The sequence below is a fragment of the Hibiscus syriacus genome, unplaced genomic scaffold (genome assembly GCF_006381635.1).
Source record: "Hibiscus syriacus cultivar Baekdansim isolate YM2019G1 unplaced genomic scaffold, ASM638163v2 tig00111993_pilon, whole genome shotgun sequence".
Taxonomy (NCBI): Eukaryota; Viridiplantae; Streptophyta; class Magnoliopsida; order Malvales; family Malvaceae; genus Hibiscus; species Hibiscus syriacus.
The window spans coordinates 158,565-230,653 of NW_024063232.1; the positions used below are offsets into that span (position 1 = coordinate 158,565).

General features: G+C 34.7%; 3 protein-coding genes, 1 long non-coding RNA gene and 2 pseudogenes across 6 annotated transcripts; 3 read left to right on the top strand and 3 right to left on the bottom strand.

The window, feature by feature from the left end:
- The first annotated feature begins 7,368 nt into the window (after positions 1-7,368).
- On the top strand, positions 7,369-10,826 carry LOC120173924 (vacuolar-sorting receptor 6-like). Its single transcript, XM_039180955.1, has 12 exons — positions 7,369-7,708; positions 7,999-8,691; positions 8,767-8,855; positions 8,968-9,037; positions 9,130-9,213; positions 9,288-9,364; positions 9,466-9,547; positions 9,637-9,719; positions 9,821-9,884; positions 9,983-10,111; positions 10,181-10,284; positions 10,365-10,826. The coding sequence occupies exons 1-12, from the start codon at positions 7,420-7,422 to the stop codon at positions 10,479-10,481; spliced, it is 1,881 nt and encodes a 626-aa protein (XP_039036886.1). The 5' UTR covers positions 7,369-7,419; the 3' UTR covers positions 10,482-10,826.
- Positions 10,827-11,264: 438 nt separating this feature from the next.
- On the bottom strand, positions 11,265-15,812 carry LOC120173916 (protein SUPPRESSOR OF FRI 4-like). The gene is made up of 7 exons (XM_039180951.1): positions 15,536-15,812; positions 14,595-14,695; positions 13,939-14,065; positions 13,305-13,684; positions 12,507-12,661; positions 12,360-12,413; positions 11,265-11,647 (listed from the first exon to the last, which is right to left on the bottom strand). Exons 1-7 carry the CDS (start codon positions 15,727-15,729, stop codon positions 11,576-11,578), a joined length of 1,083 nt encoding a protein of 360 aa, XP_039036882.1. The 5' UTR covers positions 15,730-15,812; the 3' UTR covers positions 11,265-11,575.
- Positions 15,813-33,702: 17,890 nt separating this feature from the next.
- LOC120173938 lies at positions 33,703-36,788 on the bottom strand (annotated as a pseudogene).
- A 2,779-nt stretch (positions 36,789-39,567) lies between these two features.
- LOC120173929 (elongation factor Ts, mitochondrial-like) lies at positions 39,568-43,561 on the bottom strand. The gene is made up of 8 exons (XM_039180964.1): positions 43,261-43,561; positions 42,980-43,149; positions 42,700-42,789; positions 41,975-42,149; positions 41,606-41,790; positions 40,360-40,485; positions 39,883-39,971; positions 39,568-39,790 (listed from the first exon to the last, which is right to left on the bottom strand). The coding sequence occupies exons 1-8, from the start codon at positions 43,559-43,561 to the stop codon at positions 39,745-39,747; spliced, it is 1,182 nt and encodes a 393-aa protein (XP_039036895.1). The 3' UTR covers positions 39,568-39,744.
- A 632-nt stretch (positions 43,562-44,193) lies between these two features.
- Positions 44,194-51,008, top strand: LOC120173932. 3 transcript variants are annotated; one of them, XR_005521111.1, is made up of 4 exons: positions 44,194-44,541; positions 44,645-44,929; positions 50,363-50,455; positions 50,582-51,008. It is a non-coding gene; the product is annotated as an uncharacterized LOC120173932 (long non-coding RNA). The 3 variants fall into 3 exon arrangements; XR_005521110.1 differs by having other exon boundaries at positions 44,648-44,929; XR_005521109.1 differs by lacking the exon at positions 44,194-44,541 and having other exon boundaries at positions 44,555-44,929.
- Positions 51,009-70,146: 19,138 nt separating this feature from the next.
- Positions 70,147-72,089, top strand: part of LOC120173939 — a 3,254-nt pseudogene continuing 1,311 nt past the window's right edge.

Genomic DNA, 72,089 nt, shown 5'->3' on the forward strand with positions numbered 1-72,089 from the left:
ATGTTATTTTACAACTAAATGAAACAAGCAATGACCATTCGAAACAACCACATAAGAAAAGCGGATGAAAACAATAAGGAATATTTAGTTTTCTTCTGTATTTAAGTTCAATGTAGTCGGAGTTGTGTGATGCCAAGCCCTCGTCGGGTTCAGTCGGTGTTCTCACCGGAGTCGAGCTAACGTGGTGGTTGAAGAGGAGAGGTGGAAGATTAGGAACGACCTTAGGTAATTGGGGTTTAGTTTTTTGGGGTTTAATTCGAGTTAGACGAGGAGATAGGTTGGATTAGATGCTTGTTTAGGCTCCTCTGTCGCTGGTTGATGGCTGGAGTGGGAAACGACCACCAAGGAGGTGGCCGATGGTGGTGGATCTTGGGTCTTTGGGGTATGACCGTGAGTGAAGAAGACGATTGGGTTGAGAGAATAGGGGAAGGCGACTGAGTAAAGAAAGATTAAAGAGAAAGGTAAATGAGGGTAGGGTTGGTTTTCACCTAAATATTTTATTTATTATCATAACGAAACGGCGTCGTTTAGAAGGCTTAGGGTTGTTTGTTTGGGAACAGGTTATTTGGTTTTTCGGTTCTTCAATATTTGCTTATAATTCATTTTAGTCCTAGAATCGAGTCTTCTATATTTTTAATTTTGTTACTTTATTTTACTGCATTTAATTCTGGTCCAAATTGTGATTGTATTTAATTTTCGTCGTTTTAGACATTTACCTCTGAATTGTTGCATGTTTCTTTTTAGTCTTGTTTATGTGTTTAGGGTTTATTCTAATTTTAGTCCTTTATGATGTTGATTTGTTTTAGTTTCATTGTTTATTTTGGTGTAATATTCATATGTCCATTTCAAGTAATATTTTGTTTGTATTTAAAGTAGTGAAGTTTGGTTTAATATAATTTGGTCCTTATTTCACAAGAATGATTATTTTTTTTAAATTTGTATTTTTACTTGTTATGTTTTTGTATTTAAGTCACATGGGTGTATTACATATTAATATATATATATTTATAATTTATAGTTATAAAAAATAATGGAATTTTTGTATTAAAATGTCACATTGCATGATATTTTTAATCATAATGTTTGCTTAATTAATTTTTGCATGACATCATTTTTGTATAATTTGCATGATAGCCTCACGTGCATAACTCGATATTATTACATAATTGGATTAAGGGTAATACCCTTTTAATTTAAAATTGTTTTAAGTGGGTTGTCTTATCTCATTAGAGGTTCACTTTTAACGATTTTGAATTAAAAGTATCACATTAGTGACACCTAAAAATTAATTAATCACGTTAAAATTTGGAAATGGAAAAAAAGGAAATGTTCGGCTTTTTAAAATTTTCGAGAAAATGTTGTTATACCTCATTTAAGATATGGTCTCAATATTTTTAAATAATTGAATATTATTTATCTTTCTAAAAGGTCGGGTAATTTTAATTTATTTTGGGTGCTTTTGAATATTGTAAAATTCATATGTTGTTGTTTTGTTGGGGATCATAAATCCAATTAAAATCGAATTTGTAAATTTCATTGCAAAGACGTTAATTAATCGACCATGTACAGATTTAGGGCGTTGTGGGGGTGCTAATCCTTCTCCACGCGTAACCGACTGCCGAACTCATTTTCTGGTAACGCGGACCTCCATTTGTTGTTTTAATTAAAAATTAATTTTTATTTAAAATAACAAAAACGTTTTTGGGTGCCCAATCACACCCTAATCAAATATTGGAGGCGACTCTTCGAACCTGTGTTTTTATCGTGAAGGAATTTCCAAATTTTCGAAACGAGAGATTTGTTCTAAATCACATTCGCTTTTAATTAAAAATCAATCACGAAGAGAATAATTAAAAATTGGTGTGGTTTTAAAATCTCGCTTCTCTTAGAAGAAAAAAATCGTTTCGATAGAACGGTGATCGGAGAACAATGGCAGAGAATGGCCTTCCCCTTCCCGGCGAAATGTTGTAGTTCTTTCTCTCCTCTGTTTATTTCGTGAAGGTTCATAAAATAAGCTAATGTTAAAAAATTTAGTTTTTTGAATGTGAACATATGTTTTGGAGCGGGTGTCAAAGGAGCAGGCAATTGCAGAGCCTTCTCTCTTCTCTTGTTAGAAATAAATGAATTGGTAATATTATGCATGAAACCATTAAAATTTTGAATGAAAGTTGATTTGATCCCTTTTCTTGGATTATAACGTTTTGGTCCATTCACTTTAGCTTGTGTTATCTTGTCATCATTATTCATTTGGCATGCGATGTGCCATTGGTTATGTTCTTTTTTATACAAGTGCTATGGTTATGCCTTATGTATATATTATATGTATTCTAAGTATAATTTATATTTTATATATATTAAAGATATAAATTAGTTATTATTACATCTCTACTTTATATCCTATTGTAAATATATATGTAAATGTGTGTGTGTATATATATATATATATATATTAGACTTTTTTAGTTACTTTGAATATATATTTACATTATTGATGTTATTTTGTGCGACACCAGACGGTGTTCCATGGTGTATGCTTTTCGCTGACGACATTGTCCTAGTTGCTGAAACAAAAACTAAGCTGAATAGTATACTGGCTACCTGGAAGACTGCTTTGGAAGAAAAAGGTCTAAGGATCAATATTGAAAAGACAGAGTATTTATGTTCAAACTTCAGTGGGAACCAAAACGATGAAGATGTAGAAGTATGCATAGAAGGACTCGTTCTCCCCTCAAAGGATTGTTTTAAGTACCTAGGGTCTATGATACATAAGGATGGGGGTGTAGATGATGACGTTACACACCGTATAAAGGCGGGATGGCTAAGGTGGAGGGCAGCTACTGGAGTTTTGTGTGACAAGAAGGTTCCTCAAAAACTTAAGGGAAAATTTTATAGAATGGCAATAAGACCAGCGCTGTTGTATGGATCAGAATGTTGGGCAATCAAGAAGGATCACGTAAGGAGGATGGAGGCCGCAGAAATGAGAATGCTTCGATGGGCATGTGGTAAGACTCTATGGGATATGACACCAAACTCTGCTATTATGATGTCCTTGGGGGTGGTGCCTGTATCCGAAAAATTGAGAGAGGGAAGACTACGGTGGTTTGGGCATGTCCTTAGGCGACACCCGTCGGATGCGGTCAGGAGAGTAGAGTCGATTACAGTCGACGGTGCCAGAAGGAGAGGACGACCAAGGCGGAAGTGGGAAGACTGCTTAAGATCTGATTTGAAGGATTTAGCCCTTACCGAGGACATGACCTCTGATAGGAAATTATGGAGACTTAAGACCAGGGTAGTCGATTAGTGCGGGTCACATCCATAGGGTGTAGCATTTCTGTCTTCTTTTAATGTCTTTATAGTAATTCTCATGACTTCTACTTTTATACGTTTCTGTCATTGGAATTAATGAAGGCTTAGAACTAGGGTAGAGGATTAATGTTACCTTAGTTTAGGTTTTAACCCTTTTAACTTTATTAATTCTCGTAGCTTGTTATCGTTCAACTTCTGTGTATCATTCTCTTCATGTTTCCTCTCTTTAATTTTAGTCGGGTCTTAGGTTTCTGTCTATATGCTGAGATTATTATGCAGGGTTTTATTAGCAAGGATTACTTCCCATTATATGACGCGCATATGAAGATTGTATATGAAGACTGTTCAAATATTTATTTACTTATTTATTTATACATGCATTGCATTTTTTTTTCCTGACTGCCGGAGGTCTTCCACGGAAGCTGCTCTTAACCATGCGTTGGGGGCAGCCTACTACTCTACCTCCCCCTTACCCCATTGCATATGGGAATAGGGTTTTGTTGTTGTTGTTGTTGTTGCATGTTCATTTACTTATTTAATGTTTTTTTTATGTACATGTATGTAAACAATCATAATATTAAAAATATATGTATGTGCATTTACTTATTAGTTACTACAATATTAAAAAATAAAATTTAAGATTTATATATTTTATAAGTTAAATTAATGTTTTTTCACATTTATAATTTAATGATTATATATATATAATTTTAATAATTTTAATTTAATTAATAATTTTATTTTTATTAAAAATAAAATATATAAAAATTATAAATGATTCAATTTATAATTAAATGCACGAATCATTTATATTTTATGTACATTTTATTTTTGTATAAATTAGAATTTAAAATATATTTATATATTTAAATATATGAATCATTTATATTTTTATACATTTTAATTTTATTAAAAATAAAATTATTAATAAAGTTAAAAACATTCAATTCAAAATTATTTATATAATCATTGAATTATAAATATGAAAAGAATATTAAAATTAAAATTAAAATATATATAAATCTTAAAAAAAAATTACTATTGTATCAAAGGCTTAAATATACAAAAGATGTCCATCCTATGCCTCTTTTTTCAGTTTAGTATCTAACGTTTTTTTGGTTCTAATTTGGTGTCTAATATTTCATTTCGTTACTCAAAATGGGTTTAGTCGTGACGGGTCGTTAAGCTTGACCGTTAACCCATTACAAATGCCAGATGACATATTTTTTAGGGTAAAATATATAAATAATCCCCAAACTTTTAGGGTGTTGCATTTTGGTCACCCCCATTAAACTCATCATTCTTCTTCTTCTTCTATCGTCGTTTCCAGACGATGGCGTGCACCGCCACCAAAACATTCCCCACCATCCCCCGACCAAAACCCCTTTGGTTATTCACCATAAACCGCCATCGATCGTCGTGGGTGGCCCTTTGAAGCTCCGTCGAAAACCTAAAAACCAACCGTTGATATTCTTCACGATTCTGGCCACCATAGGCGTTCGCAGGTTGCACCATCACCACCAATGTGATCGCAGTTTGCCCGCGACCAAAACTTGACCACCCTCACACCGTGAATCATCGTCGTTCGCTGCAGAGAACGACTTAAAGCTTTGTCAAAAACACTAAACCACCACAATTATTTTTGCGATTTTTGCGCCGATCCCGAGCTTCGTCCACCGTCATGGTAAGCTCCGCTTACTTTATATTTAATTTTTGGGGTGACTAAAATGCAACACCCTAAAATTTTGGGAATTGTTTATATATTTTACCCTAATTGCCAGTTGGCATTTTTTAATGAGTTCACGGCCAAATTTAATGGCTCGTCACGACTGGACCCATTTTGAGTAACGGAATGAAACGTTAGACACCAAACTAGAACGGAAAAAATATTATGCACTAAACTAGAAAGTGGTATAGGTTGAGCACCTTTTGTATATTTATGCCTATTTAAAAATATATAAAATCTATCCAATAATTAACAAAAATTAGGATGTACTTTAATGGTTTAACACTATTATGATTTTTAGCTCATGTTTCGAATCACTTCTTTTCCATTTTCCTTTCTTTTTCTAGCATTAAGTATATATATGTATTTTACAACCCAAACGATATAGTTGGTTAAGTGGAAAAGGCTTGTATGATTTTTTTCATTACAACCAGATTCCACTCCCATGAACTCCCTCTATACACTACTTAGTTGTGTTAAAAAATAATTAAATTAAATAAATTTAAATTATAAAACAAATCCTTCAATAAAATAGAATAGTGACACATGCCAAAATATGATTAGATGATTAAATTTATTAAATTAAATTAAAATTCTAATTAAATTGATAGGATATAACTATTGAGAACTAAATATGTAATTATATCAATTTTGTTAACTACCATATCAATACTTCCGTCAATTGTTAACGACAGTTGGCTTGATTGACAACAATTAAATAATTAAGTGGTCTAATTGACAAAATTAAAAGATTGATGGTAAAAGTAAAAAGTTTAAATAGTGGAGTGATAAATGGTATAGTTTACCCTAAAAAAGACATGATGGCATGGGGTGGGTCGGTTTTTTACAGTTCCGCCTCATCCCGATTCGAATATATTAATATTTTAAAATAATTAAAATAATATATCTTATAATAATATATTTATAATTATTTATTATATTTTAAAAAATGAAATTAATATATTTTATTTTTAATAATTAAATTATATATTTTAATAATATAAAAAAACTAAACATAATATATATAAGTAAACATTAATCGAATCGGGTTGGTTCAGTGATTTTTTATCTTAAACCCAGTCCGGTCCGATCCCGTCCCAAATTTTCAAAAAAAAAAAATTGTCCCTACAGAGTCAGGTTATGTCGAGACCCGTCAGATTCGATATTTTGACCATCTCTATTTAAAGATTTGGGTAGTTAACGGTTTTTTGAATTTTAGAAAATTTTTGATATTTTTTAATAATAGTTATAAATTTTTATTTAAATAAAACATTTAAAATTTTATAAACATAATATGTACTACGATTTGGGTAGTTAACGATTTTTTTAACTGTCGTGACGGATCAACTTACATTAAACGAAAAATACTTGAAACACTTAAAATAAATAAAATATATAATTTTGAAAACTTATTTTTTAATTAAGCAAAAAATTTACAATTGAATCTTACCATTTTGGACATGAACTCTGACGGATGGGTAGCTAAAATGGATGAAGCTGAAGTAGTCCCAACTTGGCTTGCACGCAAGGCTATTTCCCTCATTCTTTGTAACCTAAACAATTATGAAAAAGGCTTGCCTTGTAACTTGGGCTATTTCCTCCACAATTCCATATTGACTCCATCTTTGTAACCAAACCAAGCATCCATGAAATAGACCTCAAGACCCAGACCCAATTTTTGGCTTAATATAGCTAGCATTGAAGTTTCTTGCAAATTTCTTCATCAAACTCATTATTTAATAAATTTCATCTTCCGGTTACTCTTTTTACTATGTATGAATCTATCTATCTATCTATATATATATATATATATATATATATATATATATATATATATATATATATATATATATACACACAAACCATAGTCTCAGTAATAAACAAACCATAGTCTTAGTAATAAACGGGAAATATATTATTCTCAAATAAACTAAATTTGAATAATTATATCTACAAGGTATGCGTATTATCTAATTTTACAAAAAAAATTAAATAAATATCAGTGCGTAATCACTACATACTATTTCTAAAAACATGCGCATATATATATATATATATATATATATATATAGATGAAAATATGGAGAGACTTAGTCCACCACCCACCTCTCTTCCTCTGTCGTTACTTTCACGTCACAGTTAGATTTTCCAGAAAGTAATTAAAAATAATCACCCCAAGTAAACTCTCCTCTCCCTTATACTATTAACCATCTAATATCTACAGCTATCTTATTAAACTAATTACTAATACTTTATTTCATTGACTTGTCTCTTTTTTCTCACCGCCCCTGCTAGACTATTCTCAACAAGGTGCCTTTACTATTACATCTTTTAATTTCCTGAAGAAAACAAGAACTCCATTGCTGCTGATTAGTTTCCTAAAGACGATGAAATGGATATGCATGCTTCCTCTTTTATTAGCATCCATCCATGTGTTCGGTGGAGTCTCTGCAAGGTTCGTGGTTGAGAAGAACAGCATCAAGGTGCTGTCCCCATTGAGTTTGAGAGGAAAGCACGATGGTTCCATAGGTAACTTTGGAATACCAGACTATGGTGGGTTCATTATAGGCTCTGTGGTTTATCCGGACAAAGGAGCTAATGGTTGTGATCCCTTTGATGGTCAGCCCTTCAAGTCCAAGTCTCCTCTCCCCTCTGTCCTCCTCCTTGATCGTGGAGGTTTTTCTCCATCTATTTCTCTTGGATAATATTGTTAAAAGCAACTCAATGTTATATCTTCTTTTGTTCCCTTGATGAATTGCATGTCCATATGCTTCTGTGTAACAGTATTAGCAATTAATTTATGGTATGCAGGGGTTGAATTTTGCTTCTCCAGCCTTTTTTTTTTTTTTGTCTTCTTTGAACACTGGCTTGGTTTTTCCTTTCTGTAATTTGAAATAAAGCCTTGTATGTCACGATTCTCGTCTTTGACTCGTAATCGTTCTTGACCTGCTGTGTTGCACTTGTAGAATGCTACTTTGCCTTGAAGGTATGGCATGGCCAACAGGCTGGTGCTGCTGCAGTATTGATGGCTGATAGCATAGATGAACCTCTAATAACTATGGATTCTCCTGAGGAAAACAGTGATGCAAATCAGTATGTGGAGAAGATAGGGATTCCGTCGGCTTTGATCGAAAAGTCTTTTGGTGACAACCTTAAGGAGGCCTTGAAGAAGCGTGAAGATGTAGTGGTAAAACTAGACTGGAGGGAGTCAATGCCCCATCCTGACCAGAGGGTTGAATATGAGCTGTGGACCAATAGCAACGATGAGTGCGGCATTCGTTGCGACGAGCAGATGAATTTCATAAAGAATTTCAAAGGGCATGCCCAGATACTTGAAAAGGGAGGCTACACTTTGTTCACGCCACATTACATAACTTGGTATTGTCCTGAACCCTTTATCTTTAGCAGTCAGTGCAAGTCCCAGTGTATAAATCATGGAAGATATTGTGCTCCCGATCCGGAACAAGATTTCAGAGAGGGATATCAAGGAAAGGATGTGGTGTTTGAGAACTTGAGACAGCTTTGTGTGCATAGAGTTTCCAATGAGAGCAAGAAGCCCTGGATTTGGTGGGATTATGTGACAGATTTCCATATCAGGTGTTCGATGAAGGCGAAGAGATATAGCAAAGAATGTGCTGAGGGTGTCATGAGTTCGCTTGGTAAGTGTTATTTTCTTCTGGATTTTTGTGTATCTTCCGGTGTTCTCACTTGATCGGCTTCGTATGCTTAACCAGATTTGCCTATTGAGAAAATCAAGAAATGCATGGGTGATCCTGAAGCTGATGTCGAAAATGAAGTCTTGAAACAGGAGCAACAACTTCGCGTACACCTTTTTCTTCGCTCATATTAAGAACAAATTTAATATCTTAAGATTAATGATCTTAACTAGAAGCAAATGTTAACTTTCTTATTTCGTTACAATCTATGGCACTTAGGTTGGCCGGGGTTCTCGTGGTGACATTACCATTTTGCCAACATTGGTTATCAATAATGTTCAATATCGAGGTTTGTTACATAGCATGTCGGTGGACGAGATAGTAACATTCATATTGAATTACATAAATGATGCTGAAGTTCTTGTTTTGCCTGCTATGAAGGGAAACTGGAGAGAAGTGCTGTGCTGAAGGCCATCTGTGCTGGATTTAAGGAGACCACGGAACCTTCAGTTTGTTTAAGTGCAGGTAGATTGGATCTGCTTACATTCTAAATTTGGTTTACACTCTTATTTAATATTGACTTCATGTTATTTTAACAGATGTTGAAACTAATGAGTGCCTCGAAAGAAATGGTGGATGTTGGCAGGATAAACGAGCCAACATAACAGCATGCAGGGTAAAGTATAGAAAGTTTACACGGTTTGGTGTTGCAACCGAATATGCGACAGTTTAGCTCCATGAATCCTGCTAATATAAAGGGATGGTGAATTTGTTCAGGACACATTCAGGGGAAGAGTATGCGAATGCCCCATTGTGAAGGGCGTGCAGTATAGAGGAGATGGTTACATATCTTGTGAAGGTGCAGCTTTTTTCCCTCGTGTTAAAATTAGATTCAACATGGGCAATGTGTTCACCCGTTTCCACTTATCATTTGTCATCCATTTACAGCCTTTGGACCTGCGAGATGTACGATAAACAACGGAGGTTGCTGGTCCGAAACAAAAGATGGATTAACTTTCTCGGCTTGCGCAGTTCAGTGATTTGTTCCTCATTCTGTCATTTCTCCAATAGTTTTCTATTATTCTGCAAATTTCTTTTGGTTTGACTAAAATCACTCCATTGCATAAAGCAGGAAAACCAATTAAAAGGTTGCAAGTGCCCACAAGGGTTCAAGGGGGATGGTCATAAATGTGAAGGTGCTTTTACCTTTACTTGTTTCTTAAGTCTCAGTCCGTCAGGTTTTGCCTCCATTACATTGGAATTTGTTCATCCCCATCCGTTGTTTTTGCTTCAGATATCGATGAATGCACTGAACGAAGTGCTTGCCGGTGCGATGGCTGCTCCTGTAAAAACACTTGGGGTGCATACGAGTGCAAGTGTAAAGGGGATCTTCTCTACATAAGGGAGCAAGATGCTTGCATTGGTAAGATCATGCATTTGTTAGTCATTTATGAAAGAATAGCTGCCAAAATACATGATCTTTTTGTTACAGAAAGAAACGTGTCGCGCTTAGGATGGTTCATTACCTTCTTGGTCCTTGCGGCTGTGATGGCTGCTGGCATAGCTGGGTATATATTCTACAAATATAGGCTCAGGGTAACTGACTTAACATGTTTGTTGCTTTATCTGTATCATGGCTTGGTTATACATATTTATTCATTTGTTTCCACCTGCAGTCTTACATGGACTCGGAGATCATGGCGATCATGTCGCAGTACATGCCGCTCGACAATCAACATAACAATGAAGTTGCAAGTGAGGCACAACCTCTGCGACAAAGCGCAACAGCATAAACAAAGGCAACTAAACCTTAGTGGCTGCCCTCCCCTGAAATTGGAGCCATCTATATCTATATATAGGTATACAGCTCTTACAAAATTACAGAAAAGACGCTTGTTTTACTGCTACACAGGCACAACGACCATGAGTGTACAAATTTTCCTTCACATGTAGAAGAGGGTCCACTTTTCTACACTTTAACTGCTGTTTCCTTCCCCTCTTTGTAGTTGTGGTTTTATGTTTGTTCATAAAATAGTTTACAAGTAAACAAACGTTGACTCATGTTAAGAGTCATACATATATAGGTGGTGTAAAAGTAAAGGAATAAGACGACGCTTGGAATGTGGATTTTAGATCAATTTTACCACTGCTTTGTAGCCAAAGGTACACATTCAGCAACTCAAATGCATCATTCGCCCCAACCCTGATCCCAACAATTTCACCAACTCAAATGCATTCAACAGTACACTGGCCATTTCATTGGCTGCTCCACCATGATCAATAATCCGACTGACCGCGAAGTCTATAATTAGCCACAGGCAAATGAAGCATAAACCCCCCAAACACAGGCCAGAGAAACATGGCTGATTGGCAAATGAAACTGTCAGCCTTCACCATTTGTCAGTGCACTAATTATCATAATCTTAAGTGTTCCCACCTAATTTAATTTTCTTTTCTCTTAATCCATAAATAATATGGATGTTATAGACAAGATGGTCGTCAAACTGAAATCATGATGAGAATTTCGAGCTACGATTCGATGTTTAATTGATTACTTCACCAAATGCATCCTAAATGAAAAAAATACATGTATTTAGCCTTTCACCCTCCCTTCAAATATCATCACTCCACTTCCCTTCAATAAAATCCATTACCTAAACTCGAATGAACATTTATCTAAATTTTAGAATTAAAATTAAAAAACAATTAACTTTTCTTCTTTCTTCTGCGTCACTTTGCAAAAGAATACAACACAATTACATCTTGCCTTGGTTGTTGCCATAACCCACCTAAAAATTGATTGATGAATTTGGGGATCCAATCCCTCTTTCCACAGTTCATGTAAGTACTCATTAATCCCATAGAAATCTCAAGATGCACCTCTCAACTAAAATGCCATTCGACCTGCAAGTCTGCTTTCCAGGATCCTTCTGTCTATTGCTGCATCAATAGAGCTCATCTGAAATCAAAATTCAAAGAAAATGATCAGAGAAGAACCACGACCATCCCTCACTTGGATAAAACTTATTCGCTTGCAGCTGGTCCTGATCCTATGCAAAAGATACCAAACTTTGCGAAAGAAGCTGACCTGGAAAAGTCTTGAATTCACTGTCAATGCTATTTATTTGAGCAAAAATCTGTTGGGTATCATCTTGTTTCACCCAAACCCCCACATTTTGAAATCAAGCATAGGGAGAATGTATAGCATTGAATAAAATCCAAATTTTAAGTGGTTATGTACGTACATACATACATACATAATCTATTCTTAACCGTGCTCAATACTGGATGGAAGAAATCCGTGAGTGGATTGCACCAAGCTTGTCAAAGTTGCACTTACCAACACCAGAAAAACTGGCATAAATACCTACTTGAATATTTTGACACAAACAGTTGGAGGCAATTGCTTGCAAAGTGGAACAATTATATTTTAAAATAAAAGTGGATGCCCGTCAATCAATAGGTGTTCTTGATGAAAGGGCTCATGGATCCTCCACAAATTGCATTTCTTTTTTAATGCAAAGCAACAAAAAGGAATCACACGAAAATTCCTCATCAAATAGGTAACAAGAGCATAGACAACTGAATCTGAAAACATGAAACATAAAGCCTACCCATCTTGTTAGATGTGCAAACCAAGTCCATAAACTAGAGAGATAGTTATGACTTACCTGGCTATTTTCATCATGCATCTGATATTTGGCTAAAGACATTCTTCGCTCCTCCTACAAGTATATAAATTTGAATCCTTAAATAAAATTTTCCAGCATCATCTAGAAAAGAGGAAATAGAAACCTAATTAAAAAGTAGGAACAGACCATGGACATTGCCTCATCATCCCAAACTAAATAAACCTCGTTTACCGCCGGCTGGACAGCAGGAGCTTTATTTGCTATAACAGGGGGTGGTCCAATAGATGGGCCACCGGTATTTGGACCAGAGGAATAAGAATGAGAATTGACACCAGCACCACCTATAAGCAAGCAAAGATATATATAAGTTACAAAAATAAGAAGCAAGTTAACTTAAAATGAAGTAGAAGTAATACAGCAGGGAAGATGACAGGGATTAAAAAAATTAAGTCAAGAAAAATGGATTCAGTCTATTGAACAAAGCACCACAACTGTTTGGGGGGGGGGGGGACTGTGTTGTTTTCCAAAGCATGTAAAGCACTCAAGACAGGTCCTTTAATTATAAGCACAGGTTCTCTGCACGCTTGCATCAGTGGAAGCAATACAACTTTTAATTCTATTTCTAATGAAATTATAAATGCACGTGTGACAGAGGTGGACTACCTCACCTGCCATCATTGAGTTGGGTTGCACAAATGATACCTAAATTATTAATCGCTTATAAAGGGTTCACTAAAATATATATATGTCAAAAGTCATCAACCCTATAAAGGACAGCAAACGCTAAAGCAATTTTGTTCATAAGGTCTTATAGTTTTTGCCTAGTTTTATTCTCTCCACTTTATTTTATCACCAAGTTTCCAACTCTTGAACACCATGCGAGTTAGTTTTATATAAGTCTGTAGACAACTAACAATGTAGATACAATTTTTATGTCTAGTCATAGGATCAGTCAAAATGGAATACTAGCAGGTTCACAGCTACCTGTCACCATAGCACTACCACTTGAATGCACTTCAATTGAAGTTTTTTCGTCTGCAACACTTGTTGGAAAAGAAGCAGAAAACGGTGAGCTCTGAGTAGGTACGTTATTATTGACAACAGGGAACAATGGTTGGGGTACAGGAAGTGTAGGTGTTGATGTCGGCAATCCAGGTGGAGCAATTTGTGAAGGTTGGAGTGAAGCTGATGTTGAAGGTACAGCCAAAGGAGGCCTCACACTTTGCAGTGGAAATAATGGCTGCTGCACATACCCCATAGGTGCAGATGGGGGAACAGAAGATGCAGGATGCCGTGGGAGCCAAGGCTGTGGACGAGGAGGAACTGCCCAGCCAACAGGAGGTACAGGCACTGCAGCATTATACCTGAGACAAACAACACATTAAATGGTCAGACTAACTACATTAGCAACTTTTGAAGATGAAGAATAACCATACAATCGCATGCGGAAATGCTGCATGATTTAATATAAAGACAACAAGAGCCACAATGAAAGCAACAATGACATAAAAAAAAATCCAATTATTCTTAAAAATGTCAATTGTAAGTTTCAACAATTTTATTTCATAGCCCAAAGGCTTAGCAATAAATGGCACAGAGAAGCCTAAAGTGAACATACAAAGGCTGCACTGCCCTTAAAGTTGATTGAGGAGGATATCCAACAGGAAGTGGCCCTGGCATCAATCCTCCCACAAACTGAGTAGATGGGATATCCAGTTTGGCCGCTTTTGACGGAACCTCTTCTTCTGCAAGAAATCTTATTTTAAGAATTAGGAAGATATAACGGCAAATATAAAAACATAATCAATATGCAACAGCATCAAACTTGTTAGTTAAAATACCAATTACAATGTGAAACTCCAAGTAAAAGTACATCTAGAAATATTTGTAATAAAATACTAGTTCACATAAAGGAGGATTCATAAAAAAATGCAGAAATCAGAAAACCTAATTTTATACACAACACTTCAGCCTGCAAAGTTATTTACTTCTCTTAAACAAAAACATGCATTCCCATTCAACTTTAAAATGTGTCCTTGATTTTACTCGCCTATCTTATTACAATAATATTTTTTTTTTTTAAAACATCTTCAAGCTGCCAATTTTAATACTATCTTCTTCCATAAGAAGAAATGAAAAGGCAATTTTGGATGCAAATTATAACGATATTAAGTTTTATGAAAACCAAAAGTACTTGTATGTTTGCGGGCAACAAGTCAAGTTATCATCACTTGATATGAAGCATGATTATAAATGATACATCAATATGTTTACCTTCTTCTCCATAGTGAGCAGTTAGTACATCAGGCGGGATTCCTTGCATTCCATATATCTCAATGTCAGTCGATTCTCTGCCAGATTTTGCATTGGGAACCCTATAAAATATGTACTGTTTTCAGTGTACTGCAAACTTCACTGACGAAAAAAAAACATAGTAGGCTTTGGTCTTTAGTGATAGACAACTACTGAAAACTGAATTTCCGGGCGCAACCCAGAAAACACTTAAGATTCAAACAGGCAGTATAAGACAACTTTTAAGAAGCAAAACAAAAATTTGAAAAATGCTACTCACTTTCTTTATGTATTTCTTAAAATTATTTCAGAAGCTTCTAATTATGAATTAATATAGAGAAATAACTGACTATTTATCTATTTTTTAATTTTGTGCGTGGAATGCAAGTTCTTCTAGAGATCAACGAAATTGGGGCAAAGAACTAATAGCTACCCTCAAGAACATAGGTTTCATTGCGTTGCCACTTCCCCAAATCGATTTATTCATCCAAAAGCGAAAGGTATTTAGGTAACATTTGACCATGGAAACAATTCCTTGTAGTAAAAAAAAGTCGTATAATTTGCTCCGGCAAAGAAGAAAAATCTGAAAAGACAAATACCAAAGTACAAAGAACTCAACCCTCGACAATTTTTACTTTCTCCCGTCGTGCATTTTTTTCCTATTTTGATATTAGGAACAAGTTTCTGAGAAACCAAAAAAGGAAGCGCTTACGTTAAATCCATTGCAAAGCATTGAAAAAAGCGACACAATATACCCTAAAATTAAATGGGGGGAAAATATTAATGAACCCAAAAAAAACCCTAAAAAGATGAGCAGAGTTTAAGCCGGAAAATAAGAAGAATAAAAGTAGTAAACAGAAAAGAGAAACAATTGGAAAAAGGTGTGGGAATAATAATAATAATAGCATAGGTAAAGGAGATACTTGGCGACGGACTCCTTGTGAACCTGGAGAACATGGATGGCCATACCACCGGCGGTGGAGAGCTTCTTGTGACAGACATGGCACTTGAAATGCTTAGCCTTCTGGTGCTGCACCAGGATCTTCTCGTCGTCAAATTCTCTGTCGCAATAGTAACACCATACCTTGGACGGAACTCTTTTCTTCTTCTTTCCCATTTAGGTTAGGGTTTTTCTCTGATCTGCGATTTCTCTTTAATTTATTAATTTCCTCTTCTCTTTTCAATGGGTGGGATGGGTTTATGACTTCTGTATATATGGGTTTAATTTTATTTCTTTTATTTATTTCCCTTTACTATGTAATTGTCCCAATGGGGTTGTACGGTCCGTTTAAATAGGTCCGTTGAGTTTTACTCCTGATTCATCTATACCACTAAAATTTTAATTTTATCAATTATAACATTAAACTTTACTTTTATATTCAATTATGCCACTCCACTATTACATCACTAACAGGACGTTAACATGATTATGATTTTAATGTGATCTGTCATATCAAAATGATATCGTTTTTATGCGACTATTATGATATTTAGAAGTCATTTTATACATTAAACTTTAAGGATATGTTAGTTTTGTCACAAAAATTTTAAATAATTTATTTTTTTATATTACAATTTTCGATTATCGTCGAAATTCAATCATTATATATCTCGATTATCTTTCGCAATAAAATTTGTTTCAAAATATTTATGTTTCACTCATCATTCTTCGTATTTTACCGTGGCCATGTTTTGTCTAGTTTGAGATAATTATATTCTTACTCCTTTATATTTTGAATCACAATTCGATTTAGTCCTAATTATTCAATTAAGATGCTATTTTGGCTCCAACAGTTTTAATTTGATCGATTTAATCCTTGAAATTATTAATTAATTATTTTTCTGTCAAGTAAAATCATTTGAGACCTTATTCGTGATTTAGACCACAAACGGAGGAATGAGAAGCTCGACTTTTTGAATTAAAAAAGAAATTAAGGACACATCGAACAATGATTATCAATAATTAATCTATGTTTAAGCTTTGTCTAATCCAATGTAGACCACCCTCTCGTTTAAATATTCTCCATTTCATCTCGTATAGGAAAATCGTTTCTTTTCGAAGATGATGTCCCCAACGCCAATCTATGAGGTTCGTGGATCGCCTCATTTCAGGTATGTATTAAAATAAATCATTCTTTTCTTTTTCAGCTTTAAATTTGATTTTTTTTAGAATCCTAGTTTTTCTGTCCGATTTTCTTGGGAAAAAAAAGAGAAAATTGTGGAGGAATGAGAAGTTCGAATTTTATGTTTATTTTGCACAACTCTTAGCTTAGCTAGGACTCTTACTAATTTCTTGCATAAAACTCTGGTGTATGTGTAACCATTGAAATTAAGGTCTGTTTGTTTGGTTGTAATTGGTTTTTCGAAAAATGAATTATTGGAATTTGAGTTACTGGAAAATAAATTACTGGAATTTGAATTATGGAAAATGAATTACATTTATGGAAAGAGAAAATAACCTCAGTGACCAAAAATCCCATATAATATACGATTTTAACCAACTTTTTCCGGATTTGCTAAAATGATCAACAAAATCGCAATACGATCGTTAATTCGCAACGCGATCTCCATTATCGCAAATTCGCGTTGCATTTCGCGTTGCGATAGTTGAAAATCGCGTTGCGATGGTCTACAGTGTCATTGCGATTTTCCCAATTCGCAATGCGAATAAGTAAATCGCAACGCGAATTGGGAAAATCGCAATGCGATACTGACTATCGCAATGCAATAATACAAAATCGCAACGAGATACTGACTTTCGCAACGCGATTCTGACTTTCGCAACGCGATAATACATAATCGCAATGCGATTTTCAAAGCGCCATTAGTATCATGGCCAAGTATTTTATTTTTAAATTCCAAACACGAATATTAATATATTGGAACACTGAACCGTCCACAGTATATCCCGTAATCGCAACTCATAACCTAAAACCTAAAATCACAACTCAGTCCCATCTCCATCTCTCACTCTCTCACCCATCTCCGACGAAATCCGTCCCCATCTCGGCGAAATCCGTCTATCTCCATCTCTCAGAGCCACCCTCACAATCAGAAATGGAAAATCAACCAAATCAACCAACGAGGGTTAGTTTTTTTAATTATTTTCTTTTTGAAATTTTTGCATTATTATTAGGTTTTTCATATTGAAATTGATGATAAGTTTACTGGTAATTTCAATAATAGATTAACCATTTCACTTAGATTGCTTATTAAATCAACCGAGAATCGCAACGCGAAATGCAAATCGCAACGCGATTTTAGTTTCGCGTTGCGATAGTCAAATTCGCGTTGCGATAGTCATTTTCGTGTTGCGATTTTCATTTTCAGAAACTATTCTTCTTCTGCAAATTGAAACTTGAATGAATTGTATTACTTCAACCAAAAAACAAAGACAAATACGAAATTCACAGTGTTGCAAATTTAAGTTTGAAGAATAAACTACTACTCTTTATGTTTATTATTGTTTTTGGTATATCTTCACAGTGTAGTTTTTGGTATATCTAACTTAGTATGTTTATTGTTTTTGTAGAACTTTTATTCGGCTCAATTGACCTTAAGAAATAAAGTCAGTCTGGCCAAAACAATTGCGTCGAAGCTTTCACCTGCACAAAGAAAAATGTTTGAGGATACATGCTTCGGCCATGGCTGAAAGTACAACATCCCGGTGGAGATGCGATGTTGACACACCTGTTTCTTCAAACCATGACTAGCGATCTACCAAAGACTATACAACGTCGTGATGAAGAGATATGGTTTGATTTTCCACCGGCGTATACGTGTTTTGGGCGGGAGGAGTTTTGCTTAATCACCGGTCTACGCTTCGGACACGATGATGTAGGTCGGTACACTAGACACATTACCCGCCCATCATGGCTATCCCAGGTTTTTCTTGAGCTGGAGAGGCCGAATCTACACGTAGAAGACCTGACAAGATTGTTGAATAAGAAAGATGGTTTTACTCGGATGGATGACGTCGACGTTGTCCAAGTATGCCTTCTAATTCTTTTGCATGCCGGCTTTTTAGGCAGAGAGGCCAGACAACCTATTCCAAATGATCTAATCAAATTGGTAGAAGACCTAAATGCGTGGAACCTGTTTCCGTGGGGCTCGTATTTATGGAAAGCTACATGGAATAAGTTATCGTCTACCTTGGATGATCGAAAAAGTTTGCATGGCGATGGTTCCAAATACACTTTGACAGGCTTTATTTGGGCCTTTAAGGTAAGAATTTTTATATAATGTTTCCAAAATTTTAAGTAATTATTTAACAATTACTAATGTTTGTTATTATATTGTTTGTAGATTTGGATATTTGAGGCCTTTCCCGCCATGAAGACATATGCAATAAAAACTTCAAATGATATTCCCAGGGCTATTTCCTGGAAGAGGAAACGGACCTTGCAATGGGATGATTTACTACGGTATACGACAATAAATAATGTAAGTTAACATAAATACTACCATATGTTTATAAACAAGTTATTACTAGTACACGTTTAACTTTGTTTGAGCTTTTATATTGTTAGGAGGCCAACACTCCTCTACAGAGGCTGACACCCACGGAAGCTGAGCTTGCCACTGATTGGTGGCAAGCTAGTAAGCGTTTTTTTGATGGAACGGTTGATGAGCAGCCTTCACTTCGGGAGCCATCACCTCGCCCAGAGCTATCACCTCACCCAGAGCCATCATCTGATCGACCCGACTATACACCTCCACAACGACAGCCATCACCTATTCTGTCACATCATCGAGCCTCTTCTCCACCATCACCGCAAGATAGGCGACCGGCAAAGATGCCACGACGTTTATCTCCCTGTTCTCTACCTCCACCTCAATGGGATGAGTTAGGGGAGTTACGTGATTAGGTCAATGCCTTGCGTGAGGAGGTCGGTACTTTACGCAAAGACGATGGTGCATGGCGTGTTGAGGTGTCTACATTACGCGGTGAGGTAGCCGCTCTACGTGAGATGGTAGCATCGTTGCAAAATGAGGTTCATACTCTACGCAACGAGGTAAGTTTAAGATTTTTCATACTCGTAATTCATTCGGTTGCTGCCAATACTGCTAAACTGTTTTTGTTAGTATTTGTTTTTGGTTTTGTTTTTGTCTTTTGGTTGAAGTAATGCAATCCATTCAAGTTTCAATTTGCAGAAGAAGAATAGTTTACTTTCGCAACATGAAAATGACTATCGCAACGCGGAAATGTCTATCGCAATGCGAAATGAAAATAGCAACGACAAAATCGCAATGCGAAATGAAAATCGCAACGACAAAATCGCAATGCGAAATGAAAGTCGCAATGCGATTTGTGATTCGCGTTGCGATTTTGTCGTTGCGATTTCATTTCGCATTGCAATTTTGTCGTTGCGATTTTCATTTCGCATTGCGATTTTGTCGTTGCGATTTACATTTCGCATTGCGATAGCCATTTCCGCGTTGTGATAGTCATTTTCGCGTTGCGATTTTAAGTTTCGTGTTGCGAAAGTAAACTATTCTTCTTCTGGAATGTTTATATATGTTGTCCTTTTAAATGTTTATATAAGTGCTTACTTCTGGAATGTTATCTGAGCATTTTGTGAACTATGATAGAATAATGACTTGGGTGAATACAATGCTAGTTTGAAACATATTTGTCTTTGTTTAATATCATGTCTGTTTATTTACTGATTTATGTATTAATTTTTTTAGCGGCCCGATAAGGTGGATGCTTTACGTCGGGTTTTCCTTTCACGACGGAGTTCACACATCAGACGGCGTGGACGTGCTATTACGCATCCGTTCACCCCAATGGTGCGAAGACTCCGCAAGAAGAAGCCCGACTCACCTGTCATCCCTCAAGAGTCCCCTCCAATCGTTCAAGAGGCCCCTATCCTCCCTCAAGAGTCCCCCCCACCGTTCAAGAGGCCACTGTCATCGTTGAAGAGGTCCCTCCCACCATTCCAGAGCCCGATTCACATGGGGTAATATATCGAAGTATTGAGAAACCCCCACCGGTTCCGGACATGATGGATGAGAGTTGGCTCTCGTATGAGTTACCGGCTAGTACCCTTCCGGTATCTGAAGTGGAGAGGAGACAACTACCGAAAACAATTGTGGATAATACCCTTTGGGCTAAGACCGCAGTTGATTTTTATCTACATGAGCGGAGCCAAGGGTGTTACACTGACATAAGCAAACTCAACGATGAAATGTTTTTGTTGCTTGATCGGTCTTGGTGGGGTGTGCTATTAGGGGTTGAATACAGTGGCTATTTCGATGGGGAGGTAAGTCTTATATTTGACTTATATATGATTTTGATTAATTTTTTTAAAAATTAATGTAATTCACTAATATATGTCTTTTTTTTTGTAAAACAGCATATCGATGCGTGGGTGTCACGTCTTCTATTAATAAGGAAGCTTAGGAAAAATAAAAAAATTCGCGATATACAATAATGCCGGTGACTTTTCACGCAGTTCACTTGAAGAATCAACGAGATGAATCATTTTCGTTGGGCAACGGACAAGCGAAACTTTATCCTGCATGGTGGGAGGTCGATAAGGTTAGTGTTTATTTTTTAAAATTTTTAAAGGTGTTCATAAATAAGTGCGCAAATAAATGAATTATTACTTATGATTGCAGGTGTTTATCCCTGTTTTGGAACGTCATCATTGGCTTCTCGTCCAACTTCAGCTCCTATCCCTGAAGATAATAGTATATGACAGCATGATAAATTACATATCACTGTCTGATTTGAGAGATATTATCAAGGGATGGAGCTCTCATTTGGTTAAATTCTTGGATGGGATTAATTATTGGACTCATTTTGGACACAAGAAGCCAAAGAAGTTCAATTTCACAGTTGTCAGAGATGAGACCGTGCCACAACAATCGCCGGGAGGCAGAGGGATTGTGGTCCTCTCGTATGCATGTGCTTGGCGCGTTTGACGACGGGAAGCACAGAGTTTCTACCTCCCACCAATAGAGATAGAGCTGCAGTAGGCTTGTGGTTTCGGCATTATATGGCTAGAGCGATATATTCTAGACGCTGCCTACCTGCATCCGCGTTATGAAAGTATCCATTGTTAATTGGTAAGTCAAATGCAAGTTTTGTTAACATATATACTCCTTTTGGTTTGAAAATGTTTGGTTAAGTACCTATAATTCAATAATTTGCTGTATATAGGTTTTAGATGTGTAGGAAGTCTTGTTTGAGCAAATGTTTGGTTTTTGCAGGTTAATCCTTAAGTGAGCTGCGTGAAATGGATGTACGGGTGCAAAAGTTGATTCATTGATTCAATAATTGATGAGGAAATAAGAATTATTATTATTTTTTGATTGTTTAATTGATTTGTAAAAAATGATTTGTAAATGTTGTTTTGTTTAATTGGTGTGTACATAATTCTTATTTGTGCTTGTTTAATTGATTGAAATGTAATAGTTGATTTGTTGATTTTCAATCTGCATTATGTTGAAGGAAAAACAGACTATCGCAACACGAAACTGACTATCGCAACGAGAAAATCGCAATGCGAAATGAAAATCGCAACGAGAAAATCGCAATGCGATTTTCATTTCGCATTGTGATTTTCTAGTTGCGATAGCCATTTTCGCGTTGCGATTTTTCATTTCGAATTGCGATAGCCATTTTCGCGTTGTGATTTCCCCGTTGCGATAGTCAAATGAATGTCTAATAAGTGATAACAACTGAACAGATCATAGTAATGTTCAAACTCAAGTTACTAATACATGCCTAACTGAAAATGTTAAAAGTGCACACATAAAATACACATAATACAACGTTTGCATTTAAAAATCACCTAAGTTAACAGTCCCAAAAGGTGAAGCCGGTTGTGATTGGGATTTTGAAGATGATTGAGGTTTTCAGAATCTCGTTGCGAAAGTCAGAATCTCGTTGCGATTTTGTATTATCTCATTGCGATAGTCAGTATCGCATTGCGATTTTCCAAATTCGCATTGCGATTTACTTATTCGCATTGCGATTTACTTATTCGCATTGCGAATTAGGAAAATCGCAACGCGATACTTACTTTCGCAACGAGATAATACAGAATCACAATGCGATTTTCAAAGTTCGCAATAGGTTTTAGTTTCGCAACACAAATTTTTTGTGTATATATCTACGCAGAAGCAACAACTCATAACCTAAATCCCTAAATCGCAACTCATTCCATCTCCATCTATCACTCTCTCCGGCGACATCCATTCATATATCCGTTCCTACATCCTTCCCATGAATTTTCATCTAATGTTGATCATGTTTGGATAGATTTGTGTTTTGGAGGGTCATGGGAGAATGTTAATGGTGTTTTACAATATATGCCTTTACCCATGAATCTTCAACTAAAACTGTCATTAAAAAGGTTAACTTATGAAACTCTAATGTTACGTGTTTCAAAGAAATTGAATTTAGAGCCCCTAAGTGGATTTAGGCTATCTTATCAGAGGAATGGTAAAGTTTATTTGTTAACCGACAATGAAGATGTTGAACGATTCATTGCTTACATTAGTGTTTCAAGTGATGATGTTACATTGTATGTTGTTGAACCTAGAAGTAGTATTGTTGGGTCAGTAGCGGGTAGTAATCAACTAAGTTTTTCTCAAAACCCACAACCTTTCTCTAATCCAAATCCCAATCAACTTTCAGCACCAAATTTCGGTTTTCGTATTGACCAATTAGACGATGATGAGCCAACAGAAAAAATTGTGAGTACTAGTCAGTATTCAAAATTTGATCTTGGTCAATACCCGGACTTTGATATTGGTCAATACTCGGATTTTGATGATGTTTCAGAAGAAGAAACAGACCCTGCATGTAATGATTTTGATATTGGTCAATACCCGAATTTTGATGATGAGACAACCGTTACCGAGGAAGATGTTGTTGATGATAATGAGGAGGAAGTGGAGGCTGTGAATGAACATGTTGAACATCCATTCTGTAATTCATATAATCCTGAAGAAGAAAAAGAAGAAGAAAAAGTCCCCGAAGAAAAGAAAATGCCACGGGAGTATAACTGGAATATGCCAGAATTACTTCAGATACCGGAAGAAGAGTTGGTAAAGAAAGCAGTTAATTGTTACACAAAAGTTATTCGTATCAAGAAAGATGATTGTTTTGATACAAAGGAAGACTTGAAGATAGCTTTGTATACGAAATGTGTGGAAGATGGCTATCAACTAAAAGTTAACAAATCAAGCAAAGATCGTTTCGAAACAAGGTGTATGATTGACAAAAACTGTACGTGGCGTATGATTGCAAAGAGGATAAAAGATTGCGAAATGTTTCAAGTTATGACTTTTATTGATAAACATACATGTTCAATAACCCAAGTTTTTCCTCACCATAGACAGGCAAACAAAAAGGTGTTGGGTGGTTTTCTGGCTGAGTTAATGTTTTTGAATGGCAGGGTATATCGGGGACATGAAATTATGACTGACATGAATGCTCGGTTCAAGATTAGTATATCATATTCTCAAGCTTGGAGAGCCAAATGTTATGCCTTGGAATTGTTGAGGGGGTCGCCAGAAGCATCGTTTGCCCAACTGCCGGCTTATTGTCACAATTTAAAGCTGAAAAATCCTGGGTCGGTAACTCATATCAAAACAGATAGAGATGGACGCTTTGAGTTGCTGTTTATCGCCATTGGTGATGCGGTTAGTAAATCAATATAATTTTGTTGACTCATTTCTATTAGTTACATGCATTTCATATTTAAATGATTATATTTCTTGTGTATATTATTTTGTAGATTTGTTCGTTTATTACTTGCATGCGCCCAGTTATTATAGTTGACGGAGCACATTTGAAAGGTCGATACCTTGGAGTAAACTTATTAGCAGTAGCCATGGATGCTAACAATGGGATATTGCCAATAGCTTACGGGGTTGGCAAATCTGAAACCTCTGATTCATGGACATGGTTTATGGGGCATCTTAGGGATTGAATAGGTCCTATTAGCAATCTGACAATCATATCCGATAGGGCCAACTCAATTGACAATGCTGTTAGAAGGTGTTTCCCAGATGCTTTTCATGGACTTTGTGGTGTTCATTTGTATAGAAATCTAAAATCAAGGTCTGCTGGTATAAAAAAACACAAATGGACATACTGGAAGGCTGTAAAAGCTTATCGGGAAGTGGATTTCAATAAGCATATAAACTGTTTAAGACGTGTTTTGCCTCAGTGTGCTCAAACACTAGAAGATGTCGGGTTTGAAAGATGGTCAAGAGTACATCAACTTGGAGCAAGATATGGTTTCATGACGTCTAATAGTGCAGAATCAATCAACGCTCTAAGTCGTCATTCCCGAAAATTACCCATTACTATGTTAATGGAGTTTTTTCGAGCCTCTATTCAACAGTGGTACTACAAGAAAAGAAACCATGCAGGTATTATTTCTTTGAATTCGTAACTTATCATATATTTTACTAAGTATCATTTATTTAAATTTACAGGAACATTGGAACATCGTGTTACACCATGGACTGAAAAAAAGATAACGAAACGTGTTGTGAAGTCAACGTCATGGAGAGTTGAACCATGTTCAAACACTTTGTTTGAAGTACTGGATAATAACTTAAATGGGCTTGTCGATCTAAATGCAAGGACGTGTAGTTGTATGAAATGACAAACATCTGGTTATCCGTGTGGCCATGTTATAAAAGTTGCTCTTCATCTAAACCAAGATGATTCAAGCACATACGCTATGGATTGCTACACTACAGAAGTATATCGACAGACTTATGCCGAGATTGTCTACCCTATTCCACATCCTTCTGAGTGGGACATACCAGATGACTTACAAACAGTTTTGCCACCAGCCATGGACAGAAGGCTATCTGGCCGACCAAAAAGTCACGATCGTATACCGTCTAAGGGTAAAGAGAAGAAGAGATCGACATGTAGTCGGTGCAAGGAAAGTGGTCATACAAGGTTGACATGTGGATCACCAGTGCCATCACAATCATCTTTTCCTCTACCAAAATATGGATCATCATCAAAATCCAAAGCTCATATGGTGTCAAGAAAAAGGCAATCAAAATCGCAATCATCTTTAAAATCCCAATCACAACTGGCTTCACCTTTTGGGACTGTTAACTTAGGTGATTTTTAAATGCAAACGTTGTATTATGTAGATTTTATGTGTGAACTTTTAACATTTTCAGTTAGGCATGTATTAGTAACTTGAGTTTGAAAATTGCTATGATCTGTTCAGTTGTTATCACTTAATAGGCAATCATCTTAATGTCTATCGCAACGCGGAAATTACTATCGCAATGCGAAATGAAAATCGCAACGAGAGAATCGCAATACGAAATGAAAATCGCAACGCAAATTTCGCAATGCGAAATGAAAATCGCAACGAGGGAATCGCAATGCGAAATGAAAATCGCAACGCGAATTTAATTTCGCGTTGCGATTCTCTCGTTGCGATTTTCATTTCGCGTTGCGATTCTCTCGTTGCGATTTTCATTTCGCGTTGCGATTCTCTCGTTGCGATTTTCATTTCGCATTGCGATAGTACTTTTTGCCTTCAACATAATGCATATTGAAATCAACAAAATCAACCATTACATTTCAATCAATTAAACAAAAACAAATAAGAATTATGTTAACATCAATTAAACAAATCAACTTTTACAAATCACCTTTTACAAATCAATTAAACAATCAAAAAATAAGCAATAATTCTTAGAGAAAATAACACTTCTACTATTGAATCAACTTTTGCAGCCATACATCATTTTCACGCAGCTCACTTCTGAGATTAACCTGCATAAACCAAACATTTGCTCAAACAACACTTTCTACACATCTAAAACCTACAAACAGCAAATTATTGAATTCTAGGTACTTAACCAAACATTTTCAAACCACAAGCCTATAAACATACCAATTGTTTATGGACATTTTTATAACGCGGATGCAGGTAGGCAGCGTCTCGTATATATCGATCTAGCCATATAATGTCGAAACCACAAGCCTACTGCAGCTCTATCTATATCGGTGGGAGGTAGATACTTTATACTTCCTGTGATCAAACGGTCCAACGCCAAGCATACGAGAGGACCACAATCCCCTCTGGGTCCTTTCGTTTGTTGTGGTGCGGTCTCGTCTCTGCTAACTGTAATATTGAGCTTCTTTGGCTTCTTGTTTCCAGAACGAGTCCAATAATTTATCGCATCCAAGAATTTAGCCAAATAAGAGCTCCATCCCTTAATAATATCTCTTAAATCAGCCAATGATATGTAATTTATCATGCTGTCATATACTATTGCCTTAAGGGATGGGATCTGAAGCTCGACGAGAAGCCAATGGTTACGTTCCAAAACAGGGATAAACACCTGCAATCATAAGTAATAATTCATTCATTTACGCACTTATTTATGAATACCTTTAAACTCAATCTAAAATAAACACTAACCTTATCGACCTCCCACCATGCAGGATAAAGTTTAGCTTGTCCATTGCCCAATGCAAATGATTCATCTCGTTGATTCTTCATGTGAACGGTGTTAAAAGATGTCGGCATAATTGTATATCGTGTATTTCTTTTATTTTCCTTAAGTTTCCTAATTATTAGAAGACGTGACACCCACGCATCGATATGCTGTTTTACAAAAAAAGACATATATTAGTAACTTACATAAATTTACAAAAAAATAATCAAATTAAAATATAAGAAAAATATAAGACTTACCCCTCCATCGAAATAGCCATTGTCTTCGACCCCTAATAATACGCCCCACCAAGACCGATCAAGCAACAAATAGATATCATCGTTGAGCTTGCATATGTCAGTGAAACACCCTTGGCTTCGCTCATGTAGATAAAAATCAACTGCGGTCTTAGCCCAAAGGGTGTTATCCAGAATTGTGTCCGGTAGTTGTTTCCTCTCCACTTCAGATACCGGTATGGTACTAGTCGATAACTCATACGAGAGCCAACTTGAATCCATCATGTCCGGCACGTCAGAAGGTTTCTCAAGAATCCTACATATGACGCTATGTGAATCGGGCTCTTGAATGGTGGGAGGGACCTCTTCAACGATGACAGTGGCCTCTTGAACGGTGGGAGGGGACTCTCGAGGAATGATAGGGGCCTCTTCAATGATAGGAGTGGACTCTTGAGGGATGACAGGCGAGTCGAGCTTCTTCTTGCGGTGTCTTCGCACTATTGGGGTATACGGAGACTTAATAGTACATGCACGCCGTCTGATGCGTGAACTCTGTCGTGCAAGAAAAACCCGACGTAAAGCATCCACCTTATTGGTCCGCTAAATAATTAAATACAAATATCAGTAAATAAACAGACATGATATTTAAACAGTGAAAACAAAGACAAATATATTTCAAACTTTCAACCAAAAGACAAAACAAAGACAAATACTAACTTCACAGTGTTAAAGAATACACAGTTTAGCAGAATTGGCAGCAACCGAATAAATTTACTTCAACCAAAAGACAAAACAAAAAGACAAATACTAACTTCACAGTGTTAATAAACAGTGTAGCAGTATTGGCAGCAACCGAATAAATTTACTAAGCAATCTAAGTGAAATGGTTAATTTAAGTGAAATTACGAGTAAATTTATCATCAAGTTAAATATGGAAAATCTTAAACTTACCTCGTTGTGTAGAGTATGAACCTCATTCTGCAACGATACTACCATCTCACGTAGAGCGGCAACCTCACCACGTAAAGTAGACACATCCACACGCCATGCACAATCGTTATCGCGTAGAGTACCGATCTCCTCACGCAAGGCATTGACCTCATCACGTAACTCCCTTGACTCATCCCGTGGAGGTGGAGAACAGGGAGATAGAAGTCGTGGCATCTTTGCCGGTCGCCTATCATGAGGTGATGGTGGATAAGAGGCTCGATGATGTGACGGGATAGGTGATGGCTCTCGTTGTAGAGGTGTATAGTCGGGTCGATCAGGTGATGGCTCTGGGTGAGGTGATGGCTCTCGAAGTGGAGGAAGTGGAGGCTGCTCATCATTCGTGCCATCAAGAAAACGCTGACTAGCTTGCCACCAATCAGTGGCAAGCTCAGCCTCCGTGGGTGTTAGTCTCATTAATGGAATGTTGGCCTCCTAAAAATATAAAAACTCAAACAAAGTTAAACGTCTACTATTAATAACTTGTTTATATATGATAGTATTTGTGTTAACTTACATTATTTATTGTCGCATATGGTATTAAGTCTTCCCAATCCAACAGACGTTTCCTCTTCCAGGAAATAGCCCTGGGAATATCATTTGAAGTTTTTATTGCATATGTCTTCATGGCGGGAAAGGCCTCGAATATCCAAATCTACAAACAATATAATAACAAACATTAGTAATTGTTAAATAATTAATTATAATTTTGAAAACATTATATAGAAATTCTTACCTTAAAGGCCCAAACAAAGCCTGACAAAGTGTATTTTGACCCATCGCCCCGCAAACTTTTACGGTCATCAAAGGCAGACGACAACTTAGTCCAGGTAGCTTTCCATATATACGAACCCCATGGAAATAGATTCCATGCATTTAGGTCCTCTACCAATAATATTAGCTCCTGAGGAATAGGTTGTCTGGCCTCTCTGCCTAAAAAGCCGGCATACAAAAGTAGTAGAAGGCATACTCGGACAACATCGACGTCATTCATCCGAGTAAAATCATCTTTCTTATTAAACAATTTCTTCATGTCGTCGACGTGTAAGTTCGGCTTCTCTATTGACTCATCAGGAAAAACCCTGGATAACCATGATGGGCGGGTGATATGACGAGTGTACCGGCCTACATCATCGTGTCCGAATCGTAGACCAGTGATTAAGCAGAACTCCTTCCGCCCAAAACAAGTATACCCCGGTGGAAAATGAAACCATATCTCTTCCTCACCACGTTGTATACTGTCGGGTAGATCACTAGTCATGGTCTGAAGCCACAAATGGGTCAAATTAGCATCTCCACCGGATGCTGTACTCTCAGCCATGGCCCGAAGCAGGTTTCCTCAAACAATTTTCTTTGTGCAGGTGAAAGCTTCGAAGCAATTGTAGTGGCTAGGCTAACTTTATTCTTAATGTCAATGAAGCCGAAAAAAATTTCTACAAAAACATTAAACATACCAAGTTAGATATACCAAAAACTACACTGCCAAGATATACCAAAAACAATAAACATAAATAGTAGTTTATTCTTGAAACTAAAATTTGCAACACTGTTTTGTCTTTTGGTTGAAATGAAAATTGCAACGAGATAATGAGAATCGCAACGCGGAAATGACTATCGCAACGCGAAATGAAAATCGCAACGAGAGAATCGCAACGCGAAATGAAAATCGCAATGCGATTTTGGTTTCGCGTTGCGATTTTTATTTCGCGTTGCGATTCTCTCGTTACGATAGTTATTTCCGCGTTGCGATTTTCATTCTCGAAACTATTCTTCTTCTGCATTACTTCAACCAAAAGACAAAACAAAGACAAATACTAACTTCACAGGCTAAACAGTTTAGCAGTATTGGCAACAATCGAATGAATTTAATAAGAAATCTAAGTGAAATGGTTAATCTATTATTGAAATTACCAGTAAACTTATCATCAATCTCAATATGAAAAACCTAAAATAATGCAAAAATTTCAAAATAAAAATAAAACAAAACTAACCCTCGGAGATTGATTTTCCATTTCTGAATGATTGTGAGGGATTTTTGACTATGAATGGTTGTGAGGGATTTCGCCGGCGATGGGGACGGAAATCTTCGGAGATGGGGACGGATTTCGCCGTAGAGAGTGAGAGATGGAGATGGGACTGAGTGTTGTGATTTTAGGTTTGAGGTTATGAGTTGCGATTACTGTGGACGGTTCAGTTTCCGATTTATTAAAAAAATTTGTGTTTGGAATTTGAAAAAAAAATACGCGTTAATACGAATGGCGCTATGTAAATCGCATTGCGATAGTAAGATTCACATTGCGATTTACGTATTCGCATTGCGATTTTCCTAATTCGCATTGCGAATTATGAAAATCGCAATGCGAATACGTAAATCGCAATGCGAATTAGGAAAATCGCATTGCGATAGTCATAATCGCGTTGCGAATCTGGAAACTGATTTGCGATAATGGAGATCGCGTTGCGAATTAGCGATCGCATTGCGATTTTGTTGGTCATTTTGGCAAATCCGGAAAAAGTTGGTTAAAATCGTATATTATATGGGATTTTTGGTCACTGAGGTTATAAACATCTGGAAAACGTTTTATGATGTTTGGAAGATGTTATTTAAACATTTTTTCCATTTGAAGAGTTTTTTAAAAATTATCTATTACAAATATTAAATATAATAAATAATATTATTTATAATAAAACTTAATATTATTATTTTAAAATATTAAAATAATTTATTTATTATTAAATATTATTTTTATAATTTTATTAATAAAAATATTAATATTGGTATATTTTAGTGAAATAAAATATTATAAATTATATTAATTATTTATTAAAGTAATAGTGTTATATTATATTTTAAAAATATTAATTAGTATATTTTAAATATCTTTACTAAAATATTATTTAAATATATAAATAATATTATTCATTATTAAATATATAAAAAATTTATTATATATTATTAAAATAAAAAATATAATATCTTATATTATTATAATATAATTGATTATTTTATATAATATTAAAAATATAATATTATATTATTATAAATATTAATAAATATATTTTAAATATTTTAATAATTAATATTTTGATGAAGATGATATTAAAATATTTTATTAATATTAAATTCATAAAATAAAATTATTTTGAGTATTTTTACTTTGAAGTGAAAAGTTTGGAAAATGACTTACGGAAAATGAATCCGTAAGTCATTTTACAGAAAACACAAAAGAAATTATGTTACTAGGAAAATGAATTACGTTTCGGAAAACGAATTACGTGAAACAAACACGGTAAAACATTTTTCGAAAAACGAATTACGTAAAACGAACACAGGAAAACATTTTCCGAAGAACGAATTACATAAAACAAACACGAAAATTTGGAGAAAACCAATTCCGTAATTGGTTTTACGGCAAACAAACACACCCGAGTCAAAACGTGAATCAAACTTATTTTTTTTCTCCAGTAAATTACTTTTCTACAATCTCATCTCATCTTTGATTCTCTATAACTCTGTAGGGATATATGAAGCAACTGCCTTGGAACGCGGTAGAATAGATTCTCTTCAAAAACCAGGTATATCAAATGGGATGTTGGACGATGAACTGGAGATACCTTCTCTTCCGACTTAATTTGTGCAGTTCTGGTATGTGAAGAATGTTTTTGTCTACATGTCAAACTCCTTGTGTCTCTATTTTTGTGGTTTTGGAAGCATAATACTGCAGGGCTGGGGTTTTGGGTGGGTAGTATGAAATTCATTATATCGATTCACGATCACTTCATTCTGATACTTGAAACTTCACAATGATATGTAGGGAGGCAGGTCGTGGCAGTAAAATATTTTCTATTTTCTGGAAGATGAGTAATATTTACTAATTCGAAAACAAGGATACTTAAGTAGCCAGTGACATTATTTTTTTCTTCAGCTAAAATGTTTTTGGAGGAGAGGTGAATAAGACTTGGCCTCTGAGCTGGAGGAAGCATTCACCAAGAAAACACCCAGGTAGCACTGGAAATATTATATATAATATAGAGAGAGAAAGAGGGTACGGGTGGTAGGCATTTGAAGAGCATCCCTCTTTTTGTGGTAGTAATTGGTTTTTTCTGATTATTCCTCCTTTTTGTGCAGTGATAACCTAGGTTTTATGCATGAACATGCAATTTTCTTGCAACATTTACTGTGAAGATGTTGATTTTGTTACCCTTAGTTATGGGGCACGATGGGTTGTAAACTCCCATTGCTTTAATCAGTTTCCACTTGCCAGCCCCTGCTTGAATTCTTTATTGTCAAAAATGGTTTAAAATCAGAGCCAATAGTAAAAGCAAATTTACACAGTTTGACCCTAGTGTAGCATTTAACAGGTTCCAAGGTTGTAATATTGTTTCAAATTCACCTTTCTTTAATAGTTTACAACAACCCACCTGAAAGAGATTACATTAATATTTAATTTTTTATTGGTGTTAGAGAGAGGTAGGTCTGTTTTATCTCAGACGGCTTTTGCTAATCGATGAAAATTTGTTCCATGGTTAATAATACATCTGCATTGAATTATGATTTCTTGTGAAAAAAAAGCATCTAGGGTCTGTATGATTCTGTTTTATGGTGTTTATGTGACTGTATTGCTGGTATGCCATCTTCATTCACTGGTGATTTATGTTCCTGTCATTCTTCTGTTAAGAGATACACAAAAGAGTTGCATCAAATTAGCGAATCCGAATTACTCAACCTAAACTTTTACTTAAGCTTCTTTTCTGCAATGAATAATAAGAGTGCATAACAAGGATTGGTGAAATGGTTATTAAGAACCATGCTTATAATAGCAGTAGCATCAATTTCCTTAACAATATTCAGGTCAGGACGTTAATTATCTTTTGCAAGGACAAGTCCACTTATTGCTTGTACACCCGAGGCATGCATGATCTACCAATCCAATCTATTCATGTAATATTGATACTCTATGATTATTATCGATATGAATGTGTGTACCAAGTAGTGTTTTACTTCAAAGGATTTGGAAAATCGATTTTGACTCGTATTCACTTGAATGGATATTTAAAGATGAAAATTTTACAAAACTTTTGCCTAAAGGATTACTGACTCTTTCTTTTCAAAATTCACGTCCTAAAAATATTATTGCAAAACTGACAAGATCTCCAACTTAACCAATTGATTCATAAAATAACAATTAAGAGGTGTCATCCAACAAGTTCGGTTACAAATCCTAGCTCGCTCCTACAACATTATCCTCTGTACCCAAAATTGGGAGAAGATGAAGTTGACTCGAACAATAATCATTACAATAAATGCTAATCTCAATTGTTGTTCTCAGAGAAGGGGGAAAACGTAGGTAGAAAGAAATAAATTAAATGTTTAAATTTCATAGTAAAACTTGTAGATGATTTTTTGTACAAAAAATATGATCAACGTAACCAACTTAAAAAGTACAACAAAACCTATGAAATCCGCAAACAAAGCACTTACAAAAGTCTCTCAGCTTGGAAAATGATCTAATTTTTCAGCTGCAACAGCCACTCTGTTGAGAAGCAGTGCCATCTCTACCTCCATGGATAGATGCTTGACTTACTTGTCCGATTTTAATGCCATAGGACTGCAAAAACAATTACAGGATTAGTCTAAAATACAACCGGTTAATATAAAACTAAAAACAACAGAAATCAATTGTAACGAAAAAATTTATCAAGAGCATAACTCTTTAGAGTAATTTGTATAACATTTTAGGTTGAAACCGAAAAATATTACATTCCCCGGTAATAAACCAGGTAAATTGCACAATTATTCCGGTTACAGCCTAAAATGTTACCGTCAATATATTTTTTAACCGAAATTATTACTAATTGTATAACTTTTTAGAGTAGACAGATAACATTTTAGATTAAAACCCGCCACAAATTATCCTTAGGTTAGACCGCCACATAGCAAAACTACCCAAAAATCAAAGAATATGAAGATCGATCCAAAGATTTCTTATGAAGCAATGATGAACTATCCTAAAACTTGAAATGCGAGTGGTCGATCTAATTCATATAACTTTTATCAATCTTATTTGACATATGAAATATACGCCAATTCCTAAGAAATTCTATGAAGAGATATTGTTGTGAGTTGACCTCACTAGTTTGATAGTTGATGGTAGAAATTGTAGGGAAAATATAAGTAGACAAAGCTTGTTGGGAATTAACCGAGTAATTTCCCTATAACCAGATCAGTGAGAATGATAAATAAAAGAGGAAAAATAATACCCGAAATTGATAATAGAGTTCAGCCAATTATGCCTACGTCTCCGGACTGCTGCAGATCTTTTACTAAAGAGAGAAAATTTACATGTGTTTACAAAACACTCACAACTCACAAGAAAGCTCTATAGTATTGGAAGAAAGAAATGATTTGAGATGATTTTGAAGTTAAATAGATTAGGATATTTATAGTTGAAGTTAAATGACTAATTTTGAAAATACCCTAAAGTGCAAGGATTAAAGTGCAGTTATCCCTTTACCATTTTCAACAAAAACAGCTCCTTAGCAGCCCTTTTTGACTGTTTTTTTGGGTGCATATTCAGTGCATTTAAAGCACCGAAAATCAGCTTGACTTTTAACAAAGCTAACCCAATTTGATATGTCAATAACTCCATCCTGAATTTTCTTGTAGATTTTTTGAAGCTGTGCTTAGAAATGCCTGAAATAATTTTCGTGTCAAAAATTTAGGTGAATGAAAGCTTATTTATATTCATGCTATAGAGCATTCGCAAGTTGTTGTAAGTATAAGAAGAGAACTAAAGGTAATGACCTCTTATACATTTTGAGCCGTTTTCGCCGAGGCCTCCATGAAGATCAGTCCGTGTTCCCTGGCAAACTGCTCACCTTCCTCTGTACTCACTGCCCTTCTGTGAGCCAAATCACACTTGTTGTCAATAAGCATTACTGTCATATTTGCATTTGCATGCTGCCTTGCTTCCTCCAACCAGCTAGTCAAGTGATTGAAAGTCTCCCTCCTGGTTATTAATCATTAATCATATACAGATGTAGAAGTGTTATTATTGCAGCCAACGGCACGCATAAAATTGTCCGTATGAATAATATATGTATGTCGAAGAATGTAAAGAGAAAAGGTCGGTGACTCGGTTATCAAAAGCGTAAGTAACTTCCTTAACTAAACTCAAAGTTCTGGAAATAACAAATGTATACCTAGTAATATCATAAACTAGAAGTGCACCCGCAGCTCCACGGTAGTAAGACCTTGTAATGGATCTGAATGATTCTTGGCCTGCCTGGAAAAACAAAGTAAATTCAGCACCATAACCGAAAAAGAAACAACAAGCTTCATATTTTAAATATCTTAGGCCGGGATGAAGTGAAAAATCCAGTTGCAATGAGCATAATAACCACTAAGATCAAATGCCACAGAAAACTTTGGGTAAATCAAGAGATAATGTTATCCTACTTAAGAGCATCATAATGCATTATTCCCACAACAACAATTAACCAGTCCAATAAACACTGCTATCAACTATGAACTTCTAACATTCAAATATTTGGGTTGACAGGCATGGTCGTGCTCGGGCAAGCCAGAAATAGCATAATTTTTATAGAATAAGAAATTTCGAGCAGTCGACATACTGTTTTGTTAATTTGTTCGAGAATTACTGTGAAAGATAACAGCTTAAATTGGGAGAAACAAGTGTAAAATAACACATACAATCTACAGGCACATTACATTATGGAATGTAACTTCATACAAAAACACTTCAAAACTTAAAAAAGTAGGGAAAAACCAACCGTATCCCATATCTGAAGCTTTATTGGCTTGTTCTCAATAGTGATCATTCTGGCTCCAAATTCAACACCAATGGTTAAATCATGAACAGGTTGAAACCGTTTGTCAGTAAATTGCAAAAGAAGACATGATTTTCCAACTCCTGCAAAATCAATAGGAACATACTTATGATAAAATAGCAGATGGCACAAACACTACAATCTATCCTTAGCAAAACAATATCGCAAGAATGGCAAAACTGAGAATGATTTGCAAATAAAGTAACAAGCTTCATATGAATATGAATGCAATTTCAGTCTTTGTTGTCTCAACATCTAAAATGCTATTACATCATCATCCTAAATAAAGCCATTACTTCCTGTTAGACTCTGTTTTATCTTAAGAAAAGTCATAGAATTCAATGGCTTCATCAAATTTTACAAATTGTGAGAAATTGACAGTGTCAACTGAAAACCCTTGAGTATAGCTTCAAACTCGAAGATTCAGAACTTGATGTTGCATAACAAATCAAATTCATAAGACTTAGAAAAAAGAAAAACCCAACAAAGAGAAGTTGAGAAAGAGTCGAAAGTTCAAAGATACAAAGAAACCATAAATGAAGAGAGGAAAAGAAGAAGAAAAAATGTAAAGCAACGAGCAGATATCAAATTAGAAGAAAGAAATTTTACCAGTATCTCCAATGATAATGTGCTTGAAAAGGTAAGCGTACGACATCTGTTCTGCTCAAATACCCAAAATTTACCAAAAACTAAAAGAAGGATTTCCCCCCCTAAAGAACAAATTTACCAACTGCTATTTCTTAGAAAGCGATTTATAAAGAAAAATTAATAAAAGAACAACAGTAGACGGATTAATTATCTCTATCCGGCTCAAACACTTCATTTCTTTTATTTCAATATTAATTATCCTAATAATACAAATATATATTAGTGATTAAAATTTATCTAAGATTTGAAATTTGGTATCATAAAATTTAAAATTACGTATAACTAAGTATTTAGTACATATATTATTTAGTTTGGTCCGTTTTAGTATTTAAACTTTTAATTTTTTTAAAACCATACCTAATATTTAGTTTTTGTTTCATTTTAGTACCCGTCGTTAAAAACTTAATGCGTTTAGTACCTAAACTATTAATTTTGGTCCGTTTTAGTACCTTTAACTTTCAATTTTTTTCTAGAACTTAACGTTAAATTTTGAATGGATACTAAAATGAAACAAAAAACTAAACTTTAGGTATAGTTTTAAAAAATGAAAGTTTAGGCACTAAAACATATCAAAACTAATAATTTAAGTGCTAAATGTGTAATTTACTCTTAAAATTACTAGTAAACTATTTTTATTTCAAATTATAATTAGTATTAGCGTTAATTTCATCACATATTCTTTAAGTATGATAATCAGTCTAAAGTAATCTTTAGATTTTTAAATGTTCCAACTTCATCTTCAAACTATGGCTATAATTTTAAATTAGTCTTCAAATTTTTTAACGTTCCTATTTTATCTTAGATTATGACTCTCATTTTAAATCGGCTCCTTATTTTTTGGAATGTTTTAATTTCATCACAGACTATCATTGTATGCTAATCATATGCTTGTTAATTAATAAAACTACCAGGATAAGTTATATTATTATATGTTTGACAAAAAATAGAATTCAGATTAAAATATGGTTGAGACTGATTAAATATTTGGATGAATTTGAAGATAAAATTGGAATATTTAAAAAATTGGGGGACTAATTTAGAATGAGTGTTAGAGTTGAGGGATGAAATTGAAATGTTTAGAAGTTTGAGGATTAATTTAGAGTGAATGTCATAATTTAGGGATGAAAATAAAATATTTAAAAGTTTGATGATCAAATTCAAATGAATGTCATAAATTGGAGACAGGTGATATAGTTAACTTTTAATATTATCATATTAATACTTGTACCCTTTCATACTTCTTTACAATATTTAAATAAGTGTATTTTGAAAACTATTAATGAAATATTTTTTCAAAAACATATTATATTTAAAAATATTGAATTATTGTAGTTAAAACAGAAAAGATTCATATATCGAAGTCATTAGTCTTATATTTGATTCTTAAATATTAAATATGTTTTATTTTGTTTTTATTTTTTGAATGTAAAGAGAGAGGATCTAGAAAGCCTAGAAAAACAATTCAACTAGAATCCATGCATGCTTCGACGTGAAGAATGTCATTGCAGTAGGGGGAGTATGGAAAACAAGCGTTTCACCCGGATGATTCCATGCAATTTTTGCCAGGCAGTCGATTGTTGTATTAGCCTCTCACGATACAAATGAAACTTAAGCTCCCAATCACGTTGCAGCAAATTGTGAATGTGTGGTTCAAGTGAAGAGGCTCCATGGTAAGTTGGGTCTTTAGTAATTACTGTAAGGGCTTCTTTACTACAACTTCAATCCAAAGCTTTCGGATACCTTCCTCCCACGCCTTACGTTATGATATTTAACGTAGGCTTACGTTATGTAACCCACATTGCCTTCCAAAATATTTATCTTCTTCTACAATGAAATAATCAGTATTGGGAATATATACTTTTTCTGGGCAACATCAGCCAAATAAGGAAATTCTCTAGATAATGACCCTCTAAAGTTATTAAGTAATGTGATTTCTACACTACATTGGAAAAGACACGCAAGGCGACTTCGAGACCTACACGCTTTTTTCTACAAAATGATATGCTTTTTTGATCATCTTTATTCTGCTGAGTCATGCACAGTAAAACTCTTCAGACGGTTAACTCGACTCCTGATTAAATAAAATTTTCAATAACTGTATTAATTAACTTTTTTTAATAACTAATTTTTTAATAATAATCAAATCAAACAAAATTTAATTAATTTGGTTGATTATTAAATTAATCAAATTTTTATATAATGTTTTAAATTAACTAATTTAAATTAAATAAAAAACATTTTTATTTGAATCAAAATTTAATTGCCTCTCAATAATTTAATAGATCTATTGTAGTTAAAACAATAATTAGATCTTAATTCTTAATAAATTTGAACTTAAAAAATGCATTTAATATATATATATATATATATATATTTTATTTATTAATTCAGTTAATTAACCAATTCTGAACTGAATTAACTGTTAACTAATATTGAAAAAAATTAACTATTCCCCAACTGAACTAATTCAGTGACACATTATAACCGAATTAATTCAGTTCGGTCAATTAAAACCAAAAAATGAACACCACTGATGCACAAAGATTAGAAGATGCCGTATCATCCAACCGTCTTCCTGAAAGACACCATGTCCGAGAACCGTACACATCACTCTAATTGAAAAAAAAATCAATGCATGATTAGGCATTTTTACCAACATTTTTATGATTGGGAAATGGGGTAAAACTTTCAACATGCAGATGAGAACGTATTCTATTTGAGTACTGAAAACAGGATACTTCCCTGATTATTCTGCCATTCTTTTGGAGAAAAAGAGGTAATTATACAGTCAGATCCAGAAAACTTGGAAGGGACAAAAAGGAATACAGAACAGCATTCTGTGTCACGCAGAAAATAATATAGGAAAAGGCCTCCATAATCATTATAGTATAAATAGGAATCTCAACTCTATGATGGCTGCCCTCAGTTTAGTTAGGCAAGCAACCATGGAACTATGTCTAGAGCTAAACAGCTTGTGCAACTGGTTCATCTGTACTCGACAATTCGAGCCTGAAAATAACAATAGCATGACCCGAATTAGCAAGAGTTATAGCAGGTGTCATCAAGAGGGTAATAAAAGTATTTTTAAAGGAACGATGTACCTTTGAATTCCTTCTCCAACTTCCATTCTGAAAAAGTTGCCAATCTTCACTGGTGAGCCAACTTCCTTTGATAGATTGTCCAAAATTGTCTGGTGCAAGGTATTTAATAAACTATTATACTTTATAAATCATATGCACATGTAATATCACATGTATTCCTAGACTTCTAGTTCACAAGTGTTTTAAAGCACTCAAATTTTACAACTATGAACGTAACTGCGCCCACCTGAACAGAACGTTCCAAGCAAGAAACAGCACTACTCCATAGGACAGTAAAAGTGGCATTGCCTTGAACTGAGTGCACCAACAACTAATGAGTACTAACTTTCAAGGCATACTACTTTGAAAGTCGCAACCTTCTAAATTTATCCCTCTTTAGCCCTTTGAACTCCCAACCCCGTACGCAAATAAGCTAGAGCAATCAGTTTAAGTTCAGTAAAAGCAACATTTAAGTTTAAACTACAACAGAATGGATACCTTGAGACTTAAAGAATCATTTAAGAAATATTTTTGCTCCATAAAAACCACCTCCTCAAAGTATTTACGCAGACGACCTTCAACCATTTTCTCTATGGCCATCTGAGACTTTCCAGTACTTTCAGCCTGACACAAATAAATTGATATCCATTTCAAATGAAGTTTAAGATTGGATAGCCGCAGTATTACATTGTACATGATGCATCAGAATAAAATTACTTCTGAAGAATTTATCTTTCTATCGGTAGAAAGCATGACATCAGAGAATACCCAAGGACTAAACTGATAGAAACACATTCAAATATTTTGCAAGAGACTGCATATTGACATGTATTTTGCAGATGTATCCAAAAAGATTTTTTACTTTCTAAGGTTTTATATATGTAAGTTGCAACTAATTCCAAATGACAGTAACCACGCTATGAAATGGGAAATAGAAATTTTTACATATGTAAACTCAACCATCAGATCACAATACAATAGTACATCATCTGCAAAACAATTCTGGAACAAAATCAAACTACTAGATAGATGAAAATTTTAAATCTATTTATTTCTTTGTGGCCCATTTACAGCCAACATATTCTGTTGAAAAAATCTTCTCCACAAACCCGATAAACCCTCTGTAATTATAGAGTTGGTATTACTTACATCATCGAATGAACAATAGCACAGAAATCATAGTTATTAAAGCCTGCTCCCTTTTTTGACCCAGAAAAAGATTTTAGTGGGGTTGAGTCACCAGCTCAATAGGTCAATAGGTGAAAGTGAAACCTTTCAATAAATGAATATATGTTCCCATATATAAATACCAACTAAAAAAACATAATTAGATATAAAATATCCATTTTTTAACTTGTATGTTGTAAACTACACATAACAAGACCTAGCCTTAAAGGGTCTCACCCTATAATACACATGACCAGGTTTCAATTCCCACTTTATGTAACTTCACTTGACACAAATTAGCAAAGGAGTTATCTGATTTCCAATAAATCTTTGAGAAAAACTTCGATCAAGTATAGACCCTTTCCAGACAGGGACTTCAGAGCAGTGGCCCATCCACAGTGGCTAGTCCAAGTTTTACAACCGTGATAACAATGAGTTTCTTTCATCTCCTTGCTAGTGTCTAAAGAATGTGTCAAAGGTTGTTTTAGGAAAAGAAAAACAAAGCCTCAGCATACATGAAATAATGGGATTCAAATTCGCAAACAATAGAAGAAGTCAAGAATGGAATTACACATACCTGAGACTTTAGAATCTCACGTTCATTGTTAAGCACATCAGAGTTCACAAATTCCTTCGTCAAGAATAATGGCTTTGCTGCCACAATATGCATTGCCAGTTCAGAGCCAACCTTCTGGAGTGCATCCACTTGAGAAATCTCATCCTCAACTTCAAGAGATAAAATTCCAGCGATTCGACCCAAGCCTATATCCACATAAAACATTATTATATCATTTTTCGTGCCAAATCCTATTTTTACTGCAAGGCATTAACATCTTAACTAAAATAACATGTTGAAAGATAGGGAATAACTGCACTTTATGTTGATGTGGGAAGGGATGCAAGCATGCTGTCCACCAAGCAATACAATAACAGCACAAAGACAAACCTGGTTGAGGACATCTATGGAGGTAAGCAGAAACAACTCCATGTGAAGATGCTGACATCACAAAACCCCTCCTGAGTTTTATATTCTCTCCCATCATTGCAGCCACTTCTGTAACTGCATTTTGAATGGTTGTTTCCCCACTAATTTTTGGATGGTCAAGGTTTATGTTTAAGTCCTGGTAGTAGTTGAATAATCAAGGAACTTCAAGACATAGAAATTCAAATCATAGTTGCAAAAGAGTGCAAGATTGGAACAAGTATTTGATATATACTCCGAGTGAAGTATCAACATAACTTGTGCTAACCTACCAAATATTTCACTCAATGGTTTGGTAGGGAAAGAAATTAGTGCTTCATGAAATATGTAAACAAAAACTAGTTCATAATAAAAATCAAAATACAAATCATTACATTTTCAACAATAAAAATATCATAGAAATCAAAACCAAAAGCATTTCTTAAAAAATTGAAGAGACAATAAAAGAACTATTTAAGAATAAATACAGTCCATTTCTTCATACCCCGAAAGAATATTAGACATGTATCCTTAGAAGGCTTATATGAGGTCCTATAAAGATGATTTTTATTGATCACAAAGATTGAAGATAGAGTGAAACAGTAAAAGAATATTCTGACCTATAAATGTGGACCAGGGTAAGAGTGAACAACATATCTCATGCCGTTCAATAGGAAAAAATAACAAGCTTTTGTATAGAAATTTCTCACCTCTAAACACTCAGGTCCAAACGAGAAAACCCCAGGAACCTGCTGGGAAGAGTTTTCAACCAGCAAAGCTTGCTTTGCCAATGCCAAAGCCTGAATGCAAGACAATATCAGTAAATTACAAGCAATAATGATGTACCAATAATAGTAACAAAAATAATACAGAAAGGAAAACACCAGAGAGCACAAATATTCACATTAAACGAATAAAAGAAAAATCTTCCAAGAATAGATTTCAACTGAGATTTATAGTTAACAAGAAATTATTAACCCCCATACTAACCAAGTACTCAAAAATTTCATTCCTTGCAACAAAATCAGTCTCGCAATTAAGTTCAATCACAGCAGCCTTGCCCTCATTTTGAGCCAGAGCAAGCAGACCCTCAGTGGCAGTCCTTGACTTTTTCATGGCCAAAACTTTTCCTCTTTTCCTCAATTCTTTCTGTGCAGCCTCTGGATTCAATCAAAACAATAACCCAAAACAATTTTAATATAAATTCAATCCAACAGTCAAATATATATATATAAATCCACATCAGAAAAAAACATATGCTTATTGTATACCAAGATCCCAATTGCAACCAACAAGGGCAGCCTTGACATCCTTTATGGGAGCACTTGTTCTTTCCCTTAGTTGCTTTATAAGGCCCATTTGCTCAGCAGAAGAAGCTGCCTGAGAGTTGAATCTTCTCGAAACCCAATACAAATATGCAGTTTTTGAGGCTTTGGCATCTGTAGACTGAGCATGAGAGGCCCCTTTGGTCACCCAAGTAGAGTATCCATGCCGACTATAAGTACTCATACTCAACCTAGTGTTGTATAATATGACCCCAAGTGATTGCTTTGCATTTCTGAAGAAAGCCATTTTCTATATCTAATATTTTTTCTGCAGAATAACGATATTTTAAAAGAAATCCAAACAAGAAAAGGAAAGTGGCGAACAGAAAAACCCAGAGTTCAGGTTAAAATCAGGGTTTAAGGGTTTTAGAGAGAATAATCAAAAGTCAAGCACATGATTTAAAAAAAATCAATTCTGTTTTCTAAATAGCTAAGATAGAAAAGAAAAGAGAAGAAGAGAGGGAGAGAGGGAGAGAGGGAGAGAGAGAGAGAGAGACAGAGGAACCTTAGAAGACTGAAACGAGTGCAGTCGCAAAGATGCAGGAGAACACTAAATTTTTTAGCAATGGGTATGAACCTCAGATTCTGCAAATTGAAATGGGTGGGTACGAAAAGACTCCACAAATGGGCTTAAAACCCAACTGAATTGGATGTCGGCCCTTGCTTCTTTTGTTCTTTAAATATTTCAGCTACTACACGCCTGTTCTCTTTTTTTTTTTAATTAAATAACTTATATGGCTTCAGTAAAAATAACGTTCGAGCCGGTTGTGAGTATATTAAAAATAAAACAGCTGGAAAGGACGTCCAGCTGGCAGTTCAAGAGTCTCCAACATAAAGACACAAAACACAAATAAAAAAACCTGAAAAAGTAAACTCAAAAGGCAAAAAAAAAAAGTTAAAAAAACAAAACACAACCCGGCCAAAGCTTCCCCTATCTTGATGAAACCCGTTGCGAACACAAAGAAGCTGAAAAGAAAATCCCAATATCGAACCGAAAAGCTTGAAAACATCGTGGAAACCTTACTCTAAGGCGGATCGAACCACCTTAGATCCTTTGCCACTTGCTCCATAACTAAGATCGGAGCTTCCTCGACCCAAAAGCGGTCTACGATGCCTGCTGTGGAATCTTTCGCTAGAAGGTGAGCTACCAAATTCCTAGATCGGTGGACAAATCGAAACGACACCTCCTGCATGGATGAAGCCAACCGTTGGCCATCAAAAACCAAGGTTCGTACTTTAGACCGATCTTTACTTCGACTGCAATTTTTGAATTATGGCACGAGAATCACCCTCAAATTCGACATGCATGAAACCCAAATCTCTGGAAAAGAAGATTGCGTTCACAACGATCGTCGCTTCAGCAACCATCGTCGAGGTAACACCCCATATTCTCTGTCTTGTAGCCCCTAAAATGTTACCTGCTTCATCTCTGATCGCCACACCTGACCATGCTTCCTGACTGTTGTGCGAGAAACTTGCATCAAAATTAGTCTTAATTTTCGAAGGCGAAGGAGGGGACCAGCGAACCTCAGTCATTGAAGAGGAAGGTTGGAGTGCCTGGGAGACATCAACGAACTCCTTGCAATGAGCTTGAACGAACACTGCAAGTTGTCTGGTAGGTGTAACTTTACCTTCATGATAAGCTTGTTTCTAGAGAACCAAAGTGCCCAAACTATTGTAAAAATCTCACCATGCTTCTTAACTGAATAGTTGTTAAAAAGCCAAGATAATCACTCTTTAACTGTCCATTGTTGAACAATCACATGCCAACTATAGCCAAGTACCCCCAAATTGATCCAACAAACCAACAGTCACGAATCACATGCTCACTTGACTCTACCAGAGTAGTGCACCGAGGACAATAAGGGTAACTAACTACCGGCTTTTGAACCAAATTCATATTTGTAGGGACAAAGTCACGGGTAAAATGCCACATTTGATGCTTTATTTTCTGCTGACATTAATTTGCTTGCCCCAATCTGTTTATAACAATCTTGTGACAGATTTGTTCCACTGTCACTATTTAGCAATAGTTTGTAACCACTTCTCACAGTGAAGACCCTTGACCGTTCCATACTCCATACAAGACAATCTTCCAAAGCCATTAATGGAATATGAATATTAAGGATTAAATCAGCTTCACTTTCAACAAAGATACCTTGAAAAAGACCCTAATTCAACGACTTGTCATCTACCTCTAAAAGATCCGAAACACGTTCTACTAAAATAAACTGTGGAGAAGTGACCCTACCCAGGGGAAACATAGGGAGCCAATAATCATTCCAAACTGAAACTGAAGTTCTAGGTCCAATGCTCCATCGAAGACCTTTTTCTAATAATCCTCTAGCACTCCAAATACTCCTCCAAACATACGATGGCTGCGAACCCAATCTAGAATGCATAAAATCTGACATGGGGAAATACATAGCTCAAAAAATTATACTCACCAAAGACTCAGGATATATCATCAAACGTCACCCCTGCTTCGCCAATAAAGACACATTAAACTTGGCCAAGTCCCGAAAGCCTAACCCCATGTATCCTTTAAATCGCATAATGTATTCCATGTACACCAATGTATCCCTTTCATCTCAACAGTGTTCCTCAATCAGAACCGTGCCATTAGACATTCCACACTATTAAACAGACTCTTTGGAAGAAGAAAGCAATTTATTGCATAAACGGGAAGCGCTTTGAGCACTGACTTTTATGTAAACTCCCTTTCCCCCATGAGAAATGAAACAAATACTCCAGGCATGTATGCAGGATAAAATCTATCCTTAAAGTAGGCAAGCACTTGTCTCTTATTTCGACCCACCAGCGTCGGTAACCCTAAATACTTTTCTGGATTGGATGAGCTATCAACTTCAAGGATTCGTTTCACATCAGCCATGTTTGCATCAATAACACTGGAACTAAAAAACAACCTCGATTTCTCAAATTTAACAGTTGTCCAGAACTACTTCCATAGATGCGAAGAATCTCTTTTATTTCACAAACCACCCTCGAATTAGCCTCTCCAAAAATTAAAGACTCATCTGCAAAAAGTAAGTGTGAAATAACTGAAGCGTACCTGTTAATGTGAACACCCTGCATCCTCCCCAAAACAAGTGATTGTCAGATGAGTTCGAATAAGCCTTCACTACAGATCAAGAAGAGATACGAACTAAGAGGGCCCTCTTGACGAAGACTTCGTTTTGGGCAAAACGTATCCCCCACGATACCTTTAACCCCAATGGTGCAGGAGATTGAGCATACATATCTCTTCACAAACTGATCCAGTCAGGATGAAAACCCATGCGATTCATTACCTCCCAAAGAAAATCTCACTCCACTCTATCATACGCCTTACTCATATCAACCTTCAAAGCAAAAAAACCCCGTCGAACTGTAGGCCTTTTAAGGAATGAGTGAAGAATTTCATATGCTGCCAGGATATTATCAGTAATAAAGCGACCTAGTACAAATGCACTCTGAGCTTCATCTATGCATAAATGTAACAAATTTTGCATTCTCATCACGAGCACCTTTGAGAGTATCTTGTAAAGGACATTGCAAAGACTAATCAGGCGAAAGTGAGCCAAAGTAGAGGGAGACTTCACTTTTGGAACAAAAGCGATGTGCGTTCGATTAACTAGCGACATCGTTGCACGTCCATAGAGTAAATGTAACACCCCCAACCTGTATCCGACCCGAATTCGAGTCCGAGGTGTTACATTGACTTTTCAAAGCATTTTCCTTTACATGTGATGAAAAAAATCCAAATTCTCAATTCAATAAAATGAATATTTTACATTAATTAAAAATAAATGGGTTTACAAAACATATCAGAGCTTATACAATTCAAATCTTTAGACTACATGCCAACTACATTCTATGTAACAAAATACATATATTTAACTACATTTCTGATCTGATCCTTGGGAAAGAGAATCTGACCTGTCTTGCTCCTCTTTGCTCCTTAACTTTCTCGAAACCTACATGTGAAACATTCACACGCTAAGTCGATAACTTAGTGAGGCAATAAACTTATAAAGGAAATTCTAACCACTTAATCATGCATGAACATATCATACTATGCTATCACATAAAACAATATAACATTACATATAATCAATAACCTCCTTTCATTATAAATATTTATTCATTCCTACCTTTTAGTTATCTATTCTTACACTTAACCTTCTTAACTATCATATATCACACATCAATGAAACCAACATATTATCATATCAAGTTTACTTATATTATCTCTTTATTAGTTCATGTTCATATGTGATTCAATACAACAATAATAACATGATAACATACAATCATACAAACACTTTGCATATCTTTTATAAGCCCATGTACATTACTGAGAACATAAGGTATGCGAGTACATTGAGGTTGAGCACAAATGTTGTCACCACAACTCGTATGGGGTCCCACCAGGGGCATGTGAAATTTGTCCCGAATGACCTATGTATGTCCCGAAGAACCTATGAACCCTCGACTCTTGGCATGCCAACTATACTCCTAGCTCTCATGATACATAACATGGGCATTATCATTTATGTTACCACACATTCACATTCACATGCTCATATCACATATTAATATAATCTCATATGACTTTCTCATATGGTCACATAGATCATATCACATAGCTGTTATCACATAACTCATATAACTTTTCGTATGATCTCATAGCTTATTTCACTTTCTTATGAAATCATTTATATCATATAGTTTATACTTTGTTCTCTTATTTTCACATATATCATGTATCATATATGATCACCTGTCACATGTTCCTTCAATTCCTTATATCTCTATTGTTATATATATATATATATGTATATCATATCACATAAATTCAACACATTAACATGTATTCACACAATCATATAACATATATAATCACATATGTTCATATCAAACACATGTTCATGAATTCATGCATACTACTATAGTAAATAGACTCATCGCAAGTCTTATTTCCATACATCATCATATAATAACTAATATGCACTCACCCGGCCTCACTAGTCAATATCGTTCTCTTAACTTTTCTTCAATACCCAATACTGGTCGACTGATCTGGACTTGCTCTCGATTGATATCTTCATAATCATACATTATACATACCAGTATTCCAATTAGCATACTCTAATCTTTCATTTCTTAGACTAAAAGAAAGATCTATTTCCATTTTCCCTTTGAAGTGTATCGATACACACTATAGGGTATCAGTATATTCCTTAACATGTGTATTGATACACTACCTATGTATCAATACAAAAATTACATTCGAAAGCTTTCATTTTAAGGGGTATCGATACACTCTCTATGTATCGGTACACTTTGAAAATCTTTATGAATTTCTCTTGATGTATCGGTACCTGTTGAATGTGTACCGATACACAGTAGCCCAGAATTCACATTTAATCCCGAAAATCACTCCAATTCCACTTAAACACTTCATATTTCATTCCCTATCATATTCTTAACTCACATACGCATGCATAAACTCATTAATACTCATTTACCACCTCATAAACCTCAAAATCCTATCATTCATATGAAATTCAAGAATTAAACTCAATTTTCAACCTGTTCCAAATTCAATTCTATTACTTTTTATCTCTTAATTAAGTTGATGACAAGTCAAATTTGGTTTCCAATTCTACTTATCAACTTTATTCCAAGTTTTCATTCAAAAACTCCAAATCTTTAATCTCTCCTAACTCCTTCATCCTTTGATTTTAAGATAACTTAAGCTTTCCTATCTTCTAATGATCCTAAACCAATCTTAAATTTAGCAAGAAATTAACTAACCATAAAACTCACCTTTGTTTTGGGGTCTTCACACACAAAGAAGAACAGAGAAGAAGAGAAATCTGAAAGCTTGGATTTTTGCTTCCTCTCATCCACGTGGGCTATATATAACCATAAAAAAAATCTTTCCTTGCCAAATGACCATTTTGTCCTTCCCTTCCTTCTTCTTTGATATTTAATCCTATACAAAATTTCCCATGTAAGTCCTTGAACTATTAATTTATTCTACTTTAATCACCCTCTGAAATTTTACAATTTAGTCACTAACCCGATATTGAGGATGTTACAGTAAATCAACACAATAGGCTACCACCTCCCGACCAAAAATATGCCAAAAACACCGATAAAAAATATCCCCCAAACCATCAAGCCCCGAGGCTTTGAGAGGGCGCATTGTCTTCACAGCGGATGTCAGCTCCTCATAAATGAAATCTTTCAACAAAGTATTATTCATCTTAGACGTAATAGTCAGATGAATTCCCTCCAAAGTTCAATCATCAATCTTGGTAGTCAAAGAAAAGAACAAGGACTGAAAATAGGATTTAGCTTCCTCACCAATCACCTCAACACCTTCCAACCGAGTACCATAAGACCTGTCAAGAAATAATATTTGGTTTTTACGTTTTCTCTGAGTAGCATAATTGTGAAAGAACCTGGTATTATTGTCTCCATTCTTAAGACAATTGGCTCTCGCTCGTTGCTCCCAATAGAGCTCAGGTTTATCAGTTTCCAGGTTAACCGAAGTTTCACATCTATAATTTCATCCAGAACCTCCTCCGATAAAACAAACCCCTGAAGCTCACACAATCTTCGCTTTAAATCCTCCTCCGTAATACGTTTAGCCTTACGTACAAAATAAAACCCGTTATTAAGGCCAAGACTAACATAATTCGATCTATCACGAACCGAGCCAGAAGAAGATTCCCAAATCTGACGCACCTCGGATTCACAATCCTCCTCTAAAAGCCACAAAACTTTCAATTTGAAGTGCCACTGCCGTGAGGTACTCCTCTCGACTTTAGTGGTGAGAAGCAATGGACAATGGTCTGACTTCAAGGATACCAAATGTTCGAGAGCAAGTTAAGATAATTATATATAAAAGATAATAATGAAGCCCTAATACCCCAAATTTTAGATAGTGACTAAAATGTAAATTTTAAAAGTTAAGTGACCAAATCGTGATCTTTCAGTTTGTCATATTGATAATTGCTTGATTCACTGATTGCAGATGCAAGGTGGTGTTAACTTTTTTGGCTGGATATCCATTCTGATAGATCAGAATACACAAGCATTCCATATGTTTATGTCTTCTCTTCTTCAGGTGTCTGCTTTCTTTATATTTTTTCTTCCCATATGTTCAAATATGACATGAAGTAATAGCGGAATCTTTAAACTGTAGTTGATATGAGATTCATAACCTGTAGGCTCATGTCACCATTATTTGCAGCTTTTCGATCGCACCGGAGTGTTGTACGGGGAATTAGCTAGATTTGTGTTAAGATTGCTTGGCATCAAGATAAAACCCCGCAAGATCAATCAACCAGGACCTGGTGGACTCCCAGGACCGCATAACCCTCATGGGAATCAGAACATATTGAGGCTGAAAAGGCTGCGCCAAGCGCTGCATGGGACAACGTATGGGGTGAAAAGGGTAGCTCTTAGTTCGATACTCGATTTCCATCCAATGATTGCTGGTAAAATAACCCGAAATTTTGGGAAAGGCTTATCGAAGTTCGGATGAGACAAATACAACCACTTGCACCTGCTTGATTCACGCAGCTTGGTGAAGGGTAGGTGGCGCTCATCTGAATAAATGTTTGGGGTTGTATTCTTCTGCAGGATTTGGGTGCACCAAGTAGTCCCATGGTGTTAGATAAGGAAAATATGATGCTCGAATGTAGAGTCACAGTAATTTAATTTGCGAGATGAATTAGTATTAAATGTTTGCTTGTCTTGATATTTTAATAAATTTGAGAAAAAGAAATATATATGATTTCAAATTTTCTTTTCATAAAGTTTGAGAATTATATTACATGCCCAATTCATTGATATGTTTCTTCTAATCAGATTAAATTTTTAATTAAATATAATTTTTATATTGATGTATGATTTTGATTACTGTAATAAAGTTATTAAAAAAAATCAATTTAAGTTTTTTTTTTTGAAAGTTAAAGAGTTAAATTTACATTACTGTAATAAAATAATACAAATCATATTTATGAAATGAATTGAAAAATGATACAAAATATTGATTATAATTTAAACATTGCAGGTTATAAGGAATGGAACAATTTCGACCGACAAAAATACATGGATATATATATATATATATTGATGTGATTGTAAGGTAGTATATATTGTAAATGTTCTAAACTATTTGATTAAATGTTTAAACACTTTAGTTGAGACTGGCGTTTGAATTTGTAACATATAGAAACAACAATTGACCCTTTAATTATTGAGGTAGTTTGATTCGGGCAAAATATATGAATATGTTAGATCAATGCAAAACAAATTATTAATTTTTCATAACCTAAAATTTGAGTTAAAAGCTTTTGCCTTTTTATTTTGAGGATAAAATTGAAGTTTTTTTTTATTAATTTAAATGGTTGTCCCTTGTTCTCATATGTAATGGGGTAAGGGGAAGTAAGATAGTAGGCTGCCCCAATACCAGATTGAGAGCAACTTCCGTAGAAGACCTCCGAATTATGAAATGCCCTCCGTAGGACTCGATCCCACAACCTCAAAATTAAAAACCTTGTGCTTTACCAACTAAGCTGGATAATCATCTCTTTTTTAAGAAATAAATTAGATAAGATAGGATCTTTTTTAAGAAATAAATTTTAAATTAAGAATTAAAATGAAATTAAGTTGCACTCCACGCGTCAGCCGTCGAACGTACCTCATATATAACTAACACTAAGCAATGATCTTTATGAAGTAATGTATGATGAATGAAGGAATGAACGTATGGTACCTCATATATTATTCATAAAATCGACACAATTCATCAAAGCCTCAATGTTTCATCAAAGGAGAATAAAATTTGATTTAACTTAAAAAAATCATTTTTTAATTTAATATTAAAAAATCTTAATCCAACTCATAATTTTATAAATTTGAGTTGAATAATTTTTAAATAAACTTGAATTATAAAATAAGACTCGAATAACTTAAAATTTTTAATAATTAGTGAATTAATTTTAAAATTTGAGTTAAGTCTCTCAATTTTATATGATATATGTATCACATATGAAAAGTATAAAAATATAAAATCATTTAAATTAAAATAAATTAATATTATAATATTTATAAACATTTAAATTCGACTAAAAGAATTTAAATTTTAAAATGAAACTAACTTAACTTTTTTGGGCTATTTTCTCCAAAAATCACCCTACACCTATATATTTTCCTGTCAGACACCATTCATACTATATTTCCCGATCTAACACCTTTGGCAGAAAGGCGCGTCCCTACACCGCGCTTTACACCACGTGGCAGCGCACCTTGTTAAACGTGTAAAAAACTCGGGTGTTAATTTTGTAAATATTTTAAAAATTGTGCTTAATATGTAATTAATTTATGTTAGGGTGATATTTGTGTAAAAATGCCAACTTTATCTATTTATTTTTTTGATATTATTTTTAAACAGTTAATAATGTTTATTGACTTTTAAAATTAATTGTTTAAAAATATTAAAATAAATTTTTAATTACAATCGATAGATCAAATGAATTATTATTCATTTTTTTAAAATATAAAAATACAATAAAAATGAATAAAATTTAATAAAAATATAATGTAAAGCTAAAAATATCACCTCTTTTTTAAAATATTATTTCTAATATTAATTTTAAAAAATATTAAATTTTAATTTTATTAAAAATAAATAAATATTATTAACTGTTGTTAAAAAATAATAATTAATGACGAGACAAAACAGATTTTGTGAAGATTGAGCTGAAAAGATCAACTCTTTGATCGGATGTTTATTCGTGGTATAATTGAGTTGATATTTAGACAACAATTAGACAATTTTAAGTTATTGACTTTGTATGATCGAATTTTCATTCGATTCATGTAGTTTTCCACACCTACGACTCTTTAACAATAATAAACTTGAATAAAATAAACTTTTAATTACAATTGAGGGATCAAATTAATTATTTTTCATTAATAATTATTTTTTAAAAACAGTTAATAATGTTTATTCATTTTTAATAAAATTAAAATTTAATATTTATTTATATTTTTAAAATTAATATTAAAAAGAATATTTTAAATAAATATTTGATATTTTTTAACTTTATATTATATTTTTATTGAATTTTATTCATTTTTAATTCATTTTATTACATATTTATTTATTTTTTAAAAAAGTGAATAATAATTAATTTAATCTCTCAATTGTAATTAAAAGTTTATTTTAATATTTTTAAACAATTAATTTTAAAAGTCAATAAATATTATTAACTGTTGTTAAAAATAATATCAAAAAAAATAAATTGATAAAGTTGGTGTTTTTATACATATATCACTCTAACAAAAATTAATTATATATTAAGTACCAGTTTAAAAATATTTATAAAATTAACATCCGATTTTTTATACGTTTAATAAGGCGCGCTGTAAGGGGCGTGTCTTACCTCACGTAACGCCAGATCAACTTAAAACGCACGGTAAGAAGTGCGTTTTTCTGTAAAAGGATGTTAGATTAAAAAATATAACTTGAATGATATTTGACATAGAAATATATATGTGTAGTGATTTTTGGGGGGAAAATCGCCACTTTTTTTAACTCAACTCATCTGACTTAACTGGATCGAATGCGGACCCCTATGTTGACCCACACGCCAGTTGGCAAATGTGAATTAGGAGAAGGCACACGTTGAGTTGAAACCGATCAACTGATGCTGCGCCACTGCTTTTAGCTTAGCTTTGGTGATTGCAATTTGCATGGCATCTCCAATTTTTTTGCCCTAAGATCAGGCCACGTCATAACGATTACGCCGGACTGGGTCCCAAACAGGGTAGTTGTGGTGGCAGCGGCTGACTGCTTTTTATTCATTCAAGGTTTAAGGTGAGAAGCGTGAACCAATTTTTATCTCTGGTTCCGTAGCCCTTGTTTCGCAAAAACTCCAGCCTTTTCCATCGGCAACATGACATTCGCCACGATTTCCCATTTCTCTCTCTTTTTCCTTTTGCTATCATCAACCCTTTCTTCTCCTCCTGGAACTGCTGGTAATTTCATTCATTTTGTTTTCCCTTTTCTTCTATTTATTTACAGTTTGGGCGACAGATTAGCATCCTTTTTTTCTTCTTTTCTTTTTGTATCGGTTTTGTCGTAATCGGTTTTCTTCCGGGCACGAATTTGTTTTTTACTTGGCGGGAAAAGTGATGTGAATAAATGGTTTTTAAAATAATTTGGGAGTCGCCATCGACCTTTTGGGTCAGGTAGTTCAAATACCTAAAAATCATCTTTTAAAAGAGTTTTTAAGAAAACATCAGTTAGAAGATAAACTGATATGCGTTTAACCAAAAATTCATTCTTTTAATTAATAAAAAGGGATTCGTGGTCGGTTACGTTTAGGGAATGATTAGCACCCCTACAACACCCAAAATTGGTACTTTTTAATTATAAATTGTCTCTATTATTGGAAATTTAAAAATTCAAAGATATATTTAATTATATTATTTCAAATTTTATTACTATAATTTTTAAGAATATATTAATTTAAATATATTTATAAAAAATATTTATTTATTTAGAAATATTAGAAAAGGACTTCTAGGTGCTTTAAGACAGCTCTTTTCTTCGATATTAAAAAATAAATAAATGACTAAAACATTTTCTTAAGATAATAAAAATTTATTTTAATATAGTAAAATATTTATTTATTCAAAAATATAAGAAAAGAGCTTCTAAGTACCTTAAGACAGCTCTTTTCTTCAATATTAATAAATAAATATTAAAATTTAAATAATTTAAATGAAACTAAATTATAATTTTTATAATGTTTAATTATTTAAAATACCAGAATAGGACATCCAGTTATTTTAAGACTGCCATTTTCTTTGATATTGAAAATAAATAAACATTATTCTTTAAAAGAATATAGGTATATATTTATATGAATAAGATAATAATAAAATAATTATGAAAATAATAATTTAAACATATAAAATTAAAATATAAATGATAAAATTAAATATAAAAAGTAATAAAACTTATAATTAAAATTGGTGACTAAATTATGACATATCAAGATTAAAAGCTCTAGTTTGAAATATTATGAAAACTAGGTGTTACTAATGTAATTAATCCTTAATTAATTAATTAGAGGTCAAAATAAAAATTATTAAAGTTATAAGGACTAAATTATAAACTAAATAAAATCGAAAGACCGAATTAAAAGGTTCAAGATTTGATTTTAGTGACCAAAATGAAAAGTTACAAAACTGTGGTGGCAGCGGGTTTGGTTTACCCACGTGAGAAATTACAGATATACCCCTCCCCCAAAACGGCGTCGTTTGGGAAGGGCTTAAAAATCCCAAAAGGCCGGCCCTTAAGGGCCAGCTTCTCATTTTCATCTTTCCTCTTCTCTCTCTATCTGAGAGAGAAGAGAAACTCTCTCGTCTCTCTCTTCAATCCTCCAAACGGAGGTTGGCCGACCACCGGTTGATAGCCATACTCCGGCACCGACACCACCTCCGGCCACCACTCACGGTGGCTGGAATATGCAAAAATATCCTAATCTTAAAGATCTACTTGCCACGAACCCGAATCTAGCCTCATTTTATCCTAAAAACCCTTAGATTTTCTTAAATCTAAGAAAATACCTTCGGTATTTTCGGTTCTCCGGCAAGATGAGAAGGCTCCGATGATCGCGTGTCTCTATTGGTAAGCTTCTCTCCTTTTTCTTTCCTTATGTTTTATGGATTTTGATGGTTATTGTGTTATTTTCCTCTGACTTCTTAGTTGATGTTCGTATCTCTCTCTTTTTTTCTTGCTCTCTGTGGTTGTGTGTGGTTACTGGTTTGCTTGCCCTCTCTTCGTTTCTGTCCCTCTTCTTTGTTTTGCAGGATCCGGTGGCTTTTATAGCCACCACTGAGCCATCCTCAGACCGGTCTAGTGGGGGAAGTTCGGTGAGTCACCGAGCTATGTGGTGACTCACCCCATAGCCGCGACATGTGGGGGACAGCTGGCCTTCTGAAAGCTTCTGGTGAGGCGGCGGCTTCGTGGCTGTAGCTGCGACAGTTGGGACGTGTCCCTAGGGTTATGATACCCTAGGGTTTCCTTGTTGGGACCATCTGGGCCGTTGGATCAAAACTAGATCCAACGGCTGTGATGCTGGCGGCTAGGGCAAGAGATGATACAAACCCTAAATTAGGTTTAGGGTTTCCTATGGGATTGGGCCAGTTGGGTCCTTTGTAACTGGGCCCCGGTCCAGTCTGATTTGGGCCTGTATTTATTAATAATAGAATAATAATAATAATAATAATAATAATAATATAAATAATATTTAAATGAAAAAAATGAGTATCTTCAGCTGACCCTCTTTGCTTATTCTTGTGTTAACAAGAATAGAGCAAAGACGAAAGATAATAAGTTTTTTTCATTTGACTTCCCTTGATTATGATGGGAATGTTGAAATAATTCTTCTTTGGGATTAGCTCTTCTCATTATGAACTTTTCCACTGGGGATGACAACTCATCTCCTTTTATGATGTAATCTAGCAAAAAGTTGAACAAATTCTCCTTATTATGAACTTCTTTTTCTTCAGATGAGTTCTTCTCATTATGAACTCCTTCTGGAAATGCTGATGATGATATATCTCATTCTATGATAGAGTTATGCAAAATGTTGAACAAGCTCTTCTCATTATGAACTTCTTCTTCCTTCTTCAGATGAATTCTTCTCATTATGAACTCGACTTTTTCAGATGAGTTCTTCTCATTATGAACTTTTTCTGGAAAAGCTGATGCTGATCTATCTCCTTCTGTGATAGAGTTATGCAAAAGGTTGAACAAGCTCTTCTCATTATGAACTTCTTCTCATTATGAACTCGACCTGTCAATGCTGATCCATTGAATGATGAATTTAAGCAAAAAGGTTGAACAAATTCTTCTCATTATGAACATCTTCTTACTTCTTCAGATGAGTTCTTCTCATTATGAACTTTTTCTGGAAAAGCTGATGCTGATCTATCTCCTTCTGTGATAGAATTATGCAAAAGGTTGAACAAATTCTTCTCATTATGAATTTCTTCTTCTCTTCAAATAAGTTCTTCTCATTATGAACTTCTGGAAAATTTGATCCATCGAATGATGAATTCAAACAAAAGGTTGAACAAATTCTTCTCATTATGAACTTCTTCTTCTTTCTTCAGATGAGTTCTTCTCATTATGAACTTGACCTGGTAATGATGATCCATCGAATGATGAATTCAAGCGAAAAGTTGAACAAGTTCTTCTCATTATGAACTTTTGCTTCCTTCTTCAGATGAGTTCTTCTCATTATGAACTTGACCTGGTAATGCTGATCCATCGAATGATGAATTCAAGCGAAAAGTTGAACAATTTCTTCTCATTATGAACTTCTTCTTCCTTCTTCAGATGAGTTCTTCTCATTATGAACTTGACCTGGTAATGCTGATCCATCGAATGATGAATTCAAGCGAAAAGTTGAACAAGTTCTTCTCATTATGAACTTCTTCTTCCTTCTTCAGATGAGTTCTTCTCATTATGAACTTGACCTGGTAATGCTGATCCATCGAATGATGAATTCAAGCGAAAAGTTGAACAAGTTCTTCTCATTATGAACTTCTTCTTACTTCTTCAGATGAGTTCTTCTCATTATGAACTTTCTCTGGAAATGTTGATCCATCGAGTGATGGATTTGAGCAAAAGGTTGAACAAGCTCTTCTCATTATGAACTTCTTCTTCCTTCTTCAGATGAGTTCTTCTCCTTATGAACTTTCTCTGGAAATGTGTATGCTAATCTATCTCCTTCTGTGATAGAGTCATGCAAAAGGTTGAACAAATTCTTCTCATTATGAACTTCTTCTTCCTCTTCAGATGAGTTCTTTTCATTATGAACTTTCTCTGGAAATGCTGATCCATCAAGTGATGGATTTGATAAAAAGGTTGAACAAGCTCTTCTCATTATGAACTTCTTCTTCCTTCTTCAGATGAGTTCTTCTCATTATGAACTTTCTCTGGAAATACTGATCCATCGAGTGATGGATTTGAGCAAAAGGTTGAACAAGCTCTTCTCATTATGAACTTCTTCTTCCTTCTTCAGATAAGTTCTTCTCATTATGAACTTTCTCTGGAAATTTGATCCATCAAGTGATGGATTTGAACAAAAGGTTGAACAAGCTCTTCTTATTATGAACTTCTTCTTCCTTCTTCAGATAAGTTCTTCTCATTATGAACTTTCTCTGGAAATTTTGATCCATCAAGTGATGGATTTGAGCAAAAGGTTAAACAAGTTCTTCTCATTATGAACTTCTTTTTCCTTCTTCAGATGAGTTCTTCTCATTATGAACTCGACCTGGTAATGCTGATCCATTAAATGATGGATTTGAACTTTGCTAAAATCTTTGAAATTCCTGTTAAATATTCAACATGGATAAAATGAATGAAAATGCTCCTATTTTGCAAATGTCTAAATATGATGCATGAATGTTGATGCAATCTTCATTTGACTTCAAAATGGTGAACTCGGTTTTCCTACACTTCATCATTTATTGCCAGGGTCACCTCTGGATATCAGTGTAGCAACTTATGCTATCAAGCTTGCATTTCTGAAGAACCATCTGATCAACTTGTATCTTTATGTATTCCTTGCTTCATGAAAGTCTCAGAAGAATTGTTTCATTTGTGGAACTCTTGTCGTAGTCAGAAATATGACCTTGATGCCCCATTTTGTCTTTGGATAAAACCAACTTTATTTGCTTGGACTTGTGTATAAATCCCATAAAGCTTTCATCTTTGAAAATAGAATCTATCATCTTTGAAGAGTGTAGATGTAGATATGCCTGACTCAGCAGGGATTAATTAGGAGAGTAGAGTCTGTTCTGATTTGACTCTTGAAACACATCAGAAGGAGAATTTATCTCAATTCCTTTCATGTCCCCACATCTAATCAAATCTTGAATAAGGCAACTTGGACCATATCATATTGAGATGCTTAACAACATGTTGTTCAATCATATTTGGCTCTACTAGTTTCTTGTTGTTAAAATTTCAGCTCTCCTTCTGTGGAAAGAAATCTTCATTATATCTCACTTCTAATCTTGAAGTTGAAGAAGACAAACTTCATCTTGGATCAATAAATGGAAACCATATGATTGCAACATTGGTTCAACACCATAATCACTGGTTCGTAAAACATTTGACAATACATTCATCTTTTCCTGTGGTTTCTGTCGAGATGTAAAATACTTGACAACACATTTATCCTTTTCTGTGGCTTCTGCCAAGATTTCTTAATCATTGAAGCTCTTTTCCTAGTGTTCAAAGCTTTTGAATGATGTCACAAGACCATTTGAGAGCAAAACTCAGTGGAGATTCAAGTGTGATGTTAGTATGACCAAAAAGTTGGTCAAATTCACAAAATGTACTAGTGTCGAATTGAATAGGAGATACCAACTGATCACGTTTTCATCTCGGGCAAAGGCAAATATAATACTGATCACGTTTTCTTCTGTAATGAGCGTTGTAGGAATTAGAAACACACCCACTATAAGAGCCATGTATGGAAAGATATCCGTAGAATTCTTGATGCTGGGGATGAAACGCACATGATAAACCAAATAGATGAAAACTCGGTTCAGTCTAGCTGGCAATGATAACCCCAGTAACAATCGGGAAAGAGCAATATACATGAGCTTCTCTCTTCAATGTCATCAAGTAAACAAAACTGATGTGAAAAACAGCTTCGTAACCTCAACAGTATGGTTGAAACTAACTGGCAGGAATCTCAAAGAAATATTTTCAATTATCACCGACACACAAAAGGCCAAATTCAGAGTTTGAGGTCTCGATGAACTGATCCTTGGATGGAATGGTCTACAAAGGGACCATTTTTATTCATGATGTAGTTTAACACACTGTCATGTGATATATGGTTTAAGAAGATTGGGTATTTGAAACCATACTTGCTGAGTAGATATTTGTTCAACAACATGATCATATGCAATTGCCTGATGAATGAAGCAATTATGTGTAGTCAGCTCGACTGTCACTGTTTCATCATTTTCATTCTTCATATCTTTCTGTCTTATTGGAAATATTTGTTCAAGTCAATGATCTTGACACAGGATGTTTGTGGGCCTTCAGCATGCCCCAACATTGGCTAATACAAGTGTTCAGGATTCATCAACAGTTCCGATTCTGATTGAAATGGGCTTTCAACATGCCCCAGCATTTTGCTGATAAATATTCAGAATATTTCAACATTTCTGATTCTGATTGAAAAGGGTTTTCAGCATGCCCCGATATTTGCTTATTGTTAATCTGAGCCTTCAAATTGCCCCACATGGATCTGTCTGAAGGAACCTTTAAAATGCCCCAGCAATTGCTGATATAGATGTTAAAAGTGTGCTCAACATTACTTCTTGTTGAGATGAGCCTCTAAGAATGCCCAAATATTCATATTGTTGTGTGCCTTCAAAATGCCCCAATATTCTATTTTTGGTTGAAAATGGACCCTCAAAATGTCCCTCTAGATTTGTCTGAATTGGGCTTTCGAGATGCCTCAATTTTCTATTTCTGGTTTACTCTCGGCGTCTGTTTGATTGAAATGTCATGATCCCCACAAGGTCCAATTTTGACAATTAACTGTTGTAGGTACTTGTAGCTTTATTCGTGCCCCAAATCTGTTTATCTTGAATAATCTCATTCTGATGTCACTAAACAGTCGTATAGTCAAGTAATTGGAGAAATTCTTTTCATGTTGTCACAAACTTAAGAAATACTCAATCATTCTGACAGAAACGTCTGAGATATGTGTCTTCTGAATGAAGTGACCATTTTCTGTATCTGGAGGAATCTAGTCAGACAGAGTAGTAAAAATAGCTTGGTAATCCGTTCCAGGCTGACACAATGGCTTATCATTTTTCAGTGAAGGCCATCTCTGAAATATACTTTTCTGTGGGAGAGATACCAATTTATGTGAACAGTAATCTGGTGCAATAGCAAAACTACATATACAATGGTACATGCTCTTCAAAAATCCACATCCATGCAACATGTTGATTCTGATAACAACTCATCTGATTATGAAGCGATCTTTCAGGATGATTTCACAGATATTGATAGTTCTTCTGATATCGAGGAAATTCTGAATTCTTATTCTAATGAGGAGAATAAACTGTTATTCTTGACAAAAATGGGATACTCAGAAGTTGAGGCTTAAATAACCATGGAGAGATGTGGTGCCAGATTCACCAATTGCAGAGTTGACAGATTTTATATGTACTGATCAAATGGCTAAGGCTGCTGACGTACTTATTCCAGTAGAAGATGGAATTCATTATACAATGACCCCAATTACAAGCAAAGGCGAAACTTGGGCTATGATTTTTGAAAAGGAAGAAGCAGAGGAAGCTTGAAAAGAAGCTTTTAATGAAGACGATCATGTAGTTCATCTTTCAATTCCAATGATTGGTTCTGGGGTTCCTACCGAACCAGATCAGATAACTTAAAGAACACTTCCAGAAGATGCTATTGGGTCTCATTATTTCTACTATGAGCAAATTCGTCTTTCAAATCCAATGATTGGTTTTGGGGTTTATACCAAACCAGATCAGATAACTCAAAGAACACTTCCAGAAGATGCTATTGGGGCTCCTTATTTCTACTACGAGAACGTGGCACTTGCTCCAGTTAATGTTTGGACTGGGATATCATAGTACTTATTCGATGTAGAGCCAGAATTTGTAGATTCGAAGCATTTTCATGCTGCTATACTGAAAAGGGGCTATATTCATAATCTGCCAATTGAGAGCATATTTCCTCTTATATTGTTTTCTCCACGCACTATACATGATGCTTTTCCATTGACAACAAACTGGTGACCTTCCTGGGATAAAGTTGAACTGTTTACAAACATGTACAGGAAGTGCCAAATTGACATAAAAGATCCGTAAGGCTCTTGAAGCTTATGACGATGAGTCACCTTCGAATGTCCAGAAGTATGTTCTTGATGAGTGTTGAAAATGGAAATCTGGTATGGGTTGGAAGAAATAAAATTGTTCCACTTGAACCTGATGAGGTGGAAATGCTTCTAGGTTTCCCTAAAAACCATACACGAGGATCTGTATAGAGACATGTTCCATGGTGGTATCAATGTCATGTCTCTTTTCTCTGGGATCAATGATGCAGAAGTTGTCTTTTACTATCTTGGCATACTTTTGAAAACAGATGTGCAAGAACTGAATGATGATCGGTTGGAGTAATTGATGAGTAGTTTTGTTGAATTCGACTTTGTTGTCAGTGGCATCCAGCATAACAACCTTACTGGAAGAAATAAACATCATTGTGATGGGCTTGAAGATTTTTGTTGGTGCATTTACTTGCAATGATTGCTACAACAAACTGTCTCTTCTGCTGCTCCAATATATCCCACTCTTTTCGTATCATGGAATGATTTAGTTGACAGTAAAACTGGTTATCTTCAACTTTTGGAATTCTGTAACCAATGTTACCCTATATAAAAGGCCTATAAGGATAGATTCTGTTCCAATGTCTTGTTCTGTGCCATAAATCCTCAAATTCAAATTCACAATCTTCTGAAGGACATAATGGATATAATCTTGTCAAGGAAATTGATCAGCATGGAAAAGGCAACAATGTTGTATCAAGACTTGAGTCAGCATCACGGTATAACCAGAGTGCAGGTAGTGACTTGTTCATGGCTCTATGATGTAATCTTCTAAAGAACATGAATTGATGGTTGGGGAAAATAATATGTCTGGTGATGCTTATCTCCCTCAGCATGAGATAAACAATAATCTTTCTTGATGAGCTACTAATAATGTCATAGGAGAGTGTCACAATTTTAATTCTCCAGACTTTCTGGCTTTTTGGACCACTTGCCTTCAAAAATGTGAAGTGCTTCATTATTCTGGCCTCGTTCATTCTTTTTCTACAACAGAGGTAGAATAAGCAACAATTGCTTTAAGGACCTTCCTCATTTGAGACTGTCCTATTTGAAAATGTTTTTTTCTTCTTTTTTATTGAAGAATGAAAGAATTTTGTAAAGTATTATCCCTTTCAGGTTCACAATATAATCATAAACAATGAATTTAATGAATATCAAATAAATCAACTACATTTTTAAATCATTCAAAAATCATAGTCCTATGGCAAGTGTCAAAATTATTGACTGATTTGAGGTGTAGGTTGATTTTGGTAAAGTAGGTTCTTTCAAGTTGGTTCAGTATGTCACTTCGGGCTTCCACTAACTTGAAGAAATGGTTGTTATGCTCATCTTGTAGAGATGCTTCTCGTTTCCAAAATGTCAGAAACGTCTTTGGGATGTGCAGTGCTTCTTTTAAGAGCTTAAAATCGTCTCTTATGTCGTTGTTGCACCATTCAATATTCGAGCCGCCTTTTCAGGTTTTCAACTCGAATCCTCCTTTGGTTCTAAGATGTTATTTAAAAATTTATATCTTGAACCCCCCTTTTATCATTTTTTTTATATCATGCATTAAAGATTTTAAAACCAATTTTTGTAAATAAAAATCAATCTTGAGAGGCGGAATGAATTCTGAAGATATTCTCTCTTAATTGGATGCCTTCAATTTTGCTTTGCTTGACTTGGATCTGCTTTGTTGGGGATTTTTCTATCATCTGGATCCCTCTAGACTGCCAAATTTTGGATTCATTTCCATTTTCTCATATCTTCATCATTTCTTGCTCTTCTTCTTGAATATGAATCTTCAAATTAATTGTACTCGATCCATTTTGTAACTTGAGGCTCCACGAGTCATTTATCTTGATTCAATTTCTCCTTCTTTTTTTTCCTTTTTTTTCTTTTTTTGCTTTGCTTTTCTTTTTTCTTTCTTTCTTTTTTTTTTGTTGTTTTTTTCAAGTATAATATTTCTTGACAGAATCTGAGTTTATTTGGTTTCTCAGAACTTTCTCATTCATTTCTGCCAAAATCAATGCTTCTCCGGAAAAGGCCTATTTTTTTACAATATTTGACCCGTCCCAATTAGACATCCATTTCTCACGGAAATCTTTATGTATAGGCAAGATCTTTTTAAACACTAGATCACATCTAGATCACCCTCTTAGAACTCTTTAGGATGTACTTTCTTGTTGTGATCTCCCATTATCCATTTCTGATACATCTGCCCATGGCAAACAACTTTCAATTGGTTCTCATCAATAAGATTTAATTGATCAAATCGAAATTGGATACATTCAGTATTCTCCAATTTGTCCTCCTTTAGGATACAAAATAATGGGATCTTAACTTCAATTGATAATATTGCTTCCATCCCATAGACTAAACAATAAGGTGTTGCCCCAGTAGATGTTCGCACAGTAATTCAATATGCATATAAGGCAAAAGGTAGCTTTTCATGCTAATCCTTGTAAGCTTCAGTGGTCTTTGTAATGATCCTCTTAATGTTCTTATTTTCTCCTGCAAATTCCCCATTCATCTTTGGGTGATATGACACTAAGCTGGCGTGCTTGATCTGTGCTCGAAGTTTAGTCATTTCAGACATAGAAGTCCTTGTAAAAAGAGGTATCTCCAGGGGGATGAATATTCAAGATTAACTTTATTTACATGAAAAATGTAATTAATGCATGATATATTTATTTTAATCAATCATTTTCCCCTTCTTCTTTGAGTATGCCCTAATCATTATCATCAATGAGTTGGTCCATGATGCCTCATCTCGTCTCTTCTTGCAGTAAAATTCACGGATAATTGAAAGTTTGGTTCTTTTGAGGTTTTTTTGGTTTATGATGGTTTTGTGTTTGGAAGGATAAATGTGTGACTCTTAAAGTCATGTATATATGGTGGAAGGTAATATCATAAATCAACTCTATCCGAGAAGGTAAACATCTAGAGTTGGTGTCTCAAAAACAGGTAGAGACATTTCTTCAGAGTCTCAGATAAATGTACGGTCAAAATTTGGTTTTAGTAAGGACCAAGTAATTGGCATTGGATGGAAGGTATAATTTTATCACTTGCCAAAGATATATAATTCTTGAAAAATTCAAAGAATATTTAATCTACTTGATACTCAATAATCTCAAGATTAAAAATTGATTCCTTGCTCATAACCATAAAAGCAACACACATTTATTTATTGCACAAAAGCGGAGAAAAGAAACAAAAAACAAGTTCAAACAAGATGCTGAAAATAGAAAGTACTACAGTGGTAGATAACACTTCCACTTGTTTCTGCATCATTACTCCTCTAATGTTGGGTGTGTACATAGCCCAAGATTTTTATCCTTATTTGCCCCCCATTTATTGATCATTTCTTGTGTCAAGACTCCCTTGTCGACGAGCGTCTCTATTTCCTTTAACAGTGACCAACAATTCCCTGTTGAATGTCCAGATACCCCCAAGTGAAAATTACAGAAGCTATTTTGATCATAGCAATGGGCATAAGGCTTTGGTGACACCTTCACCAATCTTGGTGTAATATATTGACCTTTAACCAAATGAGGGTACAGGTCTGAGATAGATTCTTGAAACACCTTCAGAGTTTTTCTCGCTCGCGAGGCTATCACCTTCTTTGATCGTTCTGAACGACTGAATGCTCTCATGTTATCGAGGGGGTTCTGGGTGCTCATTTCAGCTATAATTGGAGTAGTGTTCACCAGACTCCTTAGATTGCCCCTTGGGACCAAATCTTGAATCTGTCTTGAATTACCATGCTCTCTAATAGGTTCTTGATCATCAGACACTATCACATCGAACTCATCATTATCATTCAGAACCTTATTCAAAGCCTTCACAGCGGGATCCTTTAAGGGTTTCTCTCCATGGAGTACAACATTTATCAGGTCCATCAGTTTTGTCACTTGCTCTTTTGAATCATTATGGGAATTTTTTACTTGATCAATCATCTCTTGTTGAGTCTTGATAAGTTGCTCTTGTAGTTTCTCAATTCTACCAACCCTTGCTAAAATCTTATTCATGGTTCTTATCATTGTTTAGGAAGACCAAGTTAGCTCCACTTTGATTTCAGAAATTCTGTCATGGAATCCTCCACGAATTACTGTCATGTTTTCATGTTTAAATGTATGTAAAATAGTTTAAAACCAAATGTAATTATGTAAAAATGAAAATGTAAATACAAACGTAAAAAATGCAAATGTAAATACAAATGTAAATATGTGAATGTAACAATAAAAATGCAAATTGTATAGTACAAAAGCAAATATAAAAGTATAAATGCACAATGAAAAATGCAAAGATGCAAAATGCAAATGCATGTATGAAAAGGTGTTTACTCAAGAGTGATCATCTTAGAACAGATTTCATTGAACACAAAAGTTTCGGTACATCAAACAAAACTTTACATATAAGGATATCTTTCACTCCTAACTTCTCCAAAGCCCAGTTAGTTTCCATTCATGCTCAAAAAGTTGAGTCTTCAGTCTGCTTCATCTCCTTGTAAAATCAGCTAAATCTATTACTTAAGAACCATATTATTTGTCTGGACTGCAACTTCTTCCATGACATTCTCTTTCATCTTCTGTGTCATTTCTCGGAGTTGCTCATTTTCCCTTGTAAGAGAACCTTTCTGTCCAAGAAGTTCTTGAACAAGATCTTCATATATGTTACAGTTCTTTTTCAGCTTGGTGACCCCTGTGATCCACTCTTCTGGGGTGTTTCCTATGCCAGCATTTCGAAAGGCTTGACTGATCTTCTGGAAATCTTCATGCATGGCTTCCATTTTTGTGCTCAATTTCTTGTTTTGATCCTTCAAGTCCTTCAAATAACATGCTTGAGCTTCATAAAAACGTCCACTACTCTGAATGCCCTGACTGATGCTCTTACCATAGACTGCTTTTGGTATCAATCTGGTAGGATCTTTGTGTAATACTTTTGGTATTAATATAACCGGTTCTCTGTGTGCATTGCTTGCTTCTATCCTCAAAGTTTCCTCAGGATGTCTTTCCTTGGCCGCATCATATTTTGTTTGATCATAAAACTTTTTGTCCATTTACGATTTCTTTCCAATATGATGAACAATCTTTCCAATAAACACCTTTTGCTTATGCCATGATCATACAATGCAAACAAAATAAATCAATATAAACAAGTTTAGAGCAAACAATATGTATGAAAAAAATGAGAAGTGAAAAAAGAAATTGGTTAGTACCAATTAATGGAAAGAAAAGTCTATCTATCAAGGTATAAATCTTAACCTCATGCTTTCTAGTTCCATGCTTTGTTTGGAAAAATTAACCTAACTGCATGATTTCTAGTTCACATGCATTTATTCAGAGAGGAAAATAATAAATTAAATAAATTAAAAACTAGAGCTTATTTCTCCTTTGTGTACACCTACTGACAAAATTTCGGCATGGTTTCAGATCAAGAGAGTTTCTAGGGTTTATTATATGCAGGTTTTTAGTTATAGGAGTAAAGGTACTCGAATTGTCCTTGTTGATGCCCCCTTGGGCTATCAACCCTCAATCCTAGTCCATTACAGACTTAAGCAGATCGAGTTCAATTCGAGGGGACACATTTCTCTATGCCTGACACGGAGAATAAATTCTCACGAAGACATAGAGCATATGAACCCCGAAAGTTACTTGCTAGGTCTGACACGGAGAATAAATTCTCACGAAGACGTCACTTTCACTCCCACTTAAAAGGGACAAGCTTGATTAGAAAGCTTATTTTATGGAATGCAAGTGTTGTGTGTGAAGAGAAATGTTCAAACCTCTAACAAATAAATAATAAAATTTAATATTTGAAAATAAAGCATTAATTAAAATAACATATAAATATTATGAAAATAATAAGTATATATATAATAAAAATTTTGAAAAGAAAGAATTAAAAATTAAATATATGAATTTTTTTCTAATTAATAGAGACAATTTATAATTAATTTCAAAGCATGATCAGTCCCCAGCGGAGTCGCCAAGCTGTCGTAACCGGTTTTCGTCCGGGCACGAATTGTTTTTTACTTGGCGGGAAAAGTGATGTGAATAAATGGTTTTTAAAATAATTTGGGAGTCGCCATCGGCCTTTTGGGTCAGGTAGGTCGAATACCTAAAAATCATCTTTTAAAAGAGTTTTTAAGAAAACATCAGTTAAAAGATAAACTGATCTGCGTTTAACCAAAAATTCATTCTTTTTATTAATAAAAAAGGATTCGTGGTCGGTTACGTTTAGGGAAGGATTAGCACCCCTACAACGCCCAAAATTGATACTTTTTAATTATAAATTGTCTCTATTATTGAAAATTTAAAAATTCAAAGATATATTTAATTATATTATTTCAAATTTTATTACTATAATTTTTAAGAATATATTAATTTAAATATATTTTATAAAAAATATTTATTTATTTAAAAATATCAGAAAAGGACTTCTAGGTGCTTTAAGACAACTCTTTTCTTCGATATTAAAAAATAAAGAAATGACTAAAACATTTTCTTAAGATAATAAAAATTTATTTTAATATAGTAAGATTTTTATTTATTCAAAAATATAAGAAAATGGCTTCTAAGTACCTTAAGACAGCTATTTTCTTCAATATTAATAAATAAATATTAAAATTTTAATAATTTAAATGAAACTAAATTATAATTTTTATAATGTTTAATTATTTAAAATACCAGAATAGGACATCCAGTTATTTTAAGGCTGCCATTTTCTTTGATATTGAAAATAAATAAACATTATTCTTTAAAAGAATATAGGTATATATTTATATGAATAAGATAATAATAAAATAATTATGAAAATAATAATTTAAACATATAAAATTAAAATATAAATAATAAAATTAAATATAAAAAGTAATAAAACTTATAATTAAAATTGGTGACTAAATTATGACATATCAAGATTAAAAGCTCTAGTTTGAAATATTATGAAAACTAGGTGTTACTAATGTAATTAATCCTTAATTAATTAATTAGAGGACAAAATAAAAATTATTAAAGTTATAAGGACTAAATACGGTATTTACCCTAAATATATATAAGTATACAGGCTAGGACTAAATTATAAACTAAATAAAATCGAAAGATCGAATTAAAAGGTTCAAGATTTGATTTCAGTGACCAAAATGAAAAGTTACAAAACTGTGGTGGCAGCGGGTATGGTTTACCCACGCGAGAAATTACAGATATACCCCTCCCCCAAAACGGCGTCGTTTGGGGGAGGGCTTAAAAATCCCAAAAGGCCGGCCCTTAAGGGCCAGCTTCTCATTTTCATCTTTCCTCTTCTCTCTCTCTTCAATCCTCCAAACGGAGGTTGGTCGACCACCGGCTGATAGCCATACTCCGGCACCGACACCACCTCCGGCCGCCACTTACGGTGGCCGGAATATGCAAAAAATACCCTAATCTTAAAGATCTACTTGCCACGAACCCGAATCTAGCCTCATTTTATCCTAAAAACCCTTGGATTTTCTTAAATCTAAGAAAATACATTCGGTATTTTCGATTCTCCGGCAAGATGAGAAGGCTCCGATGATCGCGTGTCTCTATTGGTAAGCTTCTCTCCTTTTTCTTTCCTTCTGTTTTATGGATTTTGATGGTTATTGTGTTATTTTCCTCTGACTTCTTAGTTGATGTTCGTATCTCTCTCTTTTTTTCTTGCTCTCTGTGACTGTGTGTGGTTACTGGTTTGCTTGCCCTCTCTTCGTTTCTGTCCCTCTTCTTTGTTTTGCAGGATCCGGTGGCTTTTATAGCCACCACCGAGCCATGCTCGGACCGGTCTAGAGGGGGAAGTTCGGTGAGTCACCGAGCTATGTGGTGACTCACCCCATAGCCGCGACATGTGGGGGGCAGCTGGCCTTCTGGAAGCTTCTGGTGAGGCGGCGGCTTCGTGGCTGTAGCTGCGGCGGTTGGGACGTGTCCCTAGGGTTATGATACCCTAGGGTTTCCTTGTTGGGACCATCTGGGCCGTTGGATCAAAACTAGATCCAACGGCTGTGATGTTGGCGGCTGGGGCAAGAGATGATACAAACCCTAAATTGAGTTTAGGGTTTTCTATGGGCTTGGGCCAATTGGGTCCTTTGTAACTGGGCCCCGGTCCAGTCTGATTTGAGCCTGTATTTATTAATAATAGAATAATAATAATAATAATAATTATAATAATAATAATAATAATATAATATAAATAATATTTAAATGAAAAAATGAGTATCTTCAGGTTTAATTAATGTAGATATAGACGAGAAATCAGATCAAGCTTCGCACTTTTCTCTCTCTCTCTCTCTATATCTTTTCCGTGTGTAAGACCAACAATAACAAAAATTGCTAGCTCAGCTGCCTTATATATATATATATATATATATATATATATTGTCTTTGTTTTGTTTACGTGTAATGATTGTTCTCTTACTATTTGGTTATTGAAGGAATAGAAGTGAAAACAAGATCTTTGTATTCAGAAATATTAAGGGACGAGGCAGTTGCAAGGCTTAATGAACTTGGAAAGGTACTTCTAATTTATATAAAATTTTAAATTATTTTTCTCTTTTCTTACCTGTTTTCTTGATCATTTTTTAATTTTAACTGTGAAAATTATGCACTATTTCAATGTTTGACATATGTATTGCATGATCGAAAGTGATTTGAATATAGGTGGATAGGCAGACACATACAAAATAGGCAAAGCTGAATCAGTCAAAAGTCTTGAACATGAAGTATTTCCTTGTCTTTCATTTTTGATAAATTGCCTTGAGTTAATAAGAAAGCAATGTTGATGAATGTTGTTTGTCTCATTTTAAAGTTGAGTGATGCTGATGGCTATCTTGAGAGAACCTTTATGAGTCCGGCATCAATGAGGGCCTAAAGTCCGAAACTCTTATTTGTGAATGGATGGAGGATGCCGGTTTGAGAACGTTAGCTTTTGACCTTTTGTTGATTCCTAATTAGGGTCTCTGAATCTTTTCACTAATAGTTATGTTGATTTTCAGGTGGGTGGATTCAATGGGAAATTTACATGGTCGAGTGGATGGAATGAATGCCAAGTGCTCAAGCTCTGCTAATTGGTTCTCATATGGTGAGCGGTGACTCCTTTTGTTTTCTGATTTTTACTGATTTTCATGACAAAACATGCAATCAAGAATATGAATGGCCCATTGATAGTCGACATCTTCTTGGAAAATAGGATACTGTTGTTGACGCTGGGATATTTGATGGCTCATTAGGTATAATTTCTACTATATCAGTATTGGAAGTTTTGAAAAGCAATGGCAAGTTGGGAGAACTAAAAAGGCCAGTCAAGGCAAGTCATCGATCATCTTGTAATGTGCTAATACAGCGAAGCTGTGTTCCAGATTTTCTTTTTCTCGTTCCTCATATCATTGTTGAATATATTCTTGAAACTTGCAGGTCATTGCCTTTAGTGACGAGGAAGGAGTGAGGTTTCAATCTACCTTTCTAGGCAGTGCTGCAGTAGCTGGAGTTTTACCTGTTACAGCAATGAATATATCCGATAAGAGGTTGTTGCCTTGATTAACACCCTTTCTTGTCTACTTATTAAACTGTTGAAAATCTGTATCTTTACGCATAATCCATGTTTAGTGGTGTGACAGTGCAAGATGCTCTGAAGGGGAATCCCATAGAAATTACAAAGGAAAGTCTGTGGGACTTGAACTATGATCCTGCATTGGTTTGGGGTTATGTCGAGGTATATTCGCCTGCTCTGCTTTATTGTTGGAATAAACCTATACTGCTTATCTTGGGATATTCAACAAACAATTTAGTTTTG

What these genes read in the sequence shown, in the direction of transcription:
- LOC120173916 (XM_039180951.1), bottom strand. Translation starts at nt 15,729, where the DNA reads ATGGGAAAGAAGAAGAAAAGAGTTCCGTCCAAGGTATGGTGTTACTAT. An exon ending in TTAAGGGCAGTGCAGCCTTT is followed by an intron (nt 13,685 to 13,938) that starts GTATGTTCACTT and finishes TGTTTGTCTCAG; the next exon opens with GTATAATGCTGCAGTGCCTG. An exon ending in TGCATGATGAAAATAGCCAG is followed by an intron (nt 11,648 to 12,359) that starts GTAAGTCATAAC and finishes TTTTGATTTCAG; the next exon opens with ATGAGCTCTATTGATGCAGC.
- LOC120173929 (XM_039180964.1), bottom strand. Translation starts at nt 43,561, where the DNA reads ATGGCTTTCTTCAGAAATGCAAAGCAATCACTTGGGGTCATATTATAC. An exon ending in CCATAGATGTCCTCAACCAG is followed by an intron (nt 41,791 to 41,974) that starts GTTTGTCTTTGT and finishes ATGTGGATATAG; the next exon opens with GCTTGGGTCGAATCGCTGGA. An exon ending in GTTGGAGAAGGAATTCAAAG is followed by an intron (nt 39,791 to 39,882) that starts GTACATCGTTCC and finishes TGTTATTTTCAG; the next exon opens with GCTCGAATTGTCGAGTACAG.
- LOC120173924 (XM_039180955.1), top strand. Translation starts at nt 7,420, where the DNA reads ATGAAATGGATATGCATGCTTCCTCTTTTATTAGCATCCATCCATGTG. An exon ending in AACAGGAGCAACAACTTCGC is followed by an intron (nt 8,856 to 8,967) that starts GTACACCTTTTT and finishes TATGGCACTTAG; the next exon opens with GTTGGCCGGGGTTCTCGTGG. An exon ending in TCTACAAATATAGGCTCAGG is followed by an intron (nt 10,285 to 10,364) that starts GTAACTGACTTA and finishes TTCCACCTGCAG; the next exon opens with TCTTACATGGACTCGGAGAT.